Source organism: Aplosporella prunicola, assembly GCF_010093885.1.
Source record: "Aplosporella prunicola CBS 121167 unplaced genomic scaffold K452scaffold_58, whole genome shotgun sequence".
Lineage (NCBI taxonomy): Eukaryota > Fungi > Ascomycota > Dothideomycetes > Botryosphaeriales > Aplosporellaceae > Aplosporella > Aplosporella prunicola.
The window spans coordinates 1-59,001 of NW_022983586.1; the positions used below are offsets into that span (position 1 = coordinate 1).

Sequence of the window (59,001 nt, forward strand, 5' to 3'; positions counted from 1 at the left end):
AAAAAAAAAGTAAAATATATTCTTAAAAAAAAAAGAATATATTTTTAGAAAAGATAAATATATATTCAGAAAAGTGGAATATATTTTGTTAAAGAAAAAGAATATGCTTTAGGAAGATATTAAATATATTTTATAAAAAAAAGAAATATTTATTTTTTATAATAAATTACTATATCTTATAGTAAATAGCTATATTTATATTATATACTACCTTTAAATAGTATTCAGAGGCTTAAGGATATAAATATTAGCTTAATAGTAGGACTAGTTACGTAGTATGTACTAAGATAAATATATCTACTTAGTATATACGTTCCTCTCCCTTTAGATCACCGCCTTTAACCATTTTATTAATTCTCTCCTCCTTTGAAATAAGTTGTTTGCCAACAATATCCTTTTCACCATCTTGAATATTCACTCCGGCACATCTCATAACGAAAGAACATAGCTCCAGCTCTGCTTCGAACGCATTTCTTGTCAAAGCGTGATCGTCACCATCAAATAGGTGTATTCGTCTATCGCCCTTGGATCCATACATTGCATGCAACCTCTCGGAGCATGAGTAACTCAAGCACCGATCACCAGTTCGATGGAGCAGCAGTATCGGTCGGGGCGCAAGGCGTCTGATTCCCTCTGTTTCGGCAGTCTGAGATGCTACGGTTGCGCAGCCAACAACACGTGAATTGTTCCCGCCAACCGTGAAGACCGGCGCACCTTCAAAGGACCAGCCTACTAACACAACGCGATCAAGCCCATAGTCAGCTTCCAGTAACGACATGGCAGCTTCCACATCCTGAACGCAATATTTGTTTCTGGCGGGGTATCTGTAATCCATTCTCAGAGCTGGGATTCCCGCATCAAGAGATGCTAGTTTAGTCGCCATGGACAGGTAGATCGAGGATGGGCCTACGAGGCCGCCACCTGCACCTGAAAGCAGAATTGCTGCTGTCCGCGACGAAGAAGACGAGTTGGAGGTTCGCCTCTCAAAATTTGATGATATGTGCACGAAACCAGGGACTGCGCCGTCCGGACCGTCGTTAACAGCAATGGAAAGTTGTTCCACATTGCAGATAGACTTCTTGGCGGAATCTAGGACGGAGAGACGAGGTGGCCTGTCAGGACCGTCAAGGGATTGGATTGGAGTACGCTTAGTAGGCGTTGCAGTGCCTGCGCTAAGAGAGGTCTTGATAGACATTTTGGCCGAATTGAACAGAAGGGCGCGGAAGATAGTAAGCATTCAGGTCAGGCAACTGTGCTGAAATGAAGTGAAAGTTTTACTCGGTCACAATATAATAAAGGTGCCATCTTTGGTGGCGAGTTCCTTACTGAAAACACGAGATCATAGTGATGTAGTTAGTGTCACCGTGTTTGTTTGCCCCTTGCCGCGTGGCGTAATAAGCGGCAGAGTTCTTTTAGCCATTATATTTAACATGTAGCATGGCATACTCCTTGTGGATATGTAAGTATGCTACTTGTATGCGAAGTAGAGTGTTGTGAGAGTGTGTACCAGCTATACGTGAGATGCGCATGGGAGGCACAGAGGATAGGCTTGGATCTTACCAGTGGACCCATTTTTGGTGATTTATATCCCTGTTCATATCGGCATGGCCACCCGATGGGTCCTTATCTGATCGGATGTTAAAGCCGACAAACAAGGTGGAGCTTCTTATTTGATACAAAGCGGCTATTGCCTCGCAAATATTTTTATAAGCATCTCTATCATGGCATTGTCATTTTTTACATCCCCTCCACGTTTTGTCCATGTCTTGTCTTCCAGCAAAAATCAGCACTGGTCTTGAAGCCAGGTTGGCCGCGTGCGAAAACACGATTTTGTCCACGTCTGGCATTGCACCTGGTTATCTTCAAGCAAATTTAATAGTTCTTCCTTCACGATTCGCAGCGGACTTTCGTCTTCTTTGCTTTCGCAACCCTGTACCTTGTCCTCTTCTGGCAGAATCTGCAAGCGTTGGCAACCACTCATACTTGAAATCGTGGATGAAGGATATTGCCGATGATAAGGTTGCGCATTGCATTGACATCAGAACAGACGCGCCTAGATATATGGTTTACAGGTATCTGCGCGGACTAATTTTGTTCATGTTAAAGATACTGACAAACAACTGCAGAGATGGGAAGCTACTCAAGGCGAAATGTAAAGATCTTACAGAGGAATGGACCGAAGATCACGTTGCATTCTTGATTGGCTGTTCATATAGCTTCGAGACCGCGCTCGCAGCCGCAGGATTACTTCCGAACCATACAGTGTGGGGCCGAGTTGTTCCAATGTACCGCACAAACCTCCCGCTTTGTCCAGCCGGCGTTTTCACTGGAAGTACATATACTGTCTCAATGAGACTATACAAAAAAAGTGACGTTGAGAAAGTAAGGGGTATAACAAGGCCATACGTGGCAACTCATGGAGAGCCGATTGCCTGGGGCTGGGAAGCTGTCAGGGTTCTGGGAGTATCTAATATCAATAGGCCAGACTGGGGAGAAACACCTTTTACCGCTGAAGGTAAGGCTTTGGAAATTGGAGATAAGGAGAATGTGCCTGTTTTCTGGGGTTGTGGTGTGACGCCTCAAGAGGCTGTCATGAGAGCGAGTTTGCCCGGTGTTGTTATGGGTCATGCTCCGGGCCATATGATTGTGTTAGATGTAAAGGAAAACCAAGTCATAGAGCACACTTGAAAAATAAATCACTTTCCTATATGAAAGCATCGAACAACTACACCGGCAGTATATAATATCAACCTTAAAAATTCACCATAACACTTCTAGGTCACATTCTATAATAAACTCATAAGAAAAGTTTTCATGATAGGTGTAGTTTTGTACTGCCTACAGCTGGTATTTAAAATTCAAAGCGCGATCACCCGATTTGACTTTCCTCATGTCTTCGACTTCCCCACTAGAAATTTTCTCCTTCTCTTCGTTACATTTCTTGATGTACAACCACTTTAAAACAACAAGGACCTGACTTATGCACAACGCCCCAAGTGAGAACCTGTATGTTAATAAGTAACAATTCTGCGGTTTGGTAAACCGACAAGTAAAGAGTCACTTACGCATTTCCCAGTTTGTACGGCGCAGTCCGATATATTTGGCCAGCCACCACACCAGCGGTATTGCCAATAGTTTGTTGGAACCCTATCGATGCAGCACGTCGATAATGTGGGGCGACGTTGACATTCAACCATGTCACGTTCAGTCCCACCCCATTGTATACTGCAATAGCGCATAGGAAGGTGCCTAGGAATTTGACACCAACAGAAGTATCTGTAAGCAATAGAATATATCCAATGATACCAGGAATATTGGTCAGAAAAATAAACTGTGCACAGGTTAGCAGTAAGTCTAGAAGAAAAAGGTAAATGGAACAGAAGTACCGGCCCTCGAATAGTGAATCTATCTGAAATGAAAGCAAAAATCATAAAAGCAAGTCCGCCTAGTATGTAAACGGGGATGGTTAGGTATTGAGATTGCAATGTGCTGTAGCCCATTCCCAATATGATAGACGGGAGAAAGGTACTGAAGCCGTAAAGGAGTACGTCTTGACAGAACTGAATGGAACCACTGAATACTGTTAGCAGAATTACTTAAAAAGTCGTGTAAAAGACAAGTATACGCGCCTCAGGTAAAGCTTTGGATCTTTCAATGCAAGCATAACTTCTTCCCAGCTGAATTCTTCACTGCCCATATATTCCTTCCTCTGAATCGCACGGATTTGCATCATATTCTTCTCCTCTGCATTTAAGAAGTAGGCGTTTGAGGGATCGTTTGGCAGTCCAAACCATACATAAGCAGCTATCAGGAAGCTGAAAATGCCTTCAATGATGTAAACCCACCTAGGCATCGTGAGTATCCATTTACAGTGCACCACATGAACTCCAACTTACCTCCAGCCAGCAACGCCAGATACCCCATCCATTTGAAGAATGGCGTAAGCAAGAAGTCCCCCGAAAGCTCCACTGATAGCTGTACACACGAAAAGGTATGAAACCCGTTTTGCTTGCTCTTTTCTCCGATAGACCATGGTTAGATAAAGGTTTAGGCCGGGGAAAAGGCCACCTTCGCAAGCTCCGAGGATGAGCCTGGTTGCATAGAGGCCACCGATGTTCTCAATGAAACCGGAGAAGATGGTGACAAGGGACCAGACAATACACAGGCCACTCAGAAGGTAGCGGGGTGTTAACTTCTTTAAAAGGATGGCCCAAGGTGTCTCAAAGCTGACATAAGTGGCGTAGAATATGGACACTGCGATAGAGAACTGTTCAGGCGTTGCGTGAATTGCTTCAGGCATGCCGGCGGTTTTGACGTTGCCTTTATCGGTCAGAACCAGTTTAGATTTCCGCACGGGGTTAACTCACCAATGTTAGAACGGTCGAGAAAACAAGACTGTCTTTTGTCAGCGAATGAGTTGGCTCTCGAAAATCACAGTGCACAATACCAGGTAAACGAGCATGATAATGGGCACAAAAGCTAAGTCGAGCTTGGCCAGAAGCCTTTTCTCCTTAATTGGATCGATATAGAGGCCTGTCTCGCCTGATTCTGGATTAGCATAGCCATCTTGCTGTTCGAAGGTGGCCGACTTGACATCGACAGAAGGGCGCTCCATGTCGATGATAGATGGGCGAGAGAACAGACAAGAATTGCAGGCATTTTTATTTCGGCGGTGGTGCAGGGATGATATCGGGCTATTTCCAAGTACACATGGAAATGAACAGTCGAAAGAGATCGGTGGGGAAAGCCGTGGAGCATGCAGGCGGTAATGATAATCGGAAGAGGAAGCCGCGAGAGCCGAGATCGGCAACTCGCTTGACGTCTCCAGAGGTCAGAGTCAGACATCCGTCACGCCGCCTTCCACTGTCCACATCATGCCTCCAGGAAAGCAACGTACCACTGCTCATGCACATCGGGCCAGTATTCCCTATCGGCGGACTTCTCTGGCGTGAGACAACTCCCTTGACTCCCGAGACCTGCGCTCTGACCTGTGCATCAGCTGTGTCCGGTGTAGAGGAAGGAAGACCAAGTGTAGCGGTGACCTTCCTTCCTGTAGGACTTGTCGTGCCGGTAACCATGGCTGTATATACTTGGAACAAGAACGGAAGGTTCAGGTTCCCGAGTTGTAAGGTTATGACGCGCCTGTTGCGAACCCGCTGACTAAGAGCCAGCTATCTGCGCGACCTTGAAGCACGCGTGAGGGCGTACGAACAAAGCCAGGCTCCGATCCCCAAGGCACCGTCGCCTTCATTTCCAGCTTCAGCATCTTTAAATCCGAAAGGGAGTGGCGAAACAGAAGAATTCGGAGAAAACCCTCTCACCGAAGGCATGGCACATCTTGTCATGACGCCTTCTGGACAACGACGTAGGTTAGGCACTTCATATGGATTGCTTTTTACTTATTGGTATATCCTTGGAACCAGACTACCTTGGCAACTCCTCTTCCACCAGTTTTGGCCTAAGGTTACGAAGCTTCGTTGAGACTCTCAGCCGATTCGACCATGACCTCTCGATAGAGGTGCAGTGCCCGACGTACAATCCTGCGGCATGGCCTAAGCGCCGCCCTTCACTGACCAAGGTCCCGCAGTTGCCCCCTTATGGCTTTGCGAAGCGTCTTTACAAAGCCCAATTTGTCTATATTGGTACCATTTTTTCATTCGTTGAGCCTCATGTCTTCGAAGCACGTCTTCAAAAAGCATATAATCAAATACCCGACCTTTCAGACCGCGAGGCGTGTCTTTCATACAGTCAAGTCTTGATCATCCTTGCTTATGGTCAATTATACAGTGTAAATCAATGGGATGGACATGACGGTCCCCCGGGGTTTGACTATTTCATGCAAGCACTACAGTTTCTTCCTGATATTCACGACGAAGGCTCCGTGTTATTCGTCGAAGTTCTTTCCTTGGCAGGCTATTTCATGCAGAACTTGAACCGCCGAGATGCAGCCTTCCTCTACGTATGTCTTATCATCTTAGTAGGCTAAGTATGTTGCTAACAGCTCTCAGACCGGCTTAGCACTGCGTATGGCTATATCTCTCGGGTTGCACCAAGAGATAGACGATCCCGAAATAGATAACAAGGCACGGGAACACAGACGTCGTTTGTGGTGGTCTGTCTATTCAATGGACAGGCAAGTTAAAGCTTTTGAGCGTTTCTCGTCAGCTCGTAACTGACTACAGCAGGATCCTTTGCGCAAAATCGGGCAACCCAATCACTATCCTAGACGAAGACATTGGCGTTTCACACCCGTCCAGGCTGCCGGAATGTGAACCGGAAGTCGGCCCAGCAACAGTGCTGCTACATTATACGGAGTTGTCCAGAATCTTGGGCAAGATAATGAACAGTACGCGATACTGATGGATCATCATACTTTATAAACTGATAGGCGTAGGCATCTATCGCAAGAATCACAAGCCTGATCTTGTTGCTTCTGTCTACAACATCATGACGGACCTCAACAATTGGCGGCGAGACCTTCCTCAAGAACTTCAGTTCGACCCGAACAAGCTTGGAAAAGATATATCGCGCGAATCAGTCTCCATTTTTCTGCATTACTACCAATGTATCAATATGACTGCGCGTCCACTACTGTTCCGCATGGTCCAGAAACGACTGGCAACCGGAGGCAAGGGTGAGGACACAGATTGGCGCGTTCATCTTTCTCCAACAGCTATAGCTGTTATTGAAGCTTGCATAACTGCGGCTCGTGATAGTACAATAATGATGTATTCTGCAGCAAAGCAGAATCTTGTAGGTGAGTGTCTGAGAAGATATTGATTATTTCGTTAATCGTTGCTGACGGTCGAAGCCACCTACGGTTTTATGGATGGTGAACACATCTTCAGCGCTGCAATCGTTTTGGTCATGATAAATCTTGCATTTCCCTTTAATGAAAGAGACAGGAAGTCGATGAAAATGGCACTGGAAGTTCTCTGTGGAATGGCTGAGAAAGGAAACAGCCATATGAGAGCTCGGCACGAATTGCTGATGAAGTTGTGTAATATAGCCACCATACCTTGTCGTGGTACTGAAACGTCGCCAGCTTCCTTTGGAGGAAAGGACACTGGTGAAGACCCGGCTACCCTGTATGTCACTCCTAGCACCATCCCCGCTACGAATTTTCCACTCTTTGAGAATGAACCTGGGTTATTGCAAAGCATTGGCTCTTTAGACGGTGGTATCTGGGAGGAAGGCTATGGGAACATTGATATCGGGATAGATTTGGACTGGACACATTGGACGGAAGCCGTCCAGGGAACTTGAATGGAGAAGTAGTTGGCACTGAGGTTGTGGTCCAGAATGATTTCAACAAATAAGTTCAGTTTCTTACTTATAAAGTACTATTGAAGATGCGTTATTCATCATCATGATACTATATCCTTTCTTGGTGCGGTAGCTTTAAAGCATGAAATATTTTCTCTCCAAAGAAGGCAGCGGACAATCAAAACAATTGTTAAAAGTGGAAACCTCGACTGTTATGCCAAACTATGCTATCCCTTATCCTATTATGCAACCAGTTCTGCGATGTACAGAGATATTCCCACTAAATAGACATGCAAAGGTACCGAAGGAGGCTATCTAGAAAATCCGACTAAATCCAACAACTTATTCAAGCTTTGTTACCCGTAGCTTCATTCCATTTTTTGGTTTTATCGTCACAACCCCAGTAAGAATGACCTCACTTTGGTCCATAGCGAGATTCCACTTAAATTTACCCACAAACGCCGCAATTAGCGCTCGAAGTTCTGCCCGTGCAAATTTCTGTCCGATGCATGATCTGGGGCCATGGAGAAAAGTAAGCTGGCAATAGTTGCTTGGTGCACCACCGTGGTTGTTGGCATGGCCATCTGGGTCGATCCATCTTTCCGGACGGAAGGATTCGGCATCACTTCCCCAAAGGCTAGGTGACCGGTTGATAGCCCATGGAGCTATGAGGACCTGCGTGCCTTTTGGGACATGCTGGCCGCCGATGGTCGTATTGCGAATGGCGTCGCGGGCAGTGACTGGCACGGTGGGGTAAAGTCGAAGGACCTCGTTGCAGATGGCATTTAGGTATGGCATGGATTCGAGCTTATCCGCAAGATCTTCTGTTTTGCTTGCATCCGAAAGCTCAGCAGAAAGATAATTGCGAACTTCTTGGCGAAGTTTCGCCTGGATCGTTTCGTTAGTGGCTAGAAGATACGTCGCCCACGTAAAAGCGGAGGATGTGGTTTCATGCCTAGGTACAGTCAGTCGGCTGATCAGTATGTGGATGTATGGTTGGCTCACCCGGCAGCAAGAAAGGTTAGAAGTTGGTCAACTAGCATATCATCACCGAATACGTTGGAATTTAACATAACCGAGAGTATGTCCTTTGTTTCCTGATCCTGGGCCTTCAAAGAGCGCCTCTTGTCGGTGACAAGGCTCCGGCAGATTTCTCGCAGTCTACTAGTAAGTTCTTGGAGACGCTCATCAACTTTCCAGAGCAATGTTCTGGACAGTCTGCCAAGGCCTACAACATGCATTGCAAATAAGACCATCCTGCCTTTGGTGGGTATGAAGAAGTCTTCGTATAGTTTGGCAAGCGGGTCATCAAAATTATCCAAGGTATGGAAATCGCGACCTAGGCCCGCAAGACCGATGACATCCAAAGTGACTTTGGTAGCCCAATGGTGGACTTCAATGACCGCTGGGGGTCTTTCTCCAGAGTTATTCTCAAAATGGTCGAAATCTTTGGTGGAAATAGCTTCAGTGAGGGCTAAGGACTTTTGCCAAAACACAGGATATAGATTTTTAATGTGGCGAAAACTGAAGGAAGGCATGATATTCTTGCGCTGAAACATATGCTCATCTCCTTCGAGGATAATTAGGCCATCTCCAAGCACTCGGCGGAGGAAACCTTTGGTCCGTGTCGATTTTTGGAAGTCGTAAGAGTTGTTAACGAGGACATCTGCAAGAGTTCTTGGATCTGTTGGTAATAGTTTGTCTATGTTGAAAAAACCGCGGAACCTGATCAGTCCATCGTTGGGAATTTCCTTGATCCATTTAAGAAGTTCGGCTCCAGGGGGCCTTTTGAATGCCAGAAAGCCATGGGCAAGTACAGGTAAAGCACCCTGACTAAATAAGCTGCAGTTTTGCGCCGACAAGGAACGGGACAAACCTTGGGCTCCGGCAGACCGCGCAAAGGGCTGAAAACAAAAGGATATATGAACGTCATCCATATAGCCCAGATCACGAAGTTGAAAGCGGTTAAAGCCAAAGCAAGGGATGTGATCGACATCCCTGAACTCTGCCCGAGCAAAAGAAGTCTCGCAAAGAGTGCCTCCGGCGCAGACAGTAGCGCCAGGAATATGGGAAGCGGTATGCTGATGGGCATCTTGGAGATCGCGGTTGGTGTTGAGGTTACTTCTTGGAGCGGAACGCCACGGAAATCTGAACGATTGAAGCTAGAACCGACGGCGTGCTGAAGAAACGACGATCACTACGATAGGCCTATAACGAGGCTCAAGAAAAGCGACGATGGATATGGTTGCGGCCAACCAGAGGTTGATGGACGAAGGGTCTCCTGCAGTTTGGTACGTCGGGGTAATGTGGGGATGACGTGTGGTCGGTAGTGCAGCTCGGCTGTTGCCCAGCCACTCGCTAAGTTGTTACAACAAAAGGTACACCGTACTTCGTACATCGTTGCTTTTTCAGTAAGATGCTTTCACAAGCTTTCACTCATTTATACACTTCTCCGGCATGGAGCCCCATGGGCGCGGCATCAATGATCCTCTGAACTCGTCATTGGGCTCGAGGAATGTCATGCTCTCAACTGCCATGTCTCCTCTGCACCCTACAGTAAGTTATCGCGGAGAAAGCCGACACCTCATCGAATCGAAGAGAACTTCAAATTTCTTTGCTCCAAACCCGTGAATGGTACGGATTTAAGTTTGGATAGGTACGACTGGCGACAAGGGAGAAGCCGAGCACATTGCCGATGCATGCAAACACTCGAAGATTGAGGCGAACATGAATCGCTTTTGTTCTGAGCCAGGGAAAGAATTATTCCGTCTTGTAAGGCATCATGAGTCGGGATGTCTGAATAATGCGGCGTCACCCCCCCAGACCCCGGACCCCAGGAAACCAGAACGCTATCACCCCACTTGAGCCCCCCGCATTAAAGCCAATTAGCCGGACAGGGCGCTGATCACTCGTGAGACTTTCCCGCATAAGGGCCCATCGGCATATGTTTTGCCAAGTCTGCTGAGCCTGCCCGACCGCGTCTCTTGGTCAGTCACTACTGCCGTGCTTCAAGACTCCCGTAGCATGGACCCGTTTCTCCCCGCGTTGTCGAAGCCTGTCAGCCGGCAATCGTCCTGCTTCGGACCTTTCTCGCGCGAATGTTACACTGCTGTCCGGGCTATGTTCTCCCGGTGCATCGGTATGACTGGTATATAACCAGTGACGGGGCCCCGAACGCCCGTTGAAGCCATCGGATGAGAGCTAACAGTTTCATTTTGGGGGAAAGGTCTACCCGAATATCGCCATGCAGTTCGACATGTTTGGACGCGGCTTCAAGCTGCAATTGGCCATTTCAGCCGCGTGCTCAATGGCATTTATCCTTTTTGGTAATCGCCTCACCTCTTTCGCACTCTGAACAATGCCTGACGCATGACAGGTTACGACCAAGGTGTTTTCAGCGGCATTGTAGGCAACACGGATTTCTTGAATATCGTGGATAATCCCGGAGACACCATATTGGGGATAATCGTCAGTACATACAACCTGGGATGTTTTGCCGGTTGCCTCCTCACATTTGCCTACGGTGAATATTTTGGAAGGAGACGTGCAATGTGGATAGCAATGACCTGGGTCATAGTAAGCATACCTCTAAGCAAGCTTAAGATGCCGTCGCTTACCTAGATTTAGATTGGAGCAGCACTTCAAGCCTCCGCATATTCGAAACCTCATATGATCATCGCCCGCTTCGTTACCGGCATAGGCACGGGGATTGAGACTTCCACCGTGCCCATGTACCAAGCTGAACTCAGCCACGCTCATAATAGAGGGCGCCTCGTTTGTAGCGAGCCATTCTTTGTTGGGATTGGCATAGTAACTGGTAAGAAATGACAAGCCCAATAGATCAAGCCATATGACAACTAGCTGACCATGACAGCGTACTGGTTTGATTACGGCATGAATTTTACCCATGGTCCGATTGCCTGGCGTCTACCGATTGCATGCCAGGTTATTTTCGCCTTTGTATGTTCTCAGATTTAAGAGAAAGTTGACAAGTTCCTCATACGCGTACAAGAAGACTGACAATAGCGTCGCAACAGGTTGTCGTTATTCTTGTTTTTGGTCTCCCTGACTCACCTAGAGATCTCTTCAATAAAGGAAGAAATGAAGACGCTTTGAAGGTGCTTTGTACCGTCTTCGATAAATCTCCCGATGACCCGGCCATTTTGAAAGAACAATCGGAAATTCTTCAGGCACTCCGCCTGGAAGGAGTATCTCAAAAGAGTTGGCTGCACATTTTCCAGCAAGATGAAGTGCAAACAGGCAAGCGGGTTCTCCTTGCATATGGCATGCAATTCATGAACCAAGTTGGTAAGAATGTTATGGAACTTCTTGATGACGACGGACTGACCTCGTTAGGTGGCATCAATCTCGTCGTGTGCGTATTGCAGGAAGGAATGCAAATGACGGAACACTGACCTCTTGAAGCTATTATGTACCGACCGTTCTCGAAGAAAATGTCGGCATGTCTCGCAACATGTCGTTGCTAATCGGCGGAGTGTATGAATGGGTAATCCCGATGTGTTGTCCACTGCTAACGTCATTGGCTTAGCATCCAAATTATGTTCCCTCTGGGCTCGATCATTCCAGCTTTGGGCGCCGATAAGCTTGGACGGCGAAGACCAATGTTGTGGGGTAGTCTCGGCCTGGGCATCTGTATGATGCTCATATCCATCTTACTGAGCTTCAAAGGAAGCAGCGTAGAGACGCCAACGGCCTCGGCGAGTGTCGCCTTCTTTTTCATATACATGTTCATTTTCGGCGCTAGCGTGAACTGCATCCCTTGGGTATACGTACCCGGTGAGTTATTCCAGCGTCGGATGGCTTACACGTAGCTGACAGTTCCAGAAATATTACCTTTGAGGGCCCGCGCACGAGGTACCGCCATCGGCATATCTTCGAACTGGCTTTGGGTAAGAACTCGACGGAAGGGTGCAACCGGTCCAGACTAACGGAATTTTTAGAACTTTGTGATTGTCATGATTACGCCGGTAATCATCAGTCGACTGCAGTGGAAAGCCTATTTGATCTTCATGTGCACGAACCTCGCGTTCGTGCCGCTGATATACTTTTGCTACCCGGAAACGGCAAAGCTGACGTTGGAGGAAATGGATCTGCTGTACACCAGAAGAGGAGAGTCGCCCATCAAGATCAGCAAGAGGATCAGGAGGGAAAAGGCCATGGGGCTGCGGGCGGTGGACCAGAATTCGTCAACAGAGGCGGTGGGACCGGAGAAGAGAGAGGGTGGCAAGACGGCCGGGGAGAAGGTCGAGCCTGTGTAGTCTGTTTCATGCGGGGGCGTGGGGGGCTCTGGGGCTCCGCAGCGCTCCATGAAACGCGTGGCCCGTGTGGCGCGTTTCATGTCAGAGACGCGCCCGCCAATGCCCGGACCAAAACCCTTCACCACTTGCGCCTACCTACCTTGTATATACACCAGCTTCGCCCCCGATGGACATGTGAAGTCCTGTTCACTCTTTCTGTGTCTTTCGTTAACATCCGTCTCCCCCGCCATGAAGGGTTTCCAGCGCGCTTTGACAGCCGTTGCTGCTGTATTACTAGTCCCGTCTCTCACTTCCGCGCTAACTTTCTCCATCGATGATCCCGGTAGGCCACTCCCTTCTCTTCCACCACACGTCGCGGGAGATCTTACAAGTCCATAGCCTCCATTCGATCTGCAGCAGCCTCAGTGGCGCAGGGTTTACTTAAGCTGTACATACATAATACCACCGACACGCCCGCTTACCTGATCGGTACTTTCGACAAACCAATCTACTGGTGGGAAGCTGGTGCGGTCTGGGGCGGACTGGTCGACTACTGGACATATACTGGCGATGCTAGTCATGTCGATACCACGAAGAAAGCTCTTCTGGCGCAGGCGGGACCTCAACATGACTACATGAATGCAGAATGGAAGAAGGAGCTTGTAAACTTCACGTCTGACCAACAACTTCAATGACTAACAAAAGATCGTTTCAGGGCAATGACGATCAAGCTTTCTGGGCTCTCGGCGCCATGTCTGCCCTGGAAGGCGGATTCTCTCCCCCGGCCGCCTCTGAACCATCCTGGCTTGATCTGGCAGTGAACACTTTTAACTCTCAGATAGTACGCTGGGACACCAGCACATGCGACGGCGGGCTGAGATGGCAAATATTCACCTTCAACAACGGCTACGACTACAAGAACAGCATATCCAACGGTGAGCTTTTCCAGCTCGCAGCCCGTCTCGCCCGGTACACAGGCAACCAAACCTACGCCGACTGGGCACTCAAAGTCTGGAATTGGTCCACGAAAGTCGGCTTCATCGATGCCGCTTACAACGTCTTCGACGGTGCGCAGGCCACGGAAGAATGCGGAAACCCCACCAAATACCAGTGGTCCTACAACGTCGGCGTGTATCTCTACGGCGCCGCAGTGATGTACAATCATACCGACGGCGACGCGGGGCAGGGCTGGAAACAAACAACAGAAGGGCTGCTGCAAGCCGCCAAGATCTTCTTTGGCCCAAGCGACAATGCCACAAACATCATGTACGAGGCAACTTGCGAGCCGTATGGTACCTGTAACACGGACCAGCTGAGCTTCAAAGCGTATCTGGCTCAGTGGATGGCGAAGACCAGTGTGCTCGCGCCATTTACCAAGGACACCATCCAGCCTTTGTTGCAGGCATCGGCGCAAGGCGCAGCGGCAGCTTGTTCTGGAGGTGAGGATGGAGAGACTTGTGGGTACCGGTGGGATGTTGGTTTTGACGGAAATTCCGGGCTGGGACAGCAGCTGGCTGCGTTGGAGGTGATTCAGTCACTGCTTGTTTCCGAGGCGCCTGCGCCAGCTGTGCAGGGAAGTCCAGCATCGACTTGAGTGCCTTGAGCTCAGTGTCAGTAATGTAAAAATGCTAGCAATGGCGGTATCGACAAACGGCGACCTATGTCTGTTTATTCGCGAGTCTGTTGATAGACGATGCTATCGAAAGAAAGAGCAGCAAGGACAACGAGAGAGATTATCGAGTGCTGCTACAATAGAAGCGGAATGACAGCATGGGTCTGCAGACGATGGAGTAGTCGTAGATTGTAAACTATACGATAGTGCGATGGGAAGCACGCCGTATGATGTTGATTTTTTCGGCATGGAAACGGCATCCAAGCGGAAGCCTTTACGAAACCAGGGCCAAAGAAACACGCCTGGGTATATGCTGTTTAAATGAACGCCATAGAAAACGTGAGAAGATGCGCCCTAAAAATCTACACCAAAGGAGAAACTCCAAACCGTCGCTCTACGCGAAGCAGGCAATTATGAACAATGAACACCCGGCGAGCCTTTTTTAAAAGCCTATGCTCGTAGTTTTAAGGGGTCGTTAGTAAAATCAAGCTGCGGTCAGGTTCTGGCTGTTCTGACTCATACGCGACTTTTGCGGCAACTGCTCCTTCTTCAACGCCCTGAGAAGTTGCTCTAGTCTCCGACGTTCCTCTTGCTCGGACTGTGGCCTTGTTAGTGCCTGCATCGGCGCTGTATGGATGGCATGACTTACCCTCAACGCCCTCAAAACCTCGCCTCTCGTCTCCCGCATCATCTTCTTGAACTCCACCCTCAGAACCGTAATACTCGTCGTCTCCTGCATACCACCGTTCGGTGCGCCGGGGCTATTGACGCCGAGCCATCTGACCTTCTCATCCGCGAGCTGACCCTCCAGGCGTTCGACCTTCTCTCGGAGTCCGTCAATGACTCCCTCCAGGCCTTCTCTTTCCTTCTCATTCTCGACGTTTGCCTTCGTGATCTCTTCAAATTCGGCAATCGTGTCTCGGAGCTCAACCCTGAGCAGTTTTTCTCTTTCGCTGACCTGGCTGGCCTCCCTTGCAGCGGTGGCATGCGCTTCTTGAAGTCGTTGAACCTCGATCGTAAGTTGGATGTTTCTTTCGCCCAGTGCATCCAGCTCCTCCCTGATCGCGGGGTTTCCGGCAATGTCGGCGGCACGTTGAGCCCTGGTTCCATATGCGCCGTCGAGCTCTGCTCGTGCAATAGTTACTTCGGTCTGCAGTTTGACTACCTGGGTTTCAAGCTCCTTCAGTTCATCCTCCGTCTTCTTGAGTTGTTCCTCCTTCTCATGCACTGCCTTTTCTGCATTCTCACGACTGGCATTGGCGGCTTGCAGCGACTCATCGAGCTGGGACAACTTGCTTTCGGCCTCGGCGAGCTGAGCCGATGCCTCGGCAGCCTTGTTTTCGGCAACATGGCGGGCTTGCTCTTCTTGTTCCAGAGCGTCGGAGTTGCCAGTGTTGTTGTGCGCCTGCTCGCGCAGACGAGAAATTTCGTCGTGGAGGCCCAGGACTTGTTGCTCCCTCTCGGCGTCTGACTTGCTGTTGAGCTCGCGCTGCTGCTTGATCTGGCGGCGCAGAATAGCATTCTTCTCTTTGAGACTGGAAGCCTTGCTGAACAAAGTCTGGACCTTCGACGTGAACAATGGCATCGAGAAGTCGCTTGACAGAGGCTCTTCATCCGGAGACATATCATCGAGGTCCGAAGTTCCGTCAGGATCAGCCTCAAGCATCTGTCTGCGTTGAGCTTTCCTTTGGCGTGCTTCCTCTTCACCGGCAACGATGATTTGCCACAGCCCGTTGAGAGAAGATTCGTAATTATCCAGCTGGAACTGTAGCTCTTCCTGCAGAACGCTTGCCGGCATCTGCTCCTTTGGCTGCTCAGAAACCTGAGCTAGTAGTTTTTGCTGAGACTGCTCGATAGCATAAAGTACCTCTTGCATATACTCCATTTGCTCTTGAGCACCCTGGCCTGAAATCTGGGGAGGTGGAGGCTGTGGTAATTGCTCTTCTTGATCTTCCGTGCGGGTGCTTTCGGCGAGTTGATAGAGGTGGTTGTTGATACCCTCGAGGCGTCCCTCCAGAGCATTGTGAGCGTGCCTAGTGTCTTGGTGGTGCTGCTGCATGTTGCTTTGCTCGGCCTCGAGATCGCGGAGGCCTTGATCAAGATAATCAAGCCTCTCCTCGACGTTCGCAGCCTGTTGGCCGGCGTTACCATCGGCCGTGTGCTTCGGTGGAGCATCGTACTCCTTGTTCGTGTCGGGGTTTGCCTGAATTATCAGCTGGCGAAGCCTGTCGTTCAAATCCTCAAGTCGGTTTTCCACAGACTGCAAGGTTCCAGTTTGCACCTCAGAATCTCCATTGGTAAAGGGATCGGTGCGAGTGGTCAAAGCTTTGCCGTATTTGAGCGCATCCACCAGTTTGTCGAGGTTATCAGGAGAGCGGTACAAACTGCGCTCGTCAAAGTTGTCCTTGTCTTCGTGACGCACTGGGCTTCTGGCACCGGCATTTTCGTAGGTAAAGATGCTGGCGGGGCTATCCGGCCGGCCTCCTTGGGCATTGTTGTTGATCAGGGACTGTCGGCTGCGGCTGCGTTTCGTCGGACCCTTGTGCGTCATCTGAAGGATGCCCGCAGTGTGTTTCAACATCTGCGACTCGATGTCCCTAAAGCGCCTCTCCATTTGCCAAAGCTCCCGTGACAACTCGTCACATTTCTTTTGGCTTGTGGCCAGCTCGTTCTCGCTCCTGCTAACGCTCTCGACTTGGGCGCTGCCGGTGCTCCCGTTGCTGGATCGGCTGATGCTGCGCCTGTGCAGCTTCGGGGAGCCTGCACTCGAGCCAGGCCGCTTGTTCCCATAAAGGCGGTTCAAAGACACGGCGGCGTCGCGCACTTTGGACTCAAGCGCCAGCTTTTGCCCGACAGCTTCCATGCGGCCAACCAATGAAACGCGCTCCTTCTTTAGGGCCTCGAGCTCTTCAAAAGACAAGACATCGTATGCAAGGCTGTCGCCCACGGCCGTTTCCACCAGGAGATGCATGTGGACGGGGTCATTGACGTCGAGCGACTTGGAGGTGCGGGCTTTTCCGGAGGGTTGGGGAGTGCTTCCTTCGGCGACGGCGTGTTTGGAGTTTTCGAGGACGACATCTGCGGGGGGCGGAGGGCCAGCGGGCGAGTAGGAGGACTTGTCGGGGAGCGTGGGGGAGTCGATAGAGCCGGCGGGCGTAAAAGTGCCCGGGGACGGGAAGCCAAAGTTCAGCGAGGGCGGCGGCTCGAGGCCCAAGGACTGTTTGCGCTCGCCATTGGCCTGCATGGTGAGAGAGAGTGGCAGGGGACAGGCGCCCCAAAATCGGCGTCAAGAGAAGAGATAAAAGAGAGCGAAAGAGAGAGTCGGACGTGGCAGATAAAACGAAGGTAATTGGCGAGAAGCGCGAGGATTTAGAGCCGCGTGCGGGCGACAGGGGCGCACATGGCGGAAAGTAGGTATGAGGCTAGAGAGAGAGACGCGCAGTCGTTGGTTAGGGGGGGCCACCAGGACCCCTACAAGAGGAGCGCGCGGCGATCCGTCGCCGTCTAGCGCATTGCGATAGCCGCTCGCTACTTGACTGCCTTCGCCAACGAACCGACTTATCGCGACGTCACAATCTGGGGTCTGTACGAGTATGGAGAAGAAGTCAATGTCGTCGCCGCATACGTACTCCCGCGCCCAGCTGGAGCGCTACTTTGACCGCGTCCAGCTGCCCCACGCCCGTCGTGTTTACAATGTCTCAGCCCTCGACCCTGTCGATCAGCTGGCGTTCCTGGCCCTGCTCCAAACACACAACCTCTGCGCTGTGCCCTTTGAGAATCTAAATCTGCACTATTCCCAGCACCATCAGATCAGCCTCGACCCCGATGTGCTGTTTCACAAGCAGGTCGACACCCCTGGTCGCGGAGGGTAATATTGTGCATCCGTTCCACCCGCCCGAATGCACACCCGCTTACTTGCATCATGCTGCTGCCAGGTACTGCATGGAAAACAATGGCTTGCTGAACATTGTGCTGCGCTCTCTGGGCTTCAACGTCTATTCCGCCGGCGCACGAGTCAATGGAGGCGACTCGTACAATGGATGGTAAGCGCCCCTATAACCGCCTTGTTTATGCCCATCATCTTGACAAGGCGCAGGAGCCACATGATCAACCTGGTCACCATCGGAGATCAGAAATACATGATCGATGTCGGATTCGGCCCCAATGGCGCCACTCGCCCCCTGCCTTTGAGGAAAGATTCCCCCGATGACTTTACCCACATTGCACCAGCATCGGTGCGCCTGGTGTGGAAGAACCTCGCTGAAAACACCGACCCAAACCAGCGCCTTTGGGTCTATCAGCACCGCATCGACAGCCATAGCGAGTTCCAGGACATGTATTGCTTTACCGAGCTCGAATTCTTACGGCACGACTACTTCCTCATGAATTATTTCACGAGCACGCACCCGAAGATATGGTTCACGCAAAAGGTCATCTGCGCCAAGATGATCATGGGAGGGCCCGACGAAGACGCTATCATTGGGGTCATCATTCTACAGGACAACGTGAAAATGCGTAGCAACGGAAAGACGGAGGTGCAAGAGGAATTCAAGAGCGAAGCTGACCGAGTGAGCGCCCTGGAGCGCAGGTTTGGCATTTCCTTGAGCCGCAGCGAGTGCGAGGGCATTAGGGGGATGGCTTCGGAGATAAGGCAGGCGGCCTAGATCAGGTAACTTCCTCGGTAGACACTGTTCGTCGAAGATCACAAAGCATAGACAGTTCATTGAGCTGGACAGAAAGTGTTGGCCTTGCGGGCTGTAGTTTAGATGATACGCTTCTCGAGCTGGACCGTACGTCAGCCTCGACTCCGGGGATGCATTGGCCTGCCTGTGTACTCACGCGCCACGGGTTGCTGAGCTCGAAGCCGGGAGGCGCAAACGGCCTGTCGGTCTGGCCTCTGAGAAGGCCGGTGAGTCGCCTGTCGCGGTCCATCACTGCTGTCGTTTAGTATGCGTGCGGTCGCTCCGAGGGGCGTCGAGAGCTCACTTTGCTGCTGTGTGTTAGCCGGCATGCCACGAGATTGCGGGCCAATGAGCGACTCACTCTATCCCACTGGTCGACCGAGTGCCTGGCGCGCTTGCCGCCGTTCTGCATGTGCTTGACCTTGGTGAGGGCGGCACCGGTGAAGGTGAACATCTGGTGGAGGTTGCGTCAGTCAGGCACGGCACCGACACGAGGGGCCCCACGTACACCCAGAATGATCCCATAGGGAATCAGGGCCTCGAAGGGGACGCCCATGGTGCGATTGGAGCAAGGGGGTGGTTGCGAGCGGCGGACGGGGTGGTGGAGAAGGTGGTGGTCGGTAATCAGCTATGGACGAGCTGCGGTTCGCAAGGTTGGAAGTCGAGCGAACGGCAGGACGGGCGCTTGGGCCGTGCCCGCTCCTCGACGTCTCCGTTCAAGGCCAGCGAAACCTAGGGGCCTTCCACTCGCCATCCTCGCTCTGAGTGCGCGAAAAGCCCGGATTCCTTGTCGCAAACCCCGCCGCTACCATTCAGGCCGCACATTTCACGCCGTCGCCGCCCGAGCTGCCGTCCGCAGACGCGTCAAACATCCTCGCCCGCGCTGCCGATCCGACCACAACCTTTGCCATCCAACGAGCGTCGCTGCCATCACGCGCGCGCAATCGCTGCATACACGGCAATCTCCATCGGCTGAGGCGTGGGTGCGACTTTCTCTGCCCGCCAACTCCTCCCCCCAGCCTACTCTACCTAACTATCGGCCCGCGACGCGACAACGACGACCTCACCGATGCAGGCGCAAGCCAAACGCGCCACCTAGACCTGGAGCACACCACCTCCACCCTGGCGTCGGCCGCGTCGTATGCGATGGCCACCGAGCCTAGCAGGCTCATGGGCCAAAACATGGGCAATCATGTCGAGGATGAAGACAGCGAAATGGACGCCGAGCATGACGAGGATGTCGACATGATCCAGGCTGCGCCCGTCGTGAGCCAGGAGCTCGAAGGCTCGGATATGGATGCTGAAGGCGAAGAAGTTGATGCCGAAGGCGAGGAGGTTGACGAAGAAGAAGAAGAAGCTACCACCGCACCTGTGGCAGCCGTCGAGATGCCCGCATCAGACATTGTGCGCGAAGATGACGGCGACGCAGATGCCGACGCGGACGGGGACGAAGACGCCGCCGTCGAGCCATCTTCCGAAGACCCCAAGTCTAGCGAAAGCGAAGCAGACTCAGGCAGCGATTCCGAATCGGATGCCGTGAACGAATGGGAGGGACAGAGCGATACGGCCGAAGAGGCAGAGGCCGAAATTGTGGATCGCAATTGCTGCGTGTGAGTGCTGGACCCTGACAAGTGAGACGTGGGGAAACTGGTGCTGATGTTTCCGACCCCAGCTTCTGTGGGGAAGACGAAGAGCACGATCCAAGCGAGGAATTCGAAGAGTATCTGGCCTGCCTAGTGTGCGGCGACAACGGTGAGTGCGTGCGGTTTAGGGTGCACTATGATCATGGGATGGCGGCTGATTGTTTTCGTCCCTGCAGCTCATCGGCAATGTGCCCGTAACGCTAACTCGCTCAAGACCGACGATGGTAAGCCAAGCCAAGCCATTCCCGCAGCATGTTCCCGCCTGACACACATCCAGATGCCGAAAATTGGCGCTGCACGTCTTGCGTTGAAAATGGTCTTCAAGTAGACGACCAAGAGACTCCTCGTCCTCTGTCGAGGCGACGTTCATCGGCGCAGAAGCTCACAAGAGACCTTCTGCCGCCTACCCGTGGTGCAAACGACCCGGAAGCTCACTCTGTCTTCAACACTCTAATCCACCCAGATGATCCCATGGATGGCTCCCGCTCTCTGCGGAAGCGCAAAGCCGATTCCGAGGAGCAAGCGCTCCCCGTGCGTTCGACCAGGAAGCGACGCCTCTCGTCTCAGCCGGCGACCGCGTCTGAGAATGAAGATGACGACTTTGATGAGGACGGATCATCACCAAACGCCATACACGTCGCATCAAAACCAGTTGCGGTTGATACGCAAGCTGCTGACTCTGATGACGAGGGATCGCAGGTTGTTCGTTCATCGCGGCGTACCCGTCCCCGACGGTCCATCTCCCAGAAAGTTGGTCGGCCTAGCGCCACAATCCTTACGTCCAATAGCAGGCAACTTGTCGTCGCTTTTATGAATCTCGATCCTACGAAATTGTCAGAGGTTCTCAGTTCAACCATGAAGCAAAAGAAGCGGCGTGCTCGCGATCGTGCTAGGAGAGCTGAGAAGGTATCTGTCGCGCAAGCCGAGTCTGAGCCATCTCACTATCCCGCCATACAAACAAATTTCACGGGCTTTTTTGGCTTTCCGGATCGCGAAATGGACGAATCGAAGCAAAAACCCTATGGTGGTATCCTATCCGAGACTGAAGCTGATACTAGCAAGACCTTTCCTCAAACCGTGGACAGGAAGCGCTTTGAGACTGCACGGTTAAAAGCAGAAGATGATTGGAGGAACAAGATTGCTGCCGCCAACGTGACTCAAGAGAATTCTCGCACCCCGAAGGTCTCTGGGCCTCCAAGCAAGATAAAATGCATCAATTTCGGCGGTTATGAAATCGACACCTGGCACGCTGCACCCTATCCGGAAGAGTACAGTCGGAACAAAGTGCTTTACATCTGCGAATTTTGTCTCAAGTACATGAACTCTGATTATGTTGCTTGGAGACACAAGGTTTGTTGGAATCTTAATGAGAGCCAGGATTAAGCTAACTGAACCTAGCTCAAATGTCCTGCTAGACACCCCCCAGGTGACGAAATCTATCGCGATGACAAGTACTCCTTCTTCGAAGTAGACGGACGTAAGAACCCCGTTTACTGCCAGAATCTTTGCTTGTTGGCAAAATTATTCCTAGGATCCAAGACCCTGTACTACGACGTAGAGCCATTCCTCTTTTACGTGATGACCGAGACGGACAGCTATGGCTGTCATTTTGTTGGTTATTTCTCGAAAGAGAAGAGACCTAGCAGCCTGAACAACGTCTCCTGCATCCTGGTGCTCCCTATCCACCAACGGAAAGGCTTCGGACATATGCTCATCGAGTTTTCTTATCTCCTTACCCGGGTCGAAAAGAAGACTGGTTCTCCGGAGAAGCCGCTGTCTGACATGGGTCTCGTGTCTTACCGCAGCTACTGGCGTTTGATCCTGTGCTACCATCTACTCGACAGGAAGAAGCCCATAAGCATTGCCAATATATCCGAGGAGACAGGCATGACGGCTGACGACATTGTTTCGGCTCTGGAAGGTCTGCGTGCTCTTGTCAGAGACCCAACAACCAAGACGTATGCGCTCAGACTGGACTATGACTTCCTCAAACACTACATCGGGAAGTTTGAGGCTAAGAACTACCCTCAGATCAAGCCAGAGCGGCTAGTATGGACACCTTATGTGATGGGCCGTAGTAATCTGTCTCACTACGACGAAGGCCCGCCACTGCAGACCATAGCACAGCGCGAGGGTGAGGATGATGATGAGCAGGCCGCGCCTGAAGAAGGGGTACAAATGACTGAGGCGGAAGCAAACCCTCAACCGAATGGACATGGCCCTGAACAAACCGCAGAGGGTGTCGCGGCTAAGGAGGCTTCTGGGTCGACCGTTGACTCTCATAGCCCTCAGAGGCCGGAAACACCAAATGTACCTGCTGAAACCGTCAAGTCCGCCCCTTCCACGCCGCAACCCAATGGTGTTTCTCAGACCATGATGACGCCCCGTCCAGCTTCCGGCATACCACCAACTCGCTTCGAAGTGTTCCCTCCCATCCCTGGGGTTACCACAACAGCCAAGAAGCGGGGAAGACCTTTCATGTCAAGTGGCAGACGCAACGTAACTCCCGTTCGGAGAGGCGGTAAATTGTTGGGAATGGGCCCCGAGACACCTCTTTCCGGCAACGGCCAGCCTGCCCAACCACCTACAACGGCAAGGCGAACGCGGAGCAAGCTTGGGGAAGTTGTTGTTAATGGTTTTGATGGAGCCGTCGAAGAAGAGGATGATAAAGAAGAATCTGATTTGATAGAAGTTGGCAAGGCCAAGTCCAAGTCGTCCAAATCGGCCAAGTCAGACACCGAAGACGAGACACTAGATAAGAAAGGCAAGGGCAAGGCTGTTGAAGAGGATGAAGATGGTGATGGAGATGTGGACGCCATAGGAGAGGATGATCCCGATGTTTGAGTTTTCCCAGTGTGTAATCTGGCAAAAACTCCATTCGTAGGTATCACTGTCACAGTTCGGTCGTGCGGACCATGGTCAATCCTACCCTCTCCGACTTATACTGCGACTATCTTCCGAACGCCGGTCCGCGTACATCACCATCCACATCATGGTTCATCTTCATCCAGGCGCCGATCGCTTCGCTAATACGGCACTTGGCCTCAAAGGGTAGATTGTTTAGGGGCTATGCGTTTGGGCAAATCACATAAAAGAATGTGCACAAAGGCTCCAAACTGCTCCCACCATATCAAGGTATTCAGGATCCCGGAGTTTGGCATTGGATTGGGAAATACCACATCTGTTTTCATTTATTTTAACCCTCGTCGTTGTGGGAAAAGAGCTGGAGTTCTTCTTGTGTCGGGATCTTGGACTAGACCAGTCTGCTAGGTTGCTAAACCTTTCATTTGTTCGCGAAAGACGTTACATGGTAGTGGCCACGAGCCTTCCTAAAGTGACTGGGTATGTTTGTATGATAGGTGACGAAGCACTCGCTGCGTGAGCTGCTACTCTAAGATGTTGTGCCGAGTGCTCCGAAGGTCTTTTGTATTTCGTGTCAGTCATCCCACTCTTCTCGCTGTCAAGAGTTTGGATGCTAAGACTTGATTAAGCTGAATAAAAAAAAATTGTACAACACTTTGGTGGCAGCAGCTATCTCCACGTTAAAGCCGTGTAGTATCCGCAGTTCTTTTATTAGGTGAGTATTATAAGAAAACTTCCTGTGCCAGCGACAGCAGGGATCAAAGTTACGAAGGAACGAACAACCTTGTCTTCACCAACCACGCCTAAGCCTCCCTCACGTCTAGCCCAGTGCAACAAAAGCACCATTTACATAGTAACAAGCCGGAGGCAGCGCCGCTGCCCCTAGCCCAACCGCAGGACCAACCGCAAGCCCATAGGAGTACGAGAGCCAGATAAGAGCAATCCCCACTCATCTCTGCACACCACCAGACAGACCCAAAAACCAGCAGAAGTAGACCCAACCCAGCAACCCGAGCAGAGCCAGAACGCAGCAAACGGCACGCTGAACGAGAGACCGACAGCAGCAACAACAACAGCGCACCTTGCTGAAAGCCGGCAAATTGGCTAAACCGCGCCGTCGCGCGCTCGCCTCCCTCACTCCCACTCCGGCAGTAGCGGAGAGGAGAGGACGTGTGGTGCGGGATGCCCGGCGTGCGCGTGTGTAGAGTAGTAGCATATTACCGCTTCTGGTAACGGCGGCGCGGGCAGAGGCGTGTGATGAGCTGGGGCGGACCAATCGCGTCTCTTCGTGGGGAGAGGGAGCAAGACGCACCGCCACCGCCACCCCCACGGTGAGGTTTCTGGAGGTGCTCGTGTTCCACGAGGATATAGGATGTGTAGCTCGTAGACTGCATATAGGTAATGAATGAATGGCACGCAAGACGGCCGTGCCTGGAGTAGAGTCCCTATTCCAACAGCGAGGAGACCGTCTTTCTCTTCTTCGCCAATATCGGTATCTATCTACTCGTACAGTACATGTACTCTACACACTTGCCCCCACGCCCGAGGCCCAGAGGACGTGTAGAGTATTGTACCCGTAAGCCTCACGGTAGGCGCAGTCGCGATCTCAATCTCCAATCGTTCTTCGACCTCTCCCTCTCACCAAAAAAGCAAGAACGTACAAGAACGAGCAACGAAAAAGAGAAAGGAAGAGAAGCTAGGTAACAAGCACCTAGTCAAGCCGCGTCACCGGGCCGAGCCGAGACATCAAGACCTACGAGGCGAGAAGTGAGACGAGACGGTGAGACCCTCGCACGAAGCCGGGTCTCGCCCAGCGGCTGCACTTATCGAGTACCAGGCACTGCCACGCCGACGACGCCGGCGGCACAGAGTACCGTACCTACACTACACTACACTAGAGCAGCGAGCGGGAGCAGAGCCCCCCTCTCCACACCACACGACTCCACACCACACGACGCACCCACCCTCCCTACCCCGCAGCACCAGCAAGCCCTACAGCGAGCTAGGGACGGCGCACACGCAACGCAAGCGGGGAAGCCTGCTATACGCCAGAACCGGCAAGCCCTAACCCCGCCTACATATTCGGCAGTGCTCCGAAGCACCTAGGCAGGGCCTACTCGTACCTATGTCGCCGGCGCAGCCTGATAGGCCCGAACGCAAAAAGTGATGGGCAGCAGCACTAGGTAGTTATACTACGCGGAGCCGGCCGAGTGACGGGCATCTAACTGCATTTTGCTCTTGACCCCTGGCTCTGCTAAAAACGGCGCCGAGGTACTCAATGTGCACTTCAATTCATTCTTAATAGTTAACCGCGCCAGAAAAGCTACACGCTGCTGTTCCACGGCTCTCCCCTCTCCCTACTCTACTCATTGCCAGCAACTCCATCATAGAGTACATTTTTCCAGAGTGCCTTTTTCTGCCTGCTTGCGGTTCCTGAAAAGGTGTGCATGTAGCCTGCCTCTTCGGACCAAAGCGAGAGAGAAAACAATGAAGAAAGACAAGTAGCTAGTTACATGCTCGATCGTTGTGCCTCTCCCCATTATGACTAGTATCCACCAGGAAGAAAATGGCCGCGAGGCCAGCAGCTTCTACAAGGGATCATTCTCAGGGACTTTTGGCAGAATGCTAAAGGACGCAGAAACCGAAAAAAAATGAAGGGTGAAAGGAAACCTGCCCAGATATCAGACTGAGAAAGAGCATTGCAAAGAAAGAAAAATATCAGATAGCCCGCCCCATGACATCTTTGTCCCCACCCGCGCCGGCTATGCAACGCCAAACACCAGTGGGAGAGCAACAAGCTCACGTATCAAAGACCCACCGTCCACGAGACCGCCAGCCGAGGTAATTACCGTTGAGCGCCCGTTGATGCGTTTTGAAAAAGAATCCTCCGGGCATGCGCCAAAATCTCATCCATAATGCGCAGGGGTAGAAGCGAGCAATCCGGGAGAAGCGATCAGCAGAAGTAGAAAGCTCAAGACAACAGACAGTGAATAAGAAAGGGGGAATCTCTGCACCGCGCCACGACTGTTACTGGACATTTACTCAGTTTCTCCAAAATGTTCCGGGTGTGGGGGATTGTAAGGAGGGCCCAAATCATGACGAGGCCCAATATTGCCATCGTCGCCTTCGCCTGACAAGGGCAGCTGATCTTGGAAACGTTGGTGAGCTTGTTGAACTCGCTCTTGATAATGGCTCATAGGAGCGTTGTTATAGCCAGGGAACCCCGAAGAGACACTGCCTCGACCAGCGGCGCTGTACATTTCGTACGGATTTATTTGAGGGCGAGCGAGTGAGGCATGGTAGGCATGTGGAAATCCGGCACGCATGTACTCGGGAGATTGCACCGCGCCGCGAACACTGGCATCACCAGCATGCGTAAAACTTTGAGGAGTTTGCTGGTCCGTAAACCCCTTGAGCTCTGTGCTGTCGGCGGTTGCATCGACACTTGGTTGATGTTCGCTCCCAGTGAACCCGTGAAGGTCGTCGAGTCCGGCACCGATGCTTTCGCTGTTGTACTCCCCGGGCAATGTCACGTTGGGGAACGACCCGCGTTGGCCCAGGGTCGAATACCCGCGTCCGCCCAGGTTGGTGGGCGAAAGCAGTGGCGCGAGGTTGTTTGTGGACGCGGGATATGGTGGAACCCCCCCTGTCACGCCAGTGAAGGGTTGTAGGTGGTAGTCCGTGGTGCGTTGGATTCCGGTACCAGTTAAATTACCATAGCCATTGTTGCCGGGCCACTGCTGATGCATACTACTAGAATGCCAGTTATTTGGCGCTCGAACCGCCAGGCTATTCGAAGGGGAAGATGAAAACGCGTCCGGTTTAGGCCGCTTGTTGATTCTGGCATCATCTTCCGTATGTGTACCGTGATGGTAGTCACTGGTCTGATACTGGCTGGTTGAAGACGTCACCGTGCCTGCGGGTGGTTGAGTAGGAGTTGGCTTCTGGTTCTCACCGTAGAACGACCTCTTGCTGCCGCTGTACATTAATATCAGCACACGTCCTCTCTCAGTGAAACGACCTTGATCTCACCTCATCACGGTCCTTGGCTCCTTGCGCAGCCTAAGACGGACGCCCTGGTCAGAGAATGCACGAGAGAGGTAAGTCGACTCTTCCATCCCACGAAAGTCCTTGGGAGCAACAACTGGCAAAATCCTTGTTAGTGGGGTGCGAAGTAGCGAAATTAGATACATACCTCTGAAGGGCTCAGAGATGATGGTTGAGAGGAAGACAACATCGCCGCTATTTCTACAATGTCGTCAGCCGCTTGACAAGCCTTCAAAGTCGAGATAGCGATGCTTACTTATGCAGGTCGAATAAGCTGAAGCGGAGGCGGTGCTGGCCCAACTGTTTGACCGAAATGTCACCAAAGACGAAGAAAGCGCCGTCTGAGGGGCCTGTCAACGACGAACTCTTCTGATCGAAGTTGTGGCAGGGAGACAAGTTACCGTGATTGTCAACGTCCTTTAGGCGATGAAGCGAAGAGACAACAGTACCGGCCAGAGCATTGTCACCGTTCTTGGAAGTGGGCTGGTCTTCTTCGTCTTTGGCACCCACCAAGCAACAGCACATGAACAGGTACGGGCTCTGCATGAAATGTCTGTTGCGGCGATGAGATAAATAAGCATGTGGCGGGCCTCCTGGCGGGAAGGCCTACTTACTGTTGGGGATCGGCACTGGCTCGAATCTTAAGCTGTAGGATTGGGGGAGGATCCACCGGTTTCCGAGCTAATAGCATGGCCGCAGTTAGTTGATGTTGTTGCCGCGACGCGCATTGCGGGAGGCACTTGCTTTTCTCTTTTCCATCCTGGCAGACGAGGGCCTCCTTGGGCTGCTGGCGAATCGACAAAGTTACATCGCCACTAATTTGAACGTCACGATCAGTTGTTGCGCTTCGTTCTTGCTGGAGAGCCGTAGCCGCAGCAGATGGCGACGAGCTTCTGTCGTACCTGTTAATCTCGAAGCTGGCGCTCGCGGCTCTGGGCTGGAGCGGGACAGAAGGCGGGAACGTCGGCCCTGGGAAGTAGGTATACATGGGTATCCCCGTCATGGAGTTCCCCGCCATGGAGTGTTTTGCCTCGCGCACGCGTTTCGAAGGGCCTCTTTCCAGACTGGGAAGAACAGGCGTAACCTTGGGTGATGGGCGAAGAAAGGAAGTAGCGGAGAGCGAGGACGGTAGTGTCGAGGGAACTGAGGGACTGGAAGAGAAAGACCCGCGGTTGCTACTTAACGCTACGAGGGTAGTTTGGGGCACCGAAGGAGGCTCGGAATTTATTTGAGAAGGGAAGCAGTTCGGGCAGCCAGAAGAACAACAGAAGACAATGCGGCAGGCGCCCCGCCCCAAACCAAGGTTGAGAGGGGAAGCGATGACTACACCAAGGGCTGAGGATGGAAGGGCCACGTTGCGGAGCGCCGAGTCAACGTCAACAACGTCAACGGTCGACTAAGAAGGAAAGAAAAGAAAAAAAGAAAAGTCTAGGGAAGAAAAAAAGTGGCGGTGCAGGGGAAGTGGAGGAGAAGTGGACGGCCTGGCCTCAAGCATCGAGGCGAGGCGAGTAGTGTAGAGGAGGAGAGGAAGAATGGAAGAGACAAGAGAAGAGAGAGAAGAAGGTGCGGCTCCACGGTGGAAGGTGCGATGGAAAGAGGTCGCGGCTTCCCCGGACATCCGATGGCTCGATACGGTTGCGTCGCGGGCAATAGGCTCAGGTGGTGACGACGGATGCGGGCGCGACTCCACGTGCGGCACGATGATGCTCCTTGAAGACGTGTCGAGATGATGAAGAGTCACAGCATCACTGCGCGCATGCTGCTGCTTGCTGAAGAGCTTTTGCTGGGCGATTTCGCTACCAGACTTGTCGGGCGAATCGCGAGGCGCGGACTTTGCTAGGCCGCCCGAAGAGCCAAGCGCGGGGGCTGCCAACCTAACTTATTATTTATGCTCTCGACGATGCAAGGAAGACATGTGCGTGCGTGGTAGCGCGCAGGCTGGGCTGCGCGCGGCCGGGTGCAATGGAAGCCTTTTTGCTGTTTGCGAGAGGGAGTAGAGAGAGCGAGAGAGATAGCGAGAGAGGGAGCGAGAGACGAGGACAAGGACGAGGACGAGGACGTGAGGACAACAACGACAACAACGACGACGACGACAACCATGCCGCAGCTCTCCTCTTAACTTAACATCATTCCAAACTCTCGTTTTCTGCGTCGCACAGTCACCTGCAGGCGAAACATGTCATAAAACCAGCCCAGCCTGTACCACTCTGCCCGCCCTCACCGCATCGCTGCATCGCTGCAGCCACGCCGTTGATCGCGAGGCCCGACGCTCCGCCCGCTCTCGCTTCGACTAGGTACTCTACTCTACCCGCACCCGCACCACCAGCCGTGACCCCGACGGCGGTGCCGTGTACCTATCCATCTGCTCCATCATATTCGTCCCCACTATGCTCGTCGAGTGGCCCGTCCACACGCCCGCGATTATCGCTTTCATCTCTAACAATCTCGCGTCAGTCAAAGTGTCACTAGGTACGAGCTGTAGGTCACGCCGATTGCCCACTTACGATAAACCGCGAGGTGACTGCCCACGCACATCCGCCCGCCGCTGCCAAACGCCCAGAACCACCGCATCATCTCCCTATACCTCTCTCCGCCCTCCGAGCTCTCCGCCGTCAGCAGCTCACCTTTGCTATCCAACCATCTCTCCGGCACCCACTTCTCCGCCTCGGGAAACACCTCCTCGTTGCCATGTAAGCTCCACGCCTGGCTCATCACCTTCACTCCGCCCGGCAAGTCGCTGTATTCCCGCCCCGCCGGTCCCAATGACGCTCCCTTGGCCGGAGTGACTCGTGGTTGCGGCCCAGGTATCGCGGCGTGGAGCCGCAGTGTCTCCTGCAAAGTCGCCTGCAGCAACGGCAACGCGTCGAGGGCCTTGGCGCTGGGCAATTCGGGCTTCGAGTCGAGCGTGAGCGGCGGATCGAGAGAGCGCAGTTCTTCGCGAAGCCTGTCCTGCAGCTCCGGGCGCTGCGAGATTTCGTGTGCAAAGTACGCCAGCGTGATGCTTGACGTCTCAAACCCCGCTGACGAGTGATCCAGGAACTCGGACGCCATCTCAGTCTGCTGCTCCTCGTCATTCAGTGGGGCCATGCCATTTCCGGATGCCTTTTCCTGATCTCTCGCCATCGCAGCCTGCATTTGTGCATACACGGCGGGATACTCTTCCGGGTGCTCCACTGCCGACGTCTTTGCTGCGACAGTGCGCGCTTTTTCACACATACGGCTGTTAAAAGCCTCAAGGGACGCATTCGCTTCGTCAACAAACTTGGGAACTAGCCTTAGGCCCATCTTCGCCAAGAAACTGGTCAACTTGGGCAGTTCCTGTGGCCAAAACGAAAAGTCTTGACGACATCTGTACAGACGCAGGTATTCGTCCCTGGCTGTCGTGTCTTGCACAAAGTTTGTGCTGGCCGAGAGGCCAAACAGGTAGGCAGTGATGAAATCCATAGTCAAGGCGGCGAAAAGGTTGTAGATGTCGATGATACCCGCCGCATCGCCGGACTGGGACGACAAATCAGCGAGAAGGGGAAGTAGACGGCCATGCAGGATAACGCTGGTGGCAGCGCGGAGAGACGGCGACGACTGAATGGCGGACTTGGAGTAGACATTGCTGAGCATGCGTTTGCGGGCAGCATGTCGCTTAGAGGGAATCGTCGCGAACATCGGTGGAACACTGAGACGGACTGATCAGAACGGCTTCATTTCACATGTAAGTAGTAGGTAGGTAGGCAAGCCAGAGGCAGGGGATGGGAAAAGGAAAAGGCGCAAGGTACGGGCACACTCAATGCACGCTCGTCCCACCCGCCAGGCCGCCCGCCTGCCAGGCCCGCATCCGCATCCGCGCAGTGCAGCCACCCGTCTCACCCTCTCCCGCCTCAGCAGGCTCAAGCGGCAGTAGCAGCAGCAGCAGCAGCCGCCGCGTCAAAAACAAACATGTCCCAACACCAGCAAGCCAGAAAAGACACAACAGCAGCCTCGAACAACAAAGCAAAAAAAAAAAACAAAAAAGCAAACCAACCTCACCCGCCCACCTGCATCATCAGGCCTTCCATCCATCCCCAGCACCACAACCCTTACACACACAACCCCCAACAAGAAACTAAACAAACAAACAAACAAACAAACAAACAAAAACACACTAAGCAAACAACAACAACACCACTCACCCATAATTCGCAAAAAACGCATACCACTCGCTCTTGTCCCAGCCGCTTGTATAGATCCCCCCCAAGCCTCCAGGACCCACACACACGACGCTGAGCTCGTTCGGCGCGAGACGGACGACGGGGCCGAGACGCGCGTGCGCCGCGTCGATGGTGCGCAGCTCGCGTTGCTGGTGCCGCGTGTAGAGGATCCAGAGGGGCGTGTAGGGCGCTAGGGGGTGTGCGGGGGGGATGTGTGCGAGTGAGGAGGGGCGGGAGGTGCGGGTGCGGTGGTGGACGTGGTGGTGGAGGTAGTAGAGGAGGAGGATGGGGGGGAGGAGGAGGAGAAGGAGGGGCAGGGAGAGCATGGCGTGGGTGGTGGTGATGGTGGCGATGGCGTTGAGTTAGGTAGGTAGGTAGGTAATGTAGGTCGAGTAGGTAGGACGTGAGGGTGTGAACAGTTGGATGAAGGGATGGATGTCCGGTAAGTAAGTAAGCCAACTTGATAAACCAAAGCGCGCGATGGATGAACGCGCACGGGAGCGGCCCACGACGAGATAACGGTGGCCGGCGCGCGCAGCCTATCGATAAGGCGGACGACACGGCGGGGCACGGCGGGCGCGCAGTGCTACGCACTCGTACACTCACCCCTCTCCTAGCGGCCTGCCTGCTGCCCAGGGCGCTGGATCCCCAGGCCAAGAGCCAAGGCAGCACAGCCTCGTCTTCGTCTTCGGCCACGCACGCGCGCACTCGCCTCGCCCGGCGCGCTGGTCGCGTTGTCGTCGGGGATGTTTGGGCGGAGTACCTACCTATGCGTGTGGGCGCAACGGGCGTAGGTCGTTCTCGTTGCGGGTGGGCGGAGTGATGACGTAGGAGTGCGCGAGCGCGAGTCATGGCCCCGTGGGGTAGCGGGATCTGTGCCCCCTGCTACACTATGTACAGTATACGAGTACTCTACGCGCCCTCCATACGGCTACAGTACGCCTACCAGACGGAACGCGGCTGGTGGGCCTTCTCTTCTCAGTTGGCTGGGGTGGCGGGCGCGCGCGCGCTGGGTTAGGTGAGGTTGGCTGCTACTTTACCTAGACTCCGCTCCTCCAAAGTCTGGTTGCGAGGCTGTGCGCGCAGCCATGGTCCATGGTGCATTCCAGCCCGCTCGCGCGCGCGCGCAACGTGCTGTGCGATTCATGTCACGGGGAAAGGCACGCGACGGGTGCGAGGATGCTTTTGCGTCTTGCTGTGGTTCTTTGGCTATACTTGGCTACACATGGTTTTTCAATGGCTTCATTCGGTGCGTTGGCCTTGCCCTTCGTACCTCCACCGCTGCACATACGCTTCGCTTGTGCCGTTGCCGCCGTTGCTCGTCGCGTACACGCCTACCAGTGCGCCTGGATCATTGTGTTAGACATCGACCCTAATTGCTACACGGTTTCTGCGGGCGATTACTCACCGGTAAAGCCTCCGCTCACTGCGCTTGCTGGCACATAACCTACCGTCTGCTTCTCCGACGTATTTGTGGTCGGCCCAGCTGAGAAAGCGTAGTGCGTGTCGTTTGTTGCCTTTATCTCCATCCGAATGCTTTGCTGCTGCCATGAAGCAGGCAAAGACAAGGTGACGGGCCCGGGCACAGAGTTAGAGCTTTGGGAGCGCAAGCGGAGATGCGGCGTTAGACTGCCGTTAGTGGGTAAAAGTACGAGGCCGAGATCAATGTGTTGGTTCTGCGTCAGAAACACAGTCACGCCTGCTTCATCGTCTTTCTGCTCGGGGGAAAACTCCAAATCTACGCTGAAGGTCAAGTATGTGTCTTCTTGGCGGCGGGCGATCAGAGTCTGACCGCCTGGCGCGGTATCGGCATCATAGCCGGTCAGGTTCAGCGTCGAAGGCTTGAGGCGCAAACTATTCGGGTGACCTGGAGGAGACACAGCGTATGCATCCGCTTGGGGGAAGCGCCAGTGCAGAAAATGCAAAGGGAGATCTGAACCGGGATCAAAGTCCACTGCGTCGGGAGACGAGATGAAAGGCCCATTTCCAGGGATGGCTGTATCTGACGGCGGGAAGGTCCAGCCTTCCATCGACCCTCGGACCGGAGAAAGCACCGGCCACTGCCCTTCATCCCAGGTAACAGGGTACAGAACGCTCTCCCGCCCCATGGGATACGTGACATGCTTGGGGCCCGATCGAGTGGCCAAGGCCACGCCCCACCAAGCCCCAGAGGCATCCTGGAATAAGTCGGCATGGCCCACAGTCTGGAAATATTCAGTGGTGTTTGCGTTTGTCAGGATCGGGTTCGCTGGATTGGCAGTGTAAGGACCATTAATAGCGGTCGATCTGGCAATGGTTTCCATGTGGGTTACCCCTGTACCTCCTTCCGCTATCATGAGATAGTAATATCCGTCTTTTTTGTATACATGAGGTCCTTCTGGTGCATGACCGCCTGTGCCAGTCCAGATAGTGGCAAACTCACCAACGTCCCCTGTTTTTAGATCGATGGTGGCTTGATCCATGCCCGGTCGGACGCGAAAGTAATGAGACCCTGTGGCGTAGGCCTGGCCATCCTCATCCCAGAAGAGGCTGGTGTCGTACCCTGCAAAATCAAAATGGACCGCATCACTCCAGGAGGAGGCATCGTACGGATCGTTTGATGAGAAAACAATGTTATCCCAGCGAGCAGGATCTGCGGCGTCCTTATCATCGTGGACTAAGGTTGTCGCCAGGTAAAACGTGCCATTGTGATATCTGATAGTAGGAGCCCAGATACCGCTGGTTTGCTTGGCAGTGTTGGCTAGCTCCGGCAGCTGTTCAGGACGACTCAAAACGTTGCCAATCAATTTCCAGTTCTGGAGATCTCTGCTGGCATAGATAGGTATACCGGGAAATGCAAGGAAACTGGACGTTGCGCAGAAAAAGGTACTGTTCCACTCCGGAACAAAGATGCAGCTTGGATCAGGATGAAAACCTGGAAAGATGGGATTCGTGTAACTGGAGTTTCGAGTAGATTGGGAGGTGCATGACGGGAGGAGTGACAAGGATGTGAATGCAAAGGAAGCCAAAAGAGTCCAGAACTTCATGGTGAGATATACGAGGGCGAGGCGGAAGGGACAGAACTCAGAGACATGTTGGACAACAGAAACTGCAGGTTTATGAGACGGGAGAGGGACCTTGTACTACCATATTGCCCGGGTAAATGAACCCCAGATGCGGAGAAAATGACACCCCGCAGAAAGAATTGCCGGTTATTGGGACGCCTTGGTTGGGGCTCATGCTGCAGCAGGTAGCAGTGTTGTCGAAGGTACAGCCATGACCCATGTTTAGTGGGTACTCACTCAACGGACAGGCATTGACAATTGCCGAACAATGCGTCAGGGGTGACAGGTGTAGCTGAGGTTGTAGAGTAGACAGGTCGGAGAGCAGAGAAGGTTTGTAATTGATGCATGAGTCGGTGGTTGGCGACGGGGCGGGCCGAGCTTGAGTCATGCGTAGAGGCGATGATGCAACCACGAGCCGCAATCATCGGCTTCCATCACTCCCGCCAACTCCCGCTTCACTACTATGCTACCGGACCTCCCCTTCGAGCTCCTCTCCCACATAGTCGAATACCTGCCAACCGCCCACAACGTTGGCCAACTGTCGCTCACCTGCCGCAAGCTCCACGCCTTTGTCGACAAGGAAGGATGGAAGATATTTCTTCGCACCCGCTTTCCCTCGTACCCACAGGATGACCGCCCTGCGCGCTATAGCGCTCACAGCTTGACAACCCTATCCCGAAACTGGGACCGCAAAGCCTTCGTATCCCGTTACATTGAGCCTCGAGGCTCCATCACTTCGTTGAATACTGGCAAACAGCTGGCGGGATGGGAAAAGCCACGGGGGCAAACCATGGGCTTCCAGCCTAGCCTTGACTCATACGAAGACGTAAACAAAGGCAGACGGCGTGAGAGAGAAGAGATACTGGTTTGGAGTGCCGGAGCGCAGCTCCTCATACGCAAGAATGTAACGGGGCCAGGAGTGGAGAAGCAATGGGAAAAGGCATCACCTGATGTGCGTCAACGTTGCTTCGACCAGTATCATCACAAGTCAAGCTGGTTTACCTTCAAGATGCCTGGCGCCCACGAAGGACGCGACGACATAACCTGCCTCAATATTCTAAGGCCTTGGCAGAGGGAGTCCGAGTTTGCGGGGTACAGAGGGCTCGACAGACAGTCTATAATCCTTGGGACGGCAAATGGAGACCTCAACCTGGTCAACTTTGGGTTAGGTGGTCAGGTAAGTGCAAGGCGAGCAATATATGCCACGAACAAGCGCTCTGTTCGAGCAACAGATGTATCACAGTCTTCGAACCCGTTGCTTGCAGCAGCCTTTTCCGATTCAACGGTGGCACTGTATCCGGTATACCGCCAAGGGAATCCGAATGATGTAGAATCCGTCGGCCATCTGAAAATCTCACCAGAGCCTACTAAGACTTGTCGCATCTGGTCAACTCGTTTCTTGTCACCAGTCACTTTAGCTGTAGGACTGGGTCCTTCAACTGAACCTGTTCACGTCTATTCGGTAACGCCGACTGGCATTGCGAAAGACCCTATTCGTAAATTTGGAATAGACGGGACTGGGTTGGGAGTGGTCGACGAGCGGGTGGACAATGTGGAAACAACGGCAAAGCAGTCGTCAGTTTACTCTATTGCCACGTTGCCATCTACTGTCGATCCGGACAGGAATGACCCCAACATATTCCTCAGCGGTGGCTATGATGGTGTTGTGCGAGTGCATGATATGCGTTCACCAGCAGCGTACGAGTCTTGTTACTGGGATCCAACAGATGACGGCGCGGTGTACGCTCTACAACCCATTGCAAGGGAGAGACTAGTCGTGGGAAGCTCACGTCACAGCATGGTCAAGTTCTTTGACCTTCGCGTAGGAGGCGGAAGAGCGTATCACTATGCCGACGTCGGGATGCCAACTTTGGAAAATACTGGCCCGGAAGAAAATGGCCTCATCACGGATGATGTCCATCCTGAAACCGGAACTTCTGATAGCCACGGCTGGAACCTTTTCTTCAACCCACGCAACCAAAGCCACAATCAGCGGGGACGTTCTGGGCGTGCACCTGACCGCCGCTCCATCGACTCTCCTATCTATGCCTTGACCTCGCCTTCTCCGTTCTCACCTTCCATCTTTGCTGGTGTTGAAAACAGCGTAATCCAGATGGACTTCACTTCCATTGCAGATCCACACCCGGACCCGATGTACCAGCATGCTCTGGTGCGTACGGGAGGTCGCGGCAAGGGCCTGAGCCGCCTTGAGCGCTCACGAGCCCCAATAAACGTCCTGAGAAGCTGGAACCCCAGAGGCGATGTGCTCAACTTGGCGGCGTATGAACAGTCTACGAAGCAAGCATTGAGACTAAGAGTGCAAAGTGGAGTAGGAAAATACGCTGGGACTTTAGAAGGATGGGATGAAAGATGGAGAGATGGCAGTGAGGCATAAGAAGTGAGTCAAGAATGTTATCAAACGGCAAAGGTGCTTCTAGATTTGCGAGCGCGTTTCATGTATCGAGTATTAGATGATTCACATAGACGATAGGGGCATACCAAATTTTGTCAAGTTCGAATATTTATCTATCTCAAGGCGGTCTGTGTCGATGGCAAAATAGGGTGACGCAAGCACGTCATGCAAACGGTCGGTAAGCGGCAATCTTCGCTGCAAATCCCAGCATCTCCCATGCGATTCGCTAGACCCCACCTCATCATGGGACCTCCATCTTCAGCTTGGTCCGCCGTACCCGTGAGGCTAAAACCTTATAACCCACCCGTCCAGCAAGCCCGATGTCTGGGTTAAGGCACCGTCGGTCTTTTCGAGAGGAGCCGAAAATGGACGAAAAGAGTGCGCTCCTTCGCCCCAACCTCCGGAAAAGAGCCACCGATAATACCCGTGAACAAAGATTAGGGTTCGGTTATGGGGTTGCCGCGTGTCTCAGCATATGGCTTCTGTATACAATTTGGTGGCGTGAAGGCGATACGATCGGAGGCCTCGATTATGGATCAGATTTCAAGTGGTCACAGGTAAGTGGTTGTAGGAGTCGAACCAGGAGCAGTGAACTAAAGACTGCAGGTCACACCAACGGAGCACCTAAATTTCCAACCATGCTATGGAGAGTTTGAGTGCTCAAGGCTTAGTGTTCCGCTCGACTGGCAAAATGCTTCAGACCCAAGACGTGCTGCCATTGCAATAACAAGATTACCAGCAAAGGTACCCATAACCCATTCGCACTATGGTGGCTCTGTCTTGCTCAATCCAGGCGGGCCTGGAAACTCCGGTTCTGGCTTCGCTGGAAAACATGGCAAATCCATCCAAACCATAATTGACGCAGAAGACCGAAATTATGATATCATTGGCTTCGATCCTCGAGGCGTTAATCAAACAACTCCTCATGCTTCCTGCTTCCCTGATGATTTCACACGGCAAAACTGGATAATCCAAAGTCAGACCCATGGAACTCCGCACTCTAATGAGACCTTTGCCGCACTATGGGCGAGGAAGCAAGCTCTTGCTGAGAGCTGCGCCGAAAGGCTCACTTCAGGGGAACTCGATGAGGTTGGGCGCCACATGAACACGCGGGTGGTTGTTGAAGACATGATTGCAATCATTGAACGCCTCGGGGAGTGGCGTGAAAAAAGAGGACTTGAGCTCGTCATGTCTTTACAACCAGACCAGGTCTCCGGAGCACTCGAACGAACTCGTTGGAAGAAGGGGGAAGAGAAGTTGCTGTACTGGGGCTTCTCATATGGTACTGTTCTTGGGTCAACTTTCGCTGCAGTTCATCCCGAAAGAGTTGAGCGTGTGGTGCTTGACGGCGTAGTGCAAGCGGAGCATTATTATGGAGGTATTACTCATGCACCGGTATCTAATTAACATTCATACTGACCACTCAGGCAATTATCTTCCAGGACTGATTGATGCGGATAAAGTTTGGACAAATTTCTATCAACACTGCTACGCTGCCGGCCCAGACAAATGCGCGTTGTACTCCTCCAACGGTCCAAAGGCTATCAAAAAGACCTATGAGAATATCACTGCCACGCTCCAAAGGCGCCCTATTCCTGTAAAAGCGCATGGCCGTTATTCAGCCGATGTCATCACTGCCGCCGATCTTTCCTCACATATGAGCAAGGCTATATATTTCCCGCTCGAGCATTCCATGGACATTGCCCAAATCATCTTCGAGATTGGACAGGGCAACGGTACCTTGTTGGCCGAATATAAGCAAGGTTCTCGTGAAGTCATTTACCCTACTCAGGATTGCAAACGGGATGGTCCATGGTCTGAAACCTGCCATGACTTCGCCTTGCCTCTCGCCGAAGAAGAGATTAATGACGCTATATGGTGTACCGATATGGAAGGCGTTTACGGCAAGAGTTACGAGGAAAACTTGGAGTATTGGCAGAGGTTGCGGGAGCAAAGTTACACGATCGGCGACGTCTTCATCGAGTCGACTCTCGCATGCTCACAATGGGCAATTAAGCCAGCTTGGAGGCTTTCCGAGCCGATTGAGGGCAATACCACGCATCCTATTCTATGGATTGGGAACACAAACGATCCTGTGACGCCGTTGGGTTCCGCGAGGCAGATGGCAACTCGGTTTCCGGGCTCGAGTGTTTTACATCTAGATTCTGATGGAGTAAGTCCTATTGACGAATGAACTTTCTTAAACGCTGCTAACAAGGCACAGCATACTACTATTGCTGCGCCATCTGTCTGCACTGCGAAGCATGTTAGAAAGTATTTCCGCACCGGGGAGCTCCCTGAGGACAATGAACTGTGTACAGCAGATCGTTTTCCTTTCGAGTCGCGAGCAGAAGCTGTGGCACGATTTGCCGATAGCCCAGATGCGCAGCTTTTTGAAGCCTTGATGGACTTCACCGAAGGGTTTTAGTTGAAGATGGGCGAGTTTGGCATTTCTGGTGGAATATTAAGACTTTGGGCATGAGGAATAGCGGAAGTTTCTTTGTGTCATCAGCACTGCTTGCAGTAGCAACTATATTATGGATTAAAGGGACTGCTTCAGACGTATAGGTGGGAGAGCCCACTTTTTTTTCACGTTTTTCAACTATTTGGCCATTCCATTGCTTTGGAGCCGTTCTTCTCGTCTTGATGTTTGTGATATTCGAGGCCTTACTGCGTATATTCGTCCTTTACAAAGTACACGAGTAGAAATTCTGTCGTGAAGTCAATCGATCGATGCGACCTAACACGCACCCCACAACCCCACTGACGGGATTTTGTTCAAACGAGGCTTGCGGGGCCGGATTGCAACTAATGGCATGAGTTCCGGAAGTAGATGGACGCGTGCCGGTAATTGGATGTGATGGAATGAGCAAGGGTTACGCGGTCGTGAACGCAGGAACGTGTATTGGATGCGCTTTGGTCCTTCTAATGTTGAGCCTTCGTGATCAAAACACCAGTGGAACAAAGAGATGAAGAAAAGCCAGGAATAGCAGTTTTTAGGCGCTTTTTGATGGGGCAGAAGATGTTTAACAAGTTGTAGACTACACGGGGAAGAGAAAGGCAAAGCCGAATTTTAAAAGCAGAGAGCTCCGTGCGAGAAGGTACTAGCGGTCAGCGCTCCGATATTCCAAGTTAACATGGATGTCGAGATTGAAATGTGGGATGTGCATCATGAGATGCTAGATGCGCTATTCCTTTTGCGGCAAGTGCGGGCCGGGGTGCCGTTGACCGACACGACCGGAATTTCTGGCGCGATATCAACGTGGGCCTCCCTCCATCAAACATCGTCACTATCGAACGTCTATCGTCTGCAGTTTGGCATGATGCGAAAATCACTGCCCTTATGGCCCTGGAAACACAGTTAAGCAAACACTCGTTACTCGTTACAATACATCATCTTGAAAGAACGTCGTAACCCAAACGCCGCATGGGGAATCGTCCCGTCTCAAATCATCACTTTTCCCGACTCGATCCCAACGGATACATCTCAAACCTTGCTTTGGTGATGGGTCAAGATCTCTGGCACTTCCTTGACCTCATGGATGTTCTCCGGCAAGGTTCCAAGAGCGCGGCCATCCGAGAAGAGCAGGTCGATCTCCTCGAGAGATAGCTTCTTCGTCTCCTTGAAAGCCAAGGCAATCGTTGGAATCGTAACGCAGACGTTGAAAGCCGCGAACACAAAGTAAAACTGGACTGGTGTTAACAAAAAGGTTTCGTTAAGAGCAAGGGAACAGCAGCTTCTGACCTTCCAACTAATGTCACCCAGCCCGATGGGCGAGACCTGACTCCAAATCGTGGATACAAGCCAGTTACCGATCCCAGTTGCTACGATTTAGCGTTAGCTTTGTCCGACTGTATATGCCGCGGGCATTCGGCTTACCAAAAGCGCTTCCGCGAGCTCTGATTTGCATAGGCATGATCTCGCTTGCGTAGACCCAGCTAATTGGGCCGAAAGAGACACTGAAGATCTGCAGAGAGTCAGCCATTGGCTTTTCTTGCAATTGCACAGACAACGTACCACTGTGACCAGGAATATGAAGAACACGCCACCAATGGACAGTCCTTCCTTTTTGCCACCAGGGTTCTGAGAGTTGAGAATGGCCTCACATACAAGAGCAATTGTGATTGCAACCGAACCGAACAACAGGGGCTGTAGATAATCAGCCAGTTTCTAAGTAAGGTGGAGGTTTTTTACTCACTTTCTTCCTACCAACACGGTCCAGCATGGTCGAAATGAAGATAAAATCTGCAGGTACGTCAGTATGTCAATACCGTCAGTTATCCATGTCAAAAACTCACTGGTTATAGGTCCAACGCAATTGTAGATACCGGTAACCAACAAATTGCGACCACCTGTGATGCCAAGGTGTTCGTACATGATTGTTTGGTAATAGTTAATAACATTGATTCTTCGCTGATGTTAGCCATAGTCTGAGATAATAGGCATTGAGCCTTACCCGGTCATCTGAGTAAAAACTTGCATGAGGGTTGCGTGCATGAGACGGAGACGCCATTGCTTAACGGTAAACATGATGCGCCAACCGCTACACGAGAGAGAGGAGGTTAGTATGTAAAATCCTTTGGGATCCAGTTCACTTACGGTGCAGTGATAGCTTTCTCAGCGGCGATGGTGGTCTTAATTTCGTGGAATTCAGACTGTATCCAATCTTCATTCTGACCATTAAAGTGCAGCTTTCGGAGCACCCTCATAGCCTCTTCATCTTTGTCTTTCTCCAGTAGATGCCGAGGGGACTCGGGGAAGAACATGATGCCGGCCATCAGAATGACGCACGGTAGAGCCTGGAAGGCTAGAGGGAACCGCCAAGAGAATGAGCTTGTCTTTGGGACTTTGCTGGAACCATAACCGACCCAGGTGGATACGATAAAGCCCACTCCGATCATTTGCTGGGCTAGACCAACGATGAATCCTCGATTATTTGGGTGAGCGCATTCGGTCTGGTAAACAGGTACACTCATGGAGAGCACGCCGACGGCCCAACCAGCCAGAATACGTCCGACAAGTATCATCGCGAGAGCTTGCGCTGCGCTCTGAAGGATAGCACCGATACATGCGAGGGTCGCTCCGATGAGGATGGTTTTCCTTCTACCAAAACGGTCCATTGTGAGACCGCCCATCTAGCAAAAGTCAGTGTCCATCGCGGGCTCGTATTTCGACGGCAACTTACAAGGCTTCCGAATACAGCCCCGCCGGAGAATGTGGAGTTGATCGCGCCTATTATAGGGGATGTTTTGTAGGTATCGAAGAAGCTGAGGAAATGCGGTGATTGGATCACATCGGTCATGACTATATCCGCGTCAGGTCTCATCTCGAGGGCACTTCCATTCCTATGGCAGGGAAAGACTCACCACCAGAGTCATAGCCGAACAGGAATGATCTGGGATTCCGTCAGTTTTCCATTCTTCTCTACGAAGGTAATGGCCATTTCCACCTACCCTGTGGCCGCGAAAACGGCCAAGGAGATATTGAAGAATAAGCCCATATTGGGAAATCCTGTGTACACGGAGGGAAGCTGCAATTTTCGCACACAATGCACGAGGATGCGATGAAAGCTTTTAACAAAACATTTTGCTGTAATCACAAGGTTACACAACGTTTACCCGGTATGGCTTGGAGAGACCATGCCGATTAAAACGCGGAGCTAACCCTTCCCTGCGCAGATCATTTCCATGGCTCCATGTCATGCCACACATCCCTCCACTCGGAGCGCCTCGCCTCGTACATGTAGGTCTCGGCCCGCCCTCGCCAACTCTTCCCCCGCACTCCGCGTCGCTTGCTTCCCCAGACCGGCTTTTAGTGGGTCCGTGAGATCAGAATATCCGCCAATGGTCGCCCTGCATGCTCGCCGCACTTAATCCTCAGCTGTCTGCCTCGTCGCTCGCTCGTGGTCATGCAGCGCCACCAAGGCGGGTGTGCGAAAAGTTCTGGAAGCGAGCGACTGGGCCACAGAGGGGTAATTCTGGCTAAATGTTTCTAGTCCCTGAAGAGCATTTCCGCCGAGATGTCCGAGATCACTTGAGGTACCCACTTCCCTGAATGACGGCTCGGGTACCCGCAAATACTTCTGGGCCGAGCATAATTTAAGAACTCGAGCGCGCGTGCTGCATGGAAGGATCCCGTCTGTTGTCTCAGTCAGCGTGAGAAAAGGATACGGTGCTCATGATGATCTCGAGAGCAATCTTGGCGGCCTTCACGACCATTGTTCTGGCCGTCAATGGCCAGGCGCCTTCTAATGGGACCACAGGTACCTCTCCTCTGTACAAGGATCCGTCTGCCAGCGTCGATGACCGGGTCGCCGACCTGCTGTCTCGGATGACCATCCAAGACAAGACTGCCCAGTTGCTTCAAGGAGACATTACGAACTTCATCAATGACACTACCAATGAGTTCAACTACACTGGTCTTGTTGACAACATGGAGTGGGGAGCTGGTCATATCTGGACGGGGTATCCAATTCCTCAGCAATGGATAGCCGCTGCTGTGAAGCGAGCGCAAGATTACCTGTTGGAAAACACAACTCTGGGAATCCCAGCTATAGTAAGTATCCTCCCAGGCAAACCTAATTGGGACAGGCTGACAGTGTTTGTAGGCACAAAATGAAGGAATTCATGGAGGTAAGCCTCACATCCAATTAATGTAGTAGCTTGGTACTTACCATGTATAGTCCCATTCTTCAACGCGACCATTTTCAACAGTCCAATTGCCCATGCCTGTTCGTTCAATCCAGAGTTGATTGAAGAGATGGCCGAAACCATTGCACAGGAGTCGCTTGCATTGGGTATCAACCAGATCTTTGCGCCTGTAGTCGATTTGGCCCGAGAGCTCCGTTTCGGCCGTGTGGAAGAGACATATGGTGAAGATGGGTACCTCGCAGGTGAGCTGGGGTATGCCTTTGTCAAGGGTCTGCAAGGCAAGAATGTCAGCGCCATGGTCAAACACTTTGCGGGATTTAGCAGCCCAGAACAAGGTCTCAACACCGGGCCCGTCCACGGAGGCGAACGAGAGCTTAGGACGACCTGGTTGCCATCATTCAAGCGTGCTATCATTGATGCTGGTGCTTGGAGCATCATGTCGGCATACCACTCTTGGGATGGTGTTCCGGCAGTTGCTGACCACCACACTTTAACAGACGTATGTACTACACTTGGCGTTCTCATTGTAGTGCATTACCCCTTAATTGCTGACGTTCATCTAGATCCTGCGTGGCGAATGGGGCTATGAGTACTACGTCATGTCAGACGCAGGAGGCACTGACAGACTCTGTACCGCTTTCAAGATGTGCCAGTCCAGCCCTATTGACTCGGATGCAGTCACTATGTATGCTTTGCCAGCGGGCAACGACATAGAAATGGGAGGCGGCTCCTACAACTTCAAGAAGATCCCTGATTTGGTCGAGTCAGGGAAACTCGACATCTCGGTCGTCGACGAAGCAGTGTCTAGAACACTCAGGACCAAATTCACCATGGGTCTCTTCGAGAACCCTTACCTGGCCGTTCCGGCCAACGAGACAGCATCCTTGGTGCATACGTCCAAGTCTCTGGCGCTTGCAAGGAAACTTGATGCAGAGTCTATCGTTCTGCTGGAAAACAAGGACAGTGTTTTGCCGCTCGACAAGTCTGCTAGTGTTGCTGTTATTGGACCAATGGCGGACTTTATGAACGTAAGTGATTGACGCCATCTCAAGAACAGTGACCTAACACAATACAGTATGGAGACTATGTCGTCGAAGACTCAATGTACCGCGGCGTAACTCCTTTTGCAGGCATCAAAGCTGCATCCAAGGGGAAGGTCACTTATGCGCTTGGCACGGAGCGTTGGTCAAATGATCAATCCGGCTTCCCGGAAGCTGTCGCAGCGGCTAAAGATGCCGATGTTGCGGTTGTATTGGTTGGCACATGGTCCCGCGACCAGACGTACCTGTGGCAAAACTATAACGCGACCACTGGTGAACACGTCGATGTTTCTTCTCTCAAGCTCGTGGGAGCGCAGGGTGCTCTGGTCAAAGCCATTATTGATACCGGAAAGCCCACGGTAGTCGTTTTCCAGTCCGGAAAACCCGTCACTGAGCCCTGGATCTCAAGAAACGCCTCCGCACTGGTGCAGCAATTCTACCCCTCGGAGCAGAACGGAAATGCTCTGGCAGATGTGTTGTATGGCGACCATAATCCAAGCGGCAAGCTTTCTGTTGGCATCCCATATGATGTCGGTACAACGCCAATCTTCTATGATTACCTCAATTCTGGCCGTAGTCTCGACATTGGAATGGAGTACGACAACGGTACACTCCAATTCGGACACCAATACGTCCTCAACTCGCCGTTGCCACTGTACGAGTTCGGATACGGAAAGTCTTACACCACCTTTGCCTATTCCAACGTCTCTCTATCTTCAAACACTGCCACTGCCTCGGATACGATCACGGCTACTGTCAGCGTGACAAACAATGGCACTCGCGATGGACAAGAGGTCGTGCAGCTGTACGTTGCCGACCAGATTGCCAGTGTGGCAGTACCAAACAAAGAGCTCAAAGGATTCAAGAAAGTCAATATTCCGGCCGGTGAGACTGTGGATGTCTCTATCGACGTGAAGGTTGAGAACCTTGGGCTTTGGGATCTCAGGATGAAATATGTCGTTGAGCCTGGCGATTTCACCATCTTCATGGGCACTTCGAGCGCTGACTTGACGAACAACGCTACTTTGACGGTGTCCTAGGTATGAGCGTTCCGGGATGTTGTGGCCATGTTTCCGGTATCAGGGAAACTGTTTGTCGATCAGGATTGCTACACAGACCGCAACAGGGCATGTTAAAATGGCTTTGTAGGTAGCTGAGCCATAGTTTCGCTATCGTAATAGTATTTTCGAGTACTGTACTATAGAGTATAATGTCCGTCACTGCCACCGAGATCCACCGCTAGCGAGACAGGGAACGATACAAGGAGTCCCTACAGAGTGCTCCTTGTCTACCTCCCTGCCTAAACTTACCTTACTAACCTAAGACGTCGCGATATAATGTAACTTCCGTGATTATAAACTAAGATCTACTGTCTAGCAAGATAGGGGATAATATAAGTAGTCCCTATAGAGTACTCCTTATCTGGATCCTAGCCGGAGTCCTAGGTATGTATAAAAAGGTCTTAGGGCATTTATAGACTCTATGTCTTAAGTGGGTCTCTTCTTCTACTCTATATATGCATAAATATCTCGCAAAACGATTAATCTCACTTCACAATGACGGACGTTACTAAAGTTCTCTTCCAAAATTACATTCGTATTCGAGACACGACTATCTAAAGAGATGACTTGAGGACCGATTGGTAAATCCGGACTCCACAGCGAAGAATGTTTTCTTTGGATCGATGAAGCGTTCGAGTAATGGCTCCTTCTCTTTTGTAAAAAATATCAATGTGATTGTGCAATAGTTCTTTGCTTCGAGCAGGGTTTTCATGGTGGACTGCATTTTCAAGTCGAAACCGAAAAAGATGCCAAATATAGGTTTTCTCGTTCGGATGAGGGTATTCTTCAGGGCTTCTAGTGCTGAATCGATACTCGGAAAAGCTTGAGGCGGACTCTCAGGGCGCAATTGTACCATTAGTGCATAGATAAAATGTTGCTCTCCAGCGGAAGGCGCATAGTAGACCATTGTGGGACATCTCCACCGCAGTGTCTTTGTTTTTAGATACGCCACTGAAGCCTTCCATGTTTTCTGGCTTTCGAGGTCGTCCGATATACCCCAGATCCAGTATTCGCTGCTGCCCTCGGCTTTGATCAATCTTTCGATTACTCTCTTGGGATCCCTAGAGACGTGAATATCCCGGTCACGATTTGATGGGAGGTTCGACACACCGTCGTCGTTTGCGGGACTCTCAACACACGAAGAGTCCGCGTAGGAAAACTCAATCGTCGGGTTTCCATCCTCAGTGTCTCCGGACCCCATGCCGAGAGTGTCACCATCTGGTTCTTCCATTCCTATTTGACCGTCAAGGGGTATGAGAGTTTGTTTTTGAGGCTGTTTCATCGTTCTTTTTGTCATGTCCTTTTTTATTTCTCGTAGCTGATCACAGATTTCCTTTGCTTTTGGTCTTTTCTTGGGCTCCTCTGCGTTCAGGATATTGTAGATGAGATCAGCACACTGGTTGACCCACTTCGTGTCTCTTGCTTCCCGACGAGGGGCTTTTTGGGGAAGACTTCGTAGCCAAGGCATGAGCTCGCTCTTGACTTTGTTCTTGTCGTCGTAAAACCGTTGGTGCTCGTATTTCTCTAAAAGCTCCCTTCCTAGTTCGTTGACGAGCTTTGGTCCGTGAACTGGTCCGCCTACCGCAAAGGCGAGTATCTCAGAGAGAATGCAACCAAAGGACCATATGTCACCGTAACGCGCATCTGGCTGATCCAGGCCTTCCCCCTTCACTTCAGGCGCGGTGTAAGTGCCTGGCTCTCGCTTTGACGTGGTTCTGGAGAATGAGCCTGAACGTTCGCGCCGGTGTCTCGCATCTAGGTATTTCCCTTCTTTTCGATCCTTCAATCTTGAAATACCAAAGTCGGCAATTTTCCACAAGCCAACGGGGTATCTTTGATCTCGGTCGTTGCTGTCTGGAAAGAACACCAAGATATTGTTCGGCTTGAGATCATTGTGCGCGCACATTACTTCTTCATCGTAAAGAAGACGGTAATGCAAGAAGTCGAGGGCGTCGGCAAGATTATGACTTTCCCAAATCAGATCTTCAGCAGTGTAATGATCGGAACCATTGCGTCCTGGGGGTGCTGAATCGTGCCGACGCAGTGGAGATATAGACCTTTCTTTCAGTTCAACTGTCAAGAATGTGTTCAGGTCGTATGCCGCCAGGTCATACAGGATGTGCAAGATTGGTTCCTTCGAGCCAGGTTCGATTATAGTGGCAATGTTCACCATGATCCGGCTGTGCTGGCTAAGGCATCTGCGGAGTTCCTTCAGATTGTTTAACTCTTTGTCGAAACGTTCTTCTTTCAGTACTCTTTTGCAAGCCACTGCCTTATTCTGTAGTATTGATTTGGTCGTCAGCACATATACATGGCTACAACTGTGGGTTACTAACCTGGAAGTTTGTACTTGGCCTCAAGTTTGCAAAATACCGTATATGGTTGGGTGGTATAATTTCCTTGAACACTTTGGCAGATGCTCCACTTGCGAACTCTTTGGGAGGACGGTGGAGAAAAGGAAGGCGATATCCGAAATGCTCGCCGTCAGGAGTCAGATCGTAAGGTTCGTGCCGTTCCTCGATTACTAGAGGACAAAAATTTCCTTGAAGCATGAAAAAGGGTTCACCATCTTCCATTCCTAAGAAGCCTTCGTCTACCAGGTCTTCCCTTTTGAATGGCAGGTGATCGTCGCATCGTTTGGGGCGGTATCGCCTGTTTTCTGGAAGCTCTTCGTCGGCGTGCTCTCTGTAGATGTCTGGACCTAAGAAAATTTCGCCAAATTTATCCCATCTGTTGAACCTCAACATGATCAGGATCGACATGATCCTGAGAAGCTTGCTCGTTATGCAATCTTCCAAGAATGGACGGTACCAGTCCTTGCCCTTGTCGGTGTAAAATTCATCTCGATGTCCTGTTTGCCATATTCGCTGAAGGTCCTCCAGGATGACGAAACGTTTCTCCGGGAACTCTTTAACTCCTTTCTTTGCTTCTTCAATCTTACCTCGTAGGATACTTTCAACAGTGCACTGTCGCTTGTTCGCCATGTTAGAGTCGAAACTGGGTTTCTTGATGGTTCCAATTGGTTTTGCAATATATCTTCATTGAGTTAGATGGTAGTACAGAAAAAAGTTCAATAGCAAAGACGTTGCTAACCTTGGTGTAAAATTATCGGCTTGTTTGTCCCGAGGTCGATATTTCAACTTTATTTCAACTATATGCCTTTCGATCAATGATTAAAAGGGTTTCGCAAATTAGTAAACCTTAAAATCAGTGCTAAAGTCTATGAGAAAACATCGGGTCTTATATGCTGAAACTCTCTTTAAGTTGACCAATTGTTTTCGACTTACGGAATGTGGGGCCGGTTGAATATTCCATAAATCAGTCTATGCCTGTATACGAGAACGATAATCTATACTGCGCCAAGGCAGCCTTTAAGCCTCGTTGCCTACTCGACAGGAAATAATGGCTTGTTGCCTTGCTAGGTCAGAAGATCAATTCTGCAGCATCCCGTCTAACAAGGTGGCATAATCCTGGTCGGGGACGTGGTCACACCTCAGCCTTGCCCACCAACCGGGAGACACTTGCTGTAAGGATTCGGGGAAATTTGTGTTCTTATTGGCTAGTTAGGCCAATTGGGCGGAGCTTGCTGACAGAAAATGGTCATTTGGATTGCGCCGCAAAGGGAAAGAGAGGGATTTTCGATGTCATATAAATCATCATACTGAGCCTTACTCGAAGTTACTCTAGAATTCGCGTCAACCTTCAACATTCCCCTGAGACTTTGTTTGGGAGTGATACATACTACTTTCCCTGTCCACTTTGGTATTGTAGTTCTTTCCTCATACCGTGTTGTGCCGACGAACATGGCGCACCATCCCGTTCATAATGTCATCTCTTCGAAAGAGTCAGGATATATCAAACTCGAGGCTTTGAAAGCTTTTCTAGAGAAGCGATACCCAAGGGAGAACTACCCTGACATGCCTGAAGACCGGTTTCAGATCAAAGTATGCACAACCCTGCTTTTTTAGTTGTTATTCAAGCCACTGATGCAATGATCAGGAAATAAAAGAGGCCATCGAATTTTATGCTCCTGAAGAAATCCCCTTGGTAAGAAGCACCGTCATTAGCAGATACTCGAACTGACAAAGCCTTAGAAAGATTACAAGTGAGCTTCACGGCGCTGAGCTTGAAAGAAGAGAACATGATTATAACCCTCACCAGGCCGATCATGCATCCGGACCACCAATAATTTTTCTATGATCGTCCGGCACACCATACTTGTAGCCATTTGTCGAGTCTGGGGCTGTGCAGTGCGGGGTTGTCATACATCGGATGGAATGGTTGTTGAGGAGAGGGGCTAGCTATGTCTGGGTTCAATCGTCTCATTGGCTCAGCTCTTTGTCCAACGATGCAAACAACCGCTTTGCGAGACAGAAACGAGAAGCTGGAAGGACAACTTCCGATGTTGTAGCACAACGGACCCCCAATCCCGTGATTACGCCTTGCAGTTCATATAGAGTACAACGAACGAGGCTTAGCTGAACAACGCCGGTTTTCAACCCTCTGGTTGTCTCATAGTTCCTATCAGTGGATTGTCAATGTTAGCTAAGCGTCCCTCAAAGCAATGTGTGAAGAGAGACATGGCCAAAGATTGCAGGACCACCTTGGTACCTGGATGTTCGATCCTTTGACTACGAACATCCAAGCGTGTGAGAAACGCCTGGATGAGCTTTCACCGAGTCTTTTCTCCGATACTTCTGATACTCATCTCATTTGTTTAACCGGTAAGTTGTCCAGGAATTGACCTTTTCTTTGCTTTACGGCTAATCATACTTCGTCTTCAAGGGGATTCAACAACGGACGAAAAAACCTTATACTATTTGCATGACGAACTGGACTTCGACAACTACTTGGAAGAACTGAAAAATCGCGCAGTGTGCATAGTGTATGTAGTATTTTTGATGAACTGGAGTGCCGCTCACCAGTTTGTTCAGTTCCTTTTCGCAAACGTTTTCGTTAGGACCACTGAAAGTGACGCGGAATTGTATGCTGAAGACTTTAGGTCGAGGAATTGTAAGGCCGGAATTTCTGAATGTCCTGTTCAAGTTTGGTACGCAGCACCAGATATCATCAGGCTTCAATTATGCGTTGCAGAAGACGGATGGATCCTACGGTAAGCAGATATTCTACTGCTTCGACTCGGACTAAGAGAACTCACCAGATATGTGTTACCAACTCATGTACGTCGAACCAAATGGCAGGGTAGCGCCCAAAGATCCATGGTCGCTACGCCAAACAGGCGTATATCAGCGATTCGTCTGGTCCGAAAACAGGAATTTCGCTATCCTGCTGCACCCAAAACAAGAGTCAGTAGCCCAAACAAGGCTGGAGAATCTTGCAGAAACCAAAAGCGAGCAGAACTGGCTCAGAGAACACCCAATGAACATACATTTGGTGCTGCTTTCTTCGTACCTTGGGAATTGGGAATACTATCTGGAGACCCTAGCTGCAGAACTCCAAACGATTGTGGGTATTGACGCAGCTGCACATAGTCAAAAACTAACTTCTGGTAGCAAGGTTGCGTGCTCGTTTTCGATATTGGCCAAAGCACCAGCGAACAATTTACGTCTGAAGAGCTCCAAGACCTTCTTCGTCTCCAGAACAAAGTGCTCTTTCGATCAACGGCGACTCTGCGATCGACGGTCAGAGTTGTGAAGTTACTGGAAGACATAAATGGGAAACTTGTTGGCGGCACTCCAGAATTCCTAGAGAGAACCGAAAGGACGCAGAGAAGTCTCCGGTCATACTTGGATGAGTTGGAAGGCCATTTGAGCGCCTCCGAAGCATTGGCAAAAAGGATCCAGGCGACCATCGGACTGGTGAGAGACACGCTTTTTTAGGTGAAGCTTACTGACCTTGCCACAGCTTGTCAGCCTCCTAGACCTACGAAACCAAGCTATGGCCGATAAAACGAATTCCCACATGCTCCAACTCACGCGTGAGGGTGTTGATGACAATGCTACTGTACGAGTAATCACTGTCTTCACACTCATCTATCTTCCTGCAACCTTTATTGCGGTATTTGAATCCTCGCCCCTTTGCGGAGACGCTCTTGCTGAGACTTAGGTGTTGGGTTTTAGACCATCCTCGGAATGAACGTTTTCGACTTTGAATCAGACAACAAAGAACTCGTAATTTCGCCGAAGTTCTGGATATTTGTTTGCTCTTCTGTGCCGCTCACCTTTCTTACGTTGATAACGTGGTACTACTTCAAACAACGACAAGACAAAATCCGACGCCGCAACAGGGAGCTCTCGAAGGAGCCATAGGGGGGCATCGAAGCATCAAGCATCAAAGAAGCATCAAAGCTCAGCTCAGACAACAAAACGACAAAAACCGACGCGGCGACGATTCAACAGCGAAGTTCTCAGAACATCCAAGCTTTGGAGCACTGATGTCGGGGAGCCAACGAACGCGCTGCGGAGATTTCGCAGTGCGGAGACTTCGGCCCCATGCCGCGACTCACCGAGAAGCAACCACCTCCAACCAAATCCCTGGCGCAACAACGGGGGTTTTTTTTAGTCATGTCCCCTTTTCCATCCCGAGCCATTCTTTCAGGTCGTTTTCGGATTCTCAACGCCTTTCATACCCGGCCCGATATCGGAAACATGATGATCAGCTTTCTTGTTCATTGATTTTCTTCTGCTTGTAGACATGATTGATGATGGACGGCCTCTACTTTCTCTTTGTCTGGTTATAGCTATATGTCAAGCTTCGTTATCATATAGCCCTATCACGGAAGCTGCGGGACTTTTGCGTGTCGAGATCTGAAGCCGCCCAGCCCTACAGAAACACCATGAATCGACCAACTAGAAGTCTGGTCAAGCCCGCGAAGACTGAATCCATGGTCTGCATAAAAAACTATTACAATTCTCATTGAAACCAGTCTCTCAGCTACACATGAAGCTGTCCATCCAGTCGCAAATCGACCACGACTAACTCGACCAGGCCACGGTCACGCATGCACATCATATCACCACACTTGCACATCACCACCCTTTCAAGCACCCCCAAAAACAGCCATCACCCACCCCTGCAGCCGCACTCCCTCCAGACAGACCCGCAAAGCTCTAAATGCATTAAGCTGACCTCTGATATCAACACCTCACGACTCCAACTCCAACATTCCTCACACTACTCCCTCTCACCGCCCCAAGCCTATCATCACTCCTTCTCCTCCCCCGTCTCCCATCTCCCCATCATCTGCCCCGGCAAGAGTAGTCACAAACACAAGAAGCGAAAAGAAAAGAACGAGCAGCTGTCAAAAAATAAAAAGCAGCGCAAAGCTCAACCCGCCACTCACTCCCCCACCCTGTCAAGAGTTGCCGCCCCCTTTTCCCCCTCCTAACCCCCCTGCTCGAGCGCCAGAGCTGGAAAAAGAACATGTGTGAAAACCCAACGCCCAGGGTATGCAAAAATCACTTCCGTCGAGCTGCAGCCAGTCTCCGGGCCCCTAACTGCTCTGTTTGCTGCTACGGCGACGGCGGCTGCTGCTGCTGCTGCGTCGTCCCCTTGCTGTTGCTGATGTTGCTGCCGCGGCTGACGCGATCTTGTCTGTCTGCTGTTGCCCCATAAAGCGCAACACGGCGTGCGCGGCGAGCTCTTGCGTAGCTTCAGACTCCTCTCGGCCAGTTGTCTCCTCCCCACCACCCTCTTCCCCTTTGTACAGGCATCGTGCTTCCATCGCTCTACTTCTCGTGACCTCGTTCGTGCTTTGTCATCGTCTCTCATACCTCGTTTGATATCTTGTCGACTTCGCCGTTCCCGAGGCAGGGAGGCGAAGCGCGTCGAGTGCAGGCTATGGCCTTGGCGCCACTCTATGACGCAAACACCCTGACGTTCAAATCAACACTGCCCGTCGCAATGACGCACCTGATCTGGCCGCCAGGGTCCTCCTTCGGCTTGCCGTTTGGCGGCGGCAGGACGCCATTGCCCTCGCCGTTGGCCTGTGGCTCCTTGACCACGCTGGGCGCCCAGCGCATGCATGACACGAAGTGGCTGTGGGCGTCCTCGATTGTCTTGACGCATTTGCCTTCCTGCGCCAGGTCCCAGCATCGAATTGTCTTGTCGTCACCGCAGCTGAGTAGGTATTTGCCGCCGGGGTGAAACATGAGGGCGCGGACCCAGTTGTCATGGCCCACCAGTGTCTTGATCAGGGTGCCGCGGCCATCCCATAGCTTGATGCTCTTGTCTCTGCTGCCCGTCGCAAGGAACTCCGCTGAACTGCTAGCGGCGGGTGGCTTTTTCAAACCGGCTAGGTTGGCCAGGTGGCCGTAGGCGGCTGGCGGTGCCAAAGCCACACACTCGACCACGTGCTCGTGACCCACGAACGTGCACCGAGGCTCGCCATTGCTCGCGTCCCAGAGTCGCGCCGTCTGGTCGTTGCCGGCTGACAGCAGCCAGCGGCCGTCAAAGGAAGGAGTCACGTCGCGCACCCAGTCAGCATGGCCACGTATCGTCTTGACGCAGTATCCCGTCGTCACGTCCCAGATGCGCAGAGTCTTGTCGCGGGAAGCCGACACGAGAAGGTTGCCCGAGCTCGGCGAGCCCGCAGCGCCCGACGGGATGAAGCGGATGGCGGAGACGGAGTGGTCGTGACCCGGCAGGGTCCGTATGTTCTTGTATTCGTCGGAGGGATCCCACAGCTTGATGGTCAAGTCGGAGGAGCACGACGCCAGCAGGGTGCCGCCGCGCGGACCGCCAAAGTCGACGTCCAAGACGCCCTTGGTGTGACCCTTGACGGTGCGTTCGAGCTCGCCCAATTCCCAATCCCAGATCTTGATGGTAGTGTCTTCGGAGCCGGAGGCCAGCGAGGTGAATATAGGGTGGAAGGCGACGCAGGTGATGGGCTGGCGGTGGGACTGGAGGGTGTGTCTGGCAGGGGCGCGGGGCAGCCAGCTGGCGGGGTCTTGGTTTTTCTTCATGAGCGACGTGGGCGTGGCCGAGTCGAGTTCGCCCTGGAGGCTGGCGTTCCGGGACTCCAGTTCCATAATCTAGAAGTTCAGCACGCTCCCAGCAGCAAGCAAGGGGGTACATGGAGTGCCGACCTTCTTCTGCAAGCGGACGACGCTGGTCCACTTCTTCTCCAGCAGCCCCTCATACTTCTTGCGCGTGCCCTCATCGAAGGAGTCGGTGATGCCAAGCTCGTCCTGCAGGGCTTGGGCGCTGGTTGGGTGATTGGAGGCGAAGAGATAGGCCACGACGGCCTTGTGCCTGCGCCGGGTTAGCAGGGTGCAGCAGCGGGCAGGAGGGGCGGGGAGCGACGCACAGCTCGTCGGCCTGGCGTGTGGTCAAGAGGGAGCTCATTTGGGCGACGGGCGCATCCGGACCTGGCCCCACGGTGTGCGCCCTACTTGGAATAGGGAGAGGTGGGTGGAGGTGGTGTTGAATATAATTTTTTGCGGGCAAGGGCAAAGGGCGGAGAGAGGGTTGCGGCTCGGGACGTCCGACGTTGGTGCTAGTGGGAGAAGCAGGGCAGCAGCGGGCGAGGGGTGGCACTTGGAGCGGAAAGGACGCGCGGGATTGGGATTGGAGGGGGGGAAATGGGGGAAATCTGGGCAGTGGGAATAATGGCGGTGATGCTCAGCGGGTGCGCGGGAGTATGCGCTGGCCGCGCTGCTGCAGCTTGGTGGAGGCCCGAAGCCCCAAAAGGCGCGCGCCCACGGCAACCAGACCAAAACAACGGCCTTGTCCATTTGCATCATCGCCCGCCATCCCGCTGCTGCACACTCCAAACACACCACCTACCCTACCTCTCCCACCACTCTCCATTCATTCTCTTCATTTCGCCGGCATCCCCCTGCGCAGGAGTATACAACCACTACTACTCCACCACCAATCCCGCCCAGTAAGTCGCCGCACCGAGTTCCCGCTCCGCACCGCACCGCAAAAAGTCGCCCCGCAGAGCCAGCAAAACGCCGCACACGCCCACCCGTCAAGCTCGACTAGCCTCCCCCCTAGCGTGCTCCTCTCGCTTTTGCACAGCTGCTAACACCATCTCTCTCGTCCAGAAGTCCATCCTAGGTACCAACCATGGCGGACAAGGAGGAGGATTTCAGCCAGCTTCCCCTGCCCGACAGGTTCGCCCACAAGAACTGGAAGGTGCGGAAAGAGGGCTATGAAGCCGCCGCCAAGGAGTTCGACAAGGCCCAGGGCGAGGACGACCCGGTCGTGCGACAGTTTATCCTCGACTCTGGCGCCTGGAAAGGAGTCGTCTCGGACTCCAACGTCGCTGCCCAAACAGAGGGCATGAATGCCCTCTTCTCCTTCCTTCAAATCGCCGGCACCACGGGCTGCACCAGGTGAGTCTTTGCGACGAAGCTCGCGCCAGCCCTCACTGACACCAATCTCCCAGGACTCGCAATGGCACCGTCGCCCCGATCGTGGAGAAAGGCTTGCTCGGAAGGCCCGCGGCAAAGACCAAGGCCCAAGAGCTGCTGCTGCTCTACGTCGAGCTCGACAAGGCCGACCCCATCATAGAAGAAATGCTTCCGCTGCTGTCGCATAAGCTCCCCAAGGTCATTGCAGCCACTCTCGAAGGCCTCACGGGCATCGTCCACGCGTACGGCGTAAAGGTGGTCGAGCCCAAGCAAATCCTCAAGGTTCTGCCCAAGGTCTTCGGTCACGCCGACAAGAACGTTCGTGCGCAAGCACAGAACCTCACCGTGGAGTTTTACAGATGGCTCAAGGATGGCATGAAACCCCTCTTCTGGGGTGATTTGAAACCCGTGCAGCAAACGGACCTGGACAAACTTTTCGAAAAGGTCAAGGACGAGCCGCCGCCGAAGCAGGAAAGGCTGTTGCGCTCTCAACAAGAGGCTGCAGAGGCCGCAGAGGCCGCCGGAGAAGACGCAGAGGCTGGTGCCGATGAGGAAGAGGCGGAAGTTGACCTCGAACCGGAGTTCATGGCCGTCGATGTCATGGCTAAGATACCAAAGGACTTTTCAGAAAGGCTCGGCTCATCCAAGTGGAAGGATCGCAAGGAGGCTCTGGAGGACCTCCACAAAGCCATCAACGTGCCTGCCATGGAAGAGGGTCCCTTTGATGAAATCATGCGCGGTCTCGCCAAGTCTATGAAGGACGCCAACATTGCTGTGGTTACAATCGCGGCCAACTGTGTGGAATTATTCGCCAAGGGCTTACGAAAGAGCTTCGGAAAGTACCGGTCCACTGTCTTCTCTCCCATGATTGAGCGTTTGAAGGAAAAGAAGCCATCGGTCACAGAGGCATTGGGCAACGGACTCGACGCTGTGGTCGCTGCGACCAGCCTTGGAGAAAATCTTGAGGAGATGCTCGAGGCTCTCAAGCACAAGAATCCACTCGTCAAGCTCGAGACGACGAAGCTTATGATCCGCGTTCTCAAGTCCACAAGGGAAGCCCCCACGGTTCCGGAGGTCAAGTCGATAGCTGAAGCGGCCACCAAGCTCCTTACAGAATCGCAGGCTACGCAGCGTGACGCTGGTGCGGAAGTCCTGGGAACGTTATGGAAGATCATGGGCGACCGCATCATGAACACCCACCTGGAAGGTCTTGATGAGATTCGCAAGACGAAAATTAAGGAGTTCCACGACTCCGCCGAAGTCAAGGCCAAGTACAAGCCCAAGGCTGCGGCCCCCCCCAAGCCCGCAGCTGCCCCTGCAGCAAAGAAAATTACAGGAAAGCGCCCTGTCGCCAAGAAGCCTGCTGCCGCTGCACCACCTCGCGCGGCCACACCCGATGAGCCTGCGGCAGCTCCCCTCGCTGCGAAGCCCACTAGCCGCCCCGGCGCCTCCAAGCTTGCCGGTCCCAAATCCCGTCTGGGTCTGAAGAAACCGAGTGTTTCTGCTCCGTCTCCCAAGCCCGCAGCCCCTTCTCCGGAGCCCGAAGAAGAGCCCGCACCAGCGCCCGTTGCCAAGCCTCCTCCGAAGCTTGCCGGTCGTGGTCTCGCCGGCCGTCCTCTCGGCAAGCCGGCTTCCGCTACTGCGAGCGAGCCCCCCACCCCTGCCGCGCCCTCTCCTCCACCCGGACTTTCTGCTATTGAAAAGGCAGAGTTGGATGAGCTGCGCGCTGAAGTCGAGCTTTTGCGCAAGCAGAATGAAGAGCACAAGACCGAGCGGAGTCGCATGACTTCGGAGATTCATGAGCTGCAAAACCAGAACGCACAATTGATCGAAGATCACACGCGTGACATGCTCAGCATCAAGGCCAAGGACACACAACTTGTGCGGGCACGGTCCGATGCCGAAGAAGCGCAACACACGGTTCTTCAGCAACAACGCGAGGTGGAGCGCCTGAAGAGAGAGCTCGGCCGGCAAGTGCGTGCGTCGAGCCCACTGCCATACGACATGGGCGGTGAGCACCACGGCATCTACAACGACATGAATGGACGCCTGAGCAGCATGGGCGGCGGTGATGGCTACGGCGGTGGTTATGGCGGTGGCTACGGTAATGGTGGTGGTTATGGTAATGGTGGCGGCTATGGTAATGGCTACGGCGGTGGCTATGGTGGTCCCGGTGGTCGCCGAAACTTCACGCCACAGTCGCCCAGCGGCGAGGGCAAGGAAAACTTTGGCGATGGTCTATCCCGCTCCGGCTCGCGCAACAGCAAGCTCAGCCCATTGCGCCGGGGCGGCTCTGGCAGCAACATGAGCAGCCACAGCTCAGGATATGGTGGTCGCGCCAGCCCTGCATTGGGTGGCGATGGTGACATGAGGGCGAGCAACGTGGGCTCTGGCAACGGTGCTGAGAGCTGGAAGCGTGCGGCGGAGGTGACGCAGAACCTGAAGGCGAGGATTGAGCTGATGAAGGTATGTTGATTCACGATACATCACGAAGAGTATATGATCAGAGGCTAACGATTGAACAGGCTAAGCAAGGCCTCGCGCGGCAACAGCAGCACTAAAAAAAAAATATAAAAAAAAACCAGGATAAGCATTGGCGGCGTTTCGTCGAGAGGTAATGCTTTGACGGCTCTCATTGCGCAGCCGCCCTTCATAATCCTAGGGGGTCGTTCGGCGCGCACGCAGGCAAGCAGGCAGCGGGCGGGCATGAGATACCAGGCGTTCAGGGTTCTTCAACGTTCAACATGGAGCAGATTGGCTGGTCACGATGCAGCCACGACGGGGTTTGGCTACGGTTAAACGGTACAAAGGGGGAGGGTTGCGTGCATGTGGCTCAAGCCGTTTATTCTTCTTCCTCTCTCTCACTCCTTCCTTACCTTTTCCTCTCTCTTCTCTCTCTCTCTCTCTCTCTCTCTCTCTCTC

The 59,001-nt window shown here is 52.4% G+C and overlaps 22 protein-coding genes across 22 annotated transcripts; 11 read left to right on the forward strand and 11 right to left on the reverse strand.

Annotated features, from left to right (window-relative positions):
- Positions 1 to 301: 301 nt before the first annotated feature.
- K452DRAFT_313405 (uncharacterized protein) lies at positions 302 to 1,195 on the reverse strand (the record flags this gene model as incomplete). The annotated part of the gene is made up of 1 exon (XM_033543662.1): positions 302 to 1,195. The coding sequence occupies one exon, from the start codon at positions 1,193 to 1,195 to the stop codon at positions 302 to 304; it is 894 nt and encodes a 297-aa protein (XP_033391879.1).
- Positions 1,196 to 1,714: 519 nt separating this feature from the next.
- K452DRAFT_292612 (uncharacterized protein) lies at positions 1,715 to 2,714 on the forward strand. The gene is made up of 2 exons (XM_033541406.1): positions 1,715 to 2,072; positions 2,127 to 2,714. The coding sequence occupies exons 1-2, from the start codon at positions 1,762 to 1,764 to the stop codon at positions 2,686 to 2,688; spliced, it is 873 nt and encodes a 290-aa protein (XP_033391880.1). The 5' UTR covers positions 1,715 to 1,761; the 3' UTR covers positions 2,689 to 2,714.
- Positions 2,715 to 2,838: 124 nt separating this feature from the next.
- On the reverse strand, positions 2,839 to 5,074 carry K452DRAFT_362706 (uncharacterized protein; the record flags this gene model as incomplete). Its single annotated transcript, XM_033546528.1, has 8 exons — positions 4,898 to 5,074; positions 4,448 to 4,822; positions 4,368 to 4,395; positions 3,897 to 4,320; positions 3,597 to 3,845; positions 3,387 to 3,573; positions 3,066 to 3,331; positions 2,839 to 3,004 (listed from the first exon to the last, which is right to left on the reverse strand). The coding sequence occupies exons 2-8, from the start codon at positions 4,613 to 4,615 to the stop codon at positions 2,839 to 2,841; spliced, it is 1,488 nt and encodes a 495-aa protein (XP_033391881.1). The 5' UTR covers positions 4,616 to 4,822; positions 4,898 to 5,074.
- Positions 4,875 to 7,358, forward strand: K452DRAFT_354054 (uncharacterized protein; the record flags this gene model as incomplete). The annotated part of the gene is made up of 8 exons (XM_033545863.1): positions 4,875 to 4,948; positions 5,000 to 5,125; positions 5,172 to 5,365; positions 5,424 to 5,959; positions 6,009 to 6,133; positions 6,186 to 6,346; positions 6,395 to 6,757; positions 6,812 to 7,358. The coding sequence occupies 8 exons, from the start codon at positions 4,875 to 4,877 to the stop codon at positions 7,264 to 7,266; spliced, it is 2,034 nt and encodes a 677-aa protein (XP_033391882.1). The 3' UTR covers positions 7,267 to 7,358.
- A 62-nt stretch (positions 7,359 to 7,420) lies between these two features.
- Positions 7,421 to 9,542, reverse strand: K452DRAFT_259486 (uncharacterized protein). Its single transcript, XM_033538497.1, has 3 exons — positions 9,143 to 9,542; positions 8,272 to 9,095; positions 7,421 to 8,221 (listed from the first exon to the last, which is right to left on the reverse strand). Exons 1-3 carry the CDS (start codon positions 9,356 to 9,358, stop codon positions 7,609 to 7,611), a joined length of 1,653 nt encoding a protein of 550 aa, XP_033391883.1. The 5' UTR covers positions 9,359 to 9,542; the 3' UTR covers positions 7,421 to 7,608.
- A 968-nt stretch (positions 9,543 to 10,510) lies between these two features.
- K452DRAFT_354056 (uncharacterized protein) lies at positions 10,511 to 12,545 on the forward strand (the record flags this gene model as incomplete). The annotated part of the gene is made up of 11 exons (XM_033545864.1): positions 10,511 to 10,592; positions 10,643 to 10,842; positions 10,894 to 11,083; positions 11,141 to 11,226; positions 11,304 to 11,574; positions 11,623 to 11,641; positions 11,692 to 11,763; positions 11,816 to 12,063; positions 12,112 to 12,176; positions 12,228 to 12,458; positions 12,483 to 12,545. The coding sequence occupies 11 exons, from the start codon at positions 10,511 to 10,513 to the stop codon at positions 12,543 to 12,545; spliced, it is 1,527 nt and encodes a 508-aa protein (XP_033391884.1).
- Positions 12,546 to 12,718: 173 nt separating this feature from the next.
- Positions 12,719 to 14,181, forward strand: K452DRAFT_292618 (glycoside hydrolase family 76 protein). The gene is made up of 3 exons (XM_033541407.1): positions 12,719 to 12,867; positions 12,924 to 13,186; positions 13,240 to 14,181. Exons 1-3 carry the CDS (start codon positions 12,774 to 12,776, stop codon positions 14,116 to 14,118), a joined length of 1,236 nt encoding a protein of 411 aa, XP_033391885.1. The 5' UTR covers positions 12,719 to 12,773; the 3' UTR covers positions 14,119 to 14,181.
- A 439-nt stretch (positions 14,182 to 14,620) lies between these two features.
- On the reverse strand, positions 14,621 to 17,380 carry K452DRAFT_302973 (uncharacterized protein; the record flags this gene model as incomplete). The annotated part of the gene is made up of 2 exons (XM_033542662.1): positions 14,621 to 14,734; positions 14,786 to 17,380. The coding sequence occupies 2 exons, from the start codon at positions 17,378 to 17,380 to the stop codon at positions 14,621 to 14,623; spliced, it is 2,709 nt and encodes a 902-aa protein (XP_033391886.1).
- Positions 17,381 to 17,744: 364 nt separating this feature from the next.
- Positions 17,745 to 18,800, forward strand: K452DRAFT_237933 (uncharacterized protein; the record flags this gene model as incomplete). Its single annotated transcript, XM_033537631.1, has 3 exons — positions 17,745 to 18,004; positions 18,072 to 18,179; positions 18,233 to 18,800. 3 exons carry the CDS (start codon positions 17,745 to 17,747, stop codon positions 18,798 to 18,800), a joined length of 936 nt encoding a protein of 311 aa, XP_033391887.1.
- A 98-nt stretch (positions 18,801 to 18,898) lies between these two features.
- Positions 18,899 to 19,374, reverse strand: K452DRAFT_329832 (uncharacterized protein; the record flags this gene model as incomplete). The annotated part of the gene is made up of 4 exons (XM_033545076.1): positions 18,899 to 18,919; positions 18,976 to 19,070; positions 19,176 to 19,272; positions 19,327 to 19,374. The coding sequence occupies 4 exons, from the start codon at positions 19,372 to 19,374 to the stop codon at positions 18,899 to 18,901; spliced, it is 261 nt and encodes an 86-aa protein (XP_033391888.1).
- A 590-nt stretch (positions 19,375 to 19,964) lies between these two features.
- Positions 19,965 to 23,305, forward strand: K452DRAFT_237984 (uncharacterized protein; the record flags this gene model as incomplete). Its single annotated transcript, XM_033537633.1, has 6 exons — positions 19,965 to 20,428; positions 20,491 to 20,570; positions 20,638 to 20,685; positions 20,739 to 21,811; positions 21,860 to 22,732; positions 22,793 to 23,305. The coding sequence occupies 6 exons, from the start codon at positions 19,965 to 19,967 to the stop codon at positions 23,303 to 23,305; spliced, it is 3,051 nt and encodes a 1,016-aa protein (XP_033391889.1).
- Positions 23,306 to 26,112: 2,807 nt separating this feature from the next.
- K452DRAFT_140420 (uncharacterized protein) lies at positions 26,113 to 28,577 on the reverse strand. Its single transcript, XM_033535401.1, has 6 exons — positions 27,985 to 28,577; positions 27,772 to 27,923; positions 27,627 to 27,711; positions 27,519 to 27,571; positions 27,356 to 27,467; positions 26,113 to 27,301 (listed from the first exon to the last, which is right to left on the reverse strand). Exons 1-6 carry the CDS (start codon positions 28,386 to 28,388, stop codon positions 26,362 to 26,364), a joined length of 1,746 nt encoding a protein of 581 aa, XP_033391890.1. The 5' UTR covers positions 28,389 to 28,577; the 3' UTR covers positions 26,113 to 26,361.
- Positions 28,578 to 29,569: 992 nt separating this feature from the next.
- On the reverse strand, positions 29,570 to 31,795 carry K452DRAFT_140447 (uncharacterized protein). The gene is made up of 3 exons (XM_033535402.1): positions 31,386 to 31,795; positions 29,875 to 31,040; positions 29,570 to 29,806 (listed from the first exon to the last, which is right to left on the reverse strand). Exons 1-3 carry the CDS (start codon positions 31,553 to 31,555, stop codon positions 29,670 to 29,672), a joined length of 1,473 nt encoding a protein of 490 aa, XP_033391891.1. The 5' UTR covers positions 31,556 to 31,795; the 3' UTR covers positions 29,570 to 29,669.
- Positions 31,796 to 32,726: 931 nt separating this feature from the next.
- Positions 32,727 to 34,758, reverse strand: K452DRAFT_280392 (glycoside hydrolase family 43 protein). Its single transcript, XM_033539452.1, has 2 exons — positions 32,960 to 34,758; positions 32,727 to 32,897 (listed from the first exon to the last, which is right to left on the reverse strand). The coding sequence occupies exons 1-2, from the start codon at positions 34,575 to 34,577 to the stop codon at positions 32,794 to 32,796; spliced, it is 1,722 nt and encodes a 573-aa protein (XP_033391892.1). The 5' UTR covers positions 34,578 to 34,758; the 3' UTR covers positions 32,727 to 32,793.
- A 295-nt stretch (positions 34,759 to 35,053) lies between these two features.
- Positions 35,054 to 37,133, forward strand: K452DRAFT_292628 (uncharacterized protein). Its single transcript, XM_033541408.1, has one exon. It carries the CDS (start codon positions 35,059 to 35,061, stop codon positions 36,988 to 36,990), a length of 1,932 nt encoding a protein of 643 aa, XP_033391893.1. The 5' UTR covers positions 35,054 to 35,058; the 3' UTR covers positions 36,991 to 37,133.
- A 153-nt stretch (positions 37,134 to 37,286) lies between these two features.
- K452DRAFT_292629 (uncharacterized protein) lies at positions 37,287 to 39,621 on the forward strand. The gene is made up of 4 exons (XM_033541409.1): positions 37,287 to 37,565; positions 37,615 to 38,386; positions 38,436 to 39,181; positions 39,233 to 39,621. Exons 1-4 carry the CDS (start codon positions 37,374 to 37,376, stop codon positions 39,434 to 39,436), a joined length of 1,914 nt encoding a protein of 637 aa, XP_033391894.1. The 5' UTR covers positions 37,287 to 37,373; the 3' UTR covers positions 39,437 to 39,621.
- An 874-nt stretch (positions 39,622 to 40,495) lies between these two features.
- K452DRAFT_313419 (uncharacterized protein) lies at positions 40,496 to 42,509 on the reverse strand (the record flags this gene model as incomplete). The annotated part of the gene is made up of 11 exons (XM_033543663.1): positions 40,496 to 40,696; positions 40,754 to 40,833; positions 40,889 to 40,976; positions 41,027 to 41,158; positions 41,208 to 41,254; positions 41,308 to 41,417; positions 41,466 to 41,552; positions 41,609 to 42,144; positions 42,195 to 42,313; positions 42,376 to 42,404; positions 42,463 to 42,509. 11 exons carry the CDS (start codon positions 42,507 to 42,509, stop codon positions 40,496 to 40,498), a joined length of 1,476 nt encoding a protein of 491 aa, XP_033391895.1.
- Positions 42,510 to 43,189: 680 nt separating this feature from the next.
- On the forward strand, positions 43,190 to 45,739 carry K452DRAFT_302982 (glycoside hydrolase family 3 protein; the record flags this gene model as incomplete). Its single annotated transcript, XM_033542663.1, has 5 exons — positions 43,190 to 43,564; positions 43,617 to 43,641; positions 43,692 to 44,158; positions 44,223 to 44,687; positions 44,735 to 45,739. 5 exons carry the CDS (start codon positions 43,190 to 43,192, stop codon positions 45,737 to 45,739), a joined length of 2,337 nt encoding a protein of 778 aa, XP_033391896.1.
- A 1,065-nt stretch (positions 45,740 to 46,804) lies between these two features.
- On the reverse strand, positions 46,805 to 48,744 carry K452DRAFT_302983 (uncharacterized protein; the record flags this gene model as incomplete). Its single annotated transcript, XM_033542664.1, has 3 exons — positions 46,805 to 46,821; positions 46,871 to 48,038; positions 48,097 to 48,744. The coding sequence occupies 3 exons, from the start codon at positions 48,742 to 48,744 to the stop codon at positions 46,805 to 46,807; spliced, it is 1,833 nt and encodes a 610-aa protein (XP_033391897.1).
- Positions 48,745 to 51,139: 2,395 nt separating this feature from the next.
- On the forward strand, positions 51,140 to 51,826 carry K452DRAFT_322602 (uncharacterized protein; the record flags this gene model as incomplete). Its single annotated transcript, XM_033544525.1, has 3 exons — positions 51,140 to 51,226; positions 51,274 to 51,579; positions 51,626 to 51,826. The coding sequence occupies 3 exons, from the start codon at positions 51,140 to 51,142 to the stop codon at positions 51,824 to 51,826; spliced, it is 594 nt and encodes a 197-aa protein (XP_033391898.1).
- A 1,751-nt stretch (positions 51,827 to 53,577) lies between these two features.
- On the reverse strand, positions 53,578 to 55,066 carry K452DRAFT_237977 (uncharacterized protein; the record flags this gene model as incomplete). The annotated part of the gene is made up of 3 exons (XM_033537632.1): positions 53,578 to 54,753; positions 54,808 to 54,973; positions 55,029 to 55,066. The coding sequence occupies 3 exons, from the start codon at positions 55,064 to 55,066 to the stop codon at positions 53,578 to 53,580; spliced, it is 1,380 nt and encodes a 459-aa protein (XP_033391899.1).
- Positions 55,067 to 55,457: 391 nt separating this feature from the next.
- Positions 55,458 to 58,707, forward strand: K452DRAFT_280406 (uncharacterized protein). Its single transcript, XM_033539453.1, has 3 exons — positions 55,458 to 55,607; positions 55,771 to 56,061; positions 56,115 to 58,707. Exons 2-3 carry the CDS (start codon positions 55,793 to 55,795, stop codon positions 58,552 to 58,554), a joined length of 2,709 nt encoding a protein of 902 aa, XP_033391900.1. The 5' UTR covers positions 55,458 to 55,607; positions 55,771 to 55,792; the 3' UTR covers positions 58,555 to 58,707.
- The last annotated feature ends 294 nt before the right edge of the window (positions 58,708 to 59,001 follow it).

Excerpts from the sequence above, each read along its gene's own strand:
- K452DRAFT_292612 (XM_033541406.1), top strand. The coding sequence starts at position 1,762 with ATGTCTTGTCTTCCAGCAAAAATCAGCACTGGTCTTGAAGCCAGGTTG. Across the intron at positions 2,073-2,126 it reads CCTAGATATATGGTTTACAG|AGATGGGAAGCTACTCAAGG; the intron begins GTATCTGCGCGG and ends AAACAACTGCAG.
- K452DRAFT_259486 (XM_033538497.1), bottom strand. The coding sequence starts at position 9,358 with ATGCCCATCAGCATACCGCTTCCCATATTCCTGGCGCTACTGTCTGCG. Across the intron at positions 9,096-9,142 it reads GCGGTCTGCCGGAGCCCAAG|GGTGCTTTACCTGTACTTGC; the intron begins GTTTGTCCCGTT and ends TTATTTAGTCAG. Across the intron at positions 8,222-8,271 it reads CTAACCTTTCTTGCTGCCGG|GCATGAAACCACATCCTCCG; the intron begins GTGAGCCAACCA and ends GACTGTACCTAG.
- K452DRAFT_292618 (XM_033541407.1), top strand. The coding sequence starts at position 12,774 with ATGAAGGGTTTCCAGCGCGCTTTGACAGCCGTTGCTGCTGTATTACTA. Across the intron at positions 12,868-12,923 it reads TTTCTCCATCGATGATCCCG|CCTCCATTCGATCTGCAGCA; the intron begins GTAGGCCACTCC and ends ACAAGTCCATAG. Across the intron at positions 13,187-13,239 it reads CAGAATGGAAGAAGGAGCTT|GGCAATGACGATCAAGCTTT; the intron begins GTAAACTTCACG and ends AGATCGTTTCAG.
- K452DRAFT_140420 (XM_033535401.1), bottom strand. The coding sequence starts at position 28,388 with ATGGCGGGGAACTCCATGACGGGGATACCCATGTATACCTACTTCCCA. Across the intron at positions 27,924-27,984 it reads GCCAGTGCCGATCCCCAACA|ACATTTCATGCAGAGCCCGT; the intron begins GTAAGTAGGCCT and ends TCGCCGCAACAG. Across the intron at positions 27,572-27,626 it reads AGCTTATTCGACCTGCATAA|AAATAGCGGCGATGTTGTCT; the intron begins GTAAGCATCGCT and ends ACGACATTGTAG.
- K452DRAFT_140447 (XM_033535402.1), bottom strand. The coding sequence starts at position 31,555 with ATGCGTTTTTTGCGAATTATGGGTGAGTGGTGTTGTTGTTGTTTGCTT. Across the intron at positions 31,041-31,385 it reads GATGCAGGTGGGCGGGTGAG|TGTTCCACCGATGTTCGCGA; the intron begins GTTGGTTTGCTT and ends AGTCCGTCTCAG. Across the intron at positions 29,807-29,874 it reads CAGTCACCTCGCGGTTTATC|AGATGAAAGCGATAATCGCG; the intron begins GTAAGTGGGCAA and ends CGAGATTGTTAG.
- K452DRAFT_280392 (XM_033539452.1), bottom strand. The coding sequence starts at position 34,577 with ATGAAGTTCTGGACTCTTTTGGCTTCCTTTGCATTCACATCCTTGTCA. Across the intron at positions 32,898-32,959 it reads AGTGAGCGGAGGCTTTACCG|GCGCACTGGTAGGCGTGTAC; the intron begins GTGAGTAATCGC and ends ACAATGATCCAG.
- K452DRAFT_292628 (XM_033541408.1), top strand. The coding sequence starts at position 35,059 with ATGCTACCGGACCTCCCCTTCGAGCTCCTCTCCCACATAGTCGAATAC.
- K452DRAFT_292629 (XM_033541409.1), top strand. The coding sequence starts at position 37,374 with ATGGACGAAAAGAGTGCGCTCCTTCGCCCCAACCTCCGGAAAAGAGCC. Across the intron at positions 37,566-37,614 it reads CAGATTTCAAGTGGTCACAG|GTCACACCAACGGAGCACCT; the intron begins GTAAGTGGTTGT and ends TAAAGACTGCAG. Across the intron at positions 39,182-39,232 it reads TACATCTAGATTCTGATGGA|CATACTACTATTGCTGCGCC; the intron begins GTAAGTCCTATT and ends AACAAGGCACAG.
- K452DRAFT_280406 (XM_033539453.1), top strand. The coding sequence starts at position 55,793 with ATGGCGGACAAGGAGGAGGATTTCAGCCAGCTTCCCCTGCCCGACAGG. Across the intron at positions 56,062-56,114 it reads GGCACCACGGGCTGCACCAG|GACTCGCAATGGCACCGTCG; the intron begins GTGAGTCTTTGC and ends CCAATCTCCCAG.